Below are 71753 nucleotides of genomic sequence, written 5' to 3'. Positions count from 1 at the left end.
ACAATAAAGCAGTGTTTCTTTTCAATTAATATTTTATTATGAGAATTATAGTTATAAAGAAAAAAAGAGAAAATGCAAATAAAAAAGTAAAAAATAATAAGTAAAAAGATATAACATAGTACACTAAGTATAGTCAGGTACACTTCCAAACATTATTATATAGATATTTAAGTAGTAGTATTGTCCCAATATATATATGATTATAAATAACCTACCATATTCTGTATAAACTCATTCCAAATGTCAACATATTTATCCAAACAAAGTCTGTGGCTATAAGCAATCCGTTCATATGTTGCGGCTGTTGTCATGTCGTCAATCCATTTATTAAAGGGTTTATTATTGCTTAATTAACTCAGTCTTTTTATATTTAAAGTTTAAAAAACCCAGAGTTTATAAAATGCAGGAATTCAGTAATAAGAGAGTCCATTTTTATGGGTCAGGCAAGCCTGGGCAAAAAGATATATCTTTATTAGTTTTACAGTGGTACCTCAGGTTAAGTACTTAATTCATTCCGGAGGTCCGTTCTTAACCTGAAACTGTTCTTAACCTGAAGCACTACTTTAGCTAATGGGGCCTCCCGCTGCCGCTGCGCAGCCGGAGCACGATTTCTGTTCTCAACCTGAAGCAATGTTCTTAACCTGAAGCACTATTTCTGGGTTAGCGGAGTCTGTAACCAGAAGTGTCTGTAACCCGAGGTACCACTTTATTTATTTATTTATTTATAAATTTGTATACCACCCTTCATCTGAAACTGGGCAGTTCATGTTAAAAACGAATTAGACACATTAATGTAAAGTAGGTGATTAGTGATGTATGGAAGTGAAAGCTGGACCATAAAGAAGGCTGATCGCCGAAGAACTGATGCTTTTGAATTATGGTGCTGGAGGAGACTCTTGAGAGTCCCATGGACTGCAAGAAGATCAAACCTCTCCATTCTGAAGGAAATCAGCCTTGAGTGCTCACTGGAAGGACAGATCCTGAAGCTGAGGCTCCAATACTTTGGCCACCTCATGAGAAGAGAAGACTCCCTGGAAAAGACCCTGATGTTGGGAAAGATGGAGGGCACAAGGAGAAGGGGACGACAGAGGACGAGATGGTAGGACAATGTTCTCGAAGCTACCAGCATGAGTTTGACCAAACTGCGGGAGGCAGTGGAAGACAGGAGTGCCTGGCGTGCTCTGGTCCAGGGGTCACGAAGAGTCGGACACAACTAAGCGACTAAACAACAACAACAAGGTTGCCAGATTATTTTCTATTTGCAATGACTGGTAACATTAAGGGGCAGTGTCTGTTTGATTGCCAGATGCCCGAGGCAAAGAACGGGGTGTCGTTAACTGCATCGTGCAGCTTCCCAGATGCATCTGGCTGCCTCCCTGTTAGAGACGCTGCTACACGAGAATAAATCTTTGATCTGTTCCGGCAAACTATTTGGAAGACAGCGAGATGTCCCGCCAGGTAAGGCCAGCACATCACGAAGCAGAATATTATGTGGGCATTGCTGGTGAATATTATTCCAGTGGCAAATGCAAATATCATTGCCACAGCTCAATGGCAGAGCATCTCCTTTGCATGCAGAAGGTATTAGGTTCAATTCCTGGCATCTCCAGGTGGGACTGGGAGAGATTTCCCATCTGAAACCCTGGAGGGTTGCTGCCAGTCAGTGCTGCCAGTACTAAGCTAGATGGACCAATGGTCTGACTCAGCGTAAGGTAGTTCCTGTGATCCTAAATGTTTAAGATAGGGACACAAATTCTCCCTTTTATTTGCATTTTAAAAAATTTCCTATAGAAAAGAGGGAGTCATTTTTTTTAACCAATTAAGATGTGTTGTAAACAAAAAAGGCCCTTTTCCCTTATGGGGTATCCAAGAGCCCATATAGAGCTATTACATGGGTTCCCTATTAGTAGGAGAGAATAACAGAGGCCAACCAGAGAATATTGAGAAGCAAAGCAGCTAGTAAGCTTGATCTTTATTGATCTGTTGCAACAGGGTGCTCCCTTCACACGCAGGAGAGAGGAGGGACCCAGAAAAATGCTGTGCAAGGCCTTATATAGAATTTTGAAATTGCCACCCTGTAGATCAAGACCACCCCCAGAAACATCATACATACATCACAGAAGGGGTGTAACCTAAGACCACCCCTCAGATACATCATACCTACATCACAGAAAAGGCGGTCTAAAACAGAAATTTGAATATTGTTTTTCTCCTGTTGTTGTTTATCTCCTGTCTGGCAGGTTACTTGATTGGATTGCCTGGGGAGCCTGGCCATTCTTTTGTAGTGATAAATACTTAGTTCCTGGGCCAGGTCACAGGCTCACACCCTATTCATATCTTAAATGTGTCCTTAAGACAGGATTTGTGAGGAAAAAGACAATGGGGAGGTTTCCCATTTTGACCTTGTAGAGAACATTGGATCAGTTTAGGAATCAAAATGGTTCCAGGTTGGTCTTCCTGTGCTGATCTATGTACGTGCTTGGTTGGTACACTTATGAACATTACCATATATCTAAGACCATAAAATTCCTATCACAGATGCACCCCTGACTCCACTTACCTGGTGGTTAACCCCATTTAATTCAATAGGATTCACTTCTGGGAAGGCTCTTAGCCTGTAATCCTATACCCACTTACCTAGGCGTAAGTCCTGTTGAACTTGGTGGGACTTCTATACATAGGTAAAGGTAAAGCGACCCCTGACCATTAGATCCAGTCGTGGCCGACTCTGGGGTTGCGGCGCTCATCTTGCTTTATTGGCCGAGGGAGCTGGCGTACAGCTGGTCACGTGGCCAGCATGACTAAGCCGCTTCTGGCGAACCAGAGCAGCGCACAGAAACGCCGTTTACCTTCCCACCAGAGCGGTACCTATTTATCTACTTGCACTTTGACGTGCTTTCGAACTGCTAGGTTGGCAGGAGCTGGGACCGAGCAATGGGAGCTCACCCTGTCGCGGGGATTCAAACCGCCGACCTTCTGATCAGCAAGTCCTAGGCTCTGTGGTTTAACCCACAGCACCACCCGCGTCCCTTTCTATACATAGGGTGGGGCAGAAAATGTTCAAAAGTGAACTTTATCGCCATAAGTTCATTATTTAAATGCTTTTGTAGGAGTGGTTGCTAAACAGAGGCTTGGGGAGAAACAGCTTTCAAGCTGGTTGCCAAGGCGACCAGGAAAGTGACAGAAGAAACTGCTGGAGATCTGTGATGAAGGTTTCTGTGATATAGGTTTTCCTTGTGCTGAAGAGGCAACCCACTTTATAGAAATACTGCTTGCCTCTTCAGTCACATATCGTTTGTTTTTATCTGGTATTTTTATGCTGTGAACCTGTCCTAAGATCAACAGATAAAGGCTGGTACGTAAATTTAATAAATACAATAAATAAATAAACGAACAAACCTCACAGTATATTGTAATGTCCCTTCCCCCATTGCATATGTATAGCATTGCTGGTCACGGCCACAAAGGGCAAATTAATGTCTGAGTTTGAATGTTTAGTCTTTATGCTCTCCTGCAGTTGCCAAAAGATAATAAAACACAAGGAATTTCTGCAAAGAATAAACACAACAGAATAGCAGTTCTCAGTGCAAGAAAGTGTTATGAGAATTATAAGGTCTAAGATATAAAATAAATGTTCATAAATGTACAAGGCAAACACATACTGTACGTAAGTATATACACGACGTGTCTGAAATAGTACAGGAGAACAATCCTGAAGCCATTTTGGCTCTCCCAAATTGACCTCAAATCTTTCTCTACAAGGAGGAAGGAAATGGGGAAAGCTTTCGAATTGTCTTTGGACTGCAGGAGCTTACACCTCCCTGTAAATACAGTCTGGCAAGTATCTGTTAAGCTGAGCACACTATCAATATGCACAAGAGATTCAGGAACTAAGTATTTACCATCTCCAAGGAATGGCCAGGCTACCCAGAAAAGGCAAGCAGATATGGCATTATCAGGTATCCTGGCAGACAGGAGAGAAGCAACACACTCAAATTTTTCTGCCGGGGACCACCTCTTTCTGTGATGTATGTATGATGTTTTGGAGAGTGGTCTTGCGCTACAGGGGAGGCAATTTCAAAAGTCTATTAATAAAGATCAGGCTTGCTAGCTGCTTTGCTTCTCAATATTCTCTGGTTGGCCTCTGTTATTTTCTCCTACCCATAGAGAACCTACATAAGGTCTCTAGTATATGGGCTCTTGGGTACCCCATGAGGGAAAATGAGCAGTTTTTTCTTATAACAAAAGTTTAAGAGTTACTGCAGAGGGAGTTTCTGAGATCTTTGGGGCTTGCAAGAGAAACAAAGATGTCATGGGCTGGAATCCATTGAAATTGTCCTGCATTGGCCCTGTGGGGTTCTTAACCAGGGATTCCTTTTCAGGATCGATGGAATAAGATACAGTGATCACCTCTGGGTTAGATAGGCTAACAAGGAGGTCGGATAAATTCATAGAGGAGGGGAGGCCTATCAGAGCAGCATGACCTTTGGGGCTTGCGAAAGATGTTGCAGTGTGTCCTCCCCGCCAGCAGGGGCGCTCTTTTGGGATTCCAACTTGCCAGCCATGCCTCCCTCCAAGGCACTATACATACATGCCCATTGCAAAGTACGGTATCTTTGCAATGTATCCCTATGGGACTGCCTCTCCTGGTATGCCCCGCGGAGGACCTGAAGGTCCACAAATGACAACACCTTGGAGGTCCCAGGTCGCAAGGTGGTTGCATTGGTCTCAACTAGGGCCAGGGCCTTTTCAGTACTGGCCCCGACTTGGTGGAACGCTCTGTCCCAAGAGACTAGGACCCTGCGGGACTTGACATCTTTCCGCAGGGCCTGCAAGACAGAGCTGTTCTGCCTGGCCTTTGGTTTGGACTCAGTCTGACCCTTATGTTCCTCTCCCCTTATGGTCTTGATCTATGGGCTACTTTTAAAACGAGGCTGCATTTAAATTGCATTTTAATCTGTATTTTAAATTGGTCCCCCCATTATGTTTTTACTGTGATTTTATTGGTGTTAGCTGCCCTGAGCCCAGCTCTAGCCGGGGAGGGCGAGGTATAAATAAAAATTATTATTATTATTAATGTAATATACTGATATAAAACAGCTACTTAGTCTAAAAAAAGAACAAAGGCAGAAAGGAGAAAAGAGTTTGAAAAAGGGAAACCTAAAGAGAGAGAGGAGAGAAAGAGAGAAAAGATTAGAGAGAGATAAATTAGGATATCGGGACTTCCGGCTCTCTGTCCTGCAGCTACATATGATATTAAGATCCAATCATTCCATCTTCTATAAACCAGTATTTTTTCAATCTTCAGCTATGACAAGTTCATTTTCTATTTCACGCAAAAACTCCACAAGAAATTTCCAATCCTTAATAAGTGTCAGGAATGATTTTTCTCTAATTAAACACGTTAACTTGGCCATCTCACCCAATAGTTTTATCAGCCAATTCTCCTATAGCTGGGAAGGCTGTATCTTTCCCTCAAAAGACACGTGCCTCCCTCTCTCTGCGAACTAGCTCTGCGAGGGGAACAGGCGCCTCCTAAAAGCGCTCAGCACCCTTTTAACAAACTACAGCTCCCAGAATCCTTGGAGGGGCCAGGGATGCAGATAAGTTTTTTCTCCCTTTCTCATCACACTCTGATTGAGGAGGGACAATGCAAGGAAGCTGAGCACTGGAAGATTCAGGACAGAGAAAAGAAAGGCAGCGTATAGTTGAAACTATGGAACTCCCTGCCACTTGAGGCAGGGATGGCCACAGACTTGGATAACTTTAAAAGACATATCCCGCAGCTTCGCTTACGCTCTGGCTCTCAGTCAGGCCCTGAGCTGTGCCTGAGTTTCCACTTCGCCAGGGAGGGCCATAGATGGATGGTGTTTTGAACTTAGAAGCTCCCAGCTTTAATCCTCAGCGTTTCTGGGCAAGACTGGGTGTCATGTACTGAGTTGAATAGGATCCAAAATGCAGCAGTCTGATTGGTCCTAGAACAATAGGGTCCAAAATGCAGCAGTCTGATTGGTCCTAGAACAATAGGATTCAGAATGCAGCAGTCTGATTGGTCCTAGAACAATAGGATTCAGAATGCAGCAGTCTGATTGGTCCTAGAACAATAGGATTCAGAATGCAGCAGTCTGATTGGTCCTAGAACAATAGGATTCAGAATGCAGCAGTCTGATTGGTCCTAGAACAATGCAGCAGTATGATTGGTCCGCAGGAGCCACCCAATCCAGCTCCAGGTGGAAGTGAATCTGCAACCTGATTGGCCTCCAGAAGAACCCCTGAATTAGCCTATCACGTGGGGCCCATTGTGTAAATAATGTATATAAAGCAGACATCCTGGGGGAACTTCCATTCCTCCTCACCACTATGAGCTGAATAAGGAGCATGAAATCCACTCTCGACTCCGAGTATATTTCACTGGGAGAGATTGCATGCCTGAAACCCTGAAGAGCCTCTGCCAGTCAGTGTAGGCAGCACTGAGCTATATGGACCAGCCAATCTGACTCAGTAGAAGGCAGTTTCCATCATCTACTCCCTCCCCAAGCACTTCTGCAAGCAAAGCATTTGGACTTCTGTAGCTGTTCTGAAATTCCCATTTGGCTCTCTGCCTTCTTAGCTTCTGTTGCTCTGGAAGAGATGGTGTGTTTGTGTTTGTGTTTGTGTGTAGGGTTGTGTCTCTGAGAGCTGGCCAGCAAGCCATGCGACTGGTGTGGGAACCTTCAGTCCTGGGGCAAGCAAGCCCTGAGTTCAAGAGCACGCTCTTCCTCTGTGGTTTGCAACAACCGGTACTCAGAACCATACTGTCTCCAACAGAGGAGGTAGGGCATAGCTGTCAAACTCCAGAGTCATTGAAATCAAAGCCATCATAATCATTAAAATATAAGGTAAAGGTAAAGGGACCCCTGACCATTAGGTCCAGTCATGGCCGACTCTGGGGTTGCGGTGCTCATCTCGCTTTATTGGCCAAGGGAGCCGGCATACAGCTTCTGGGTTATGTGGCCAGCATGACTAAGCCACTTCTGGCAAACCAGAGCAGCGCACGGAAATGCCATTTACCTTCCCGCTGGAGTGGTGCCTATTTATCTACTTGCACTTGACGTGCTTTCGAACTGCTAGGTTGGCAGGAGCAGGGACTGAGCAACGGGAGCTCACCCCGTTGCGGGGATTCGAACCGCCGACCTTCTGATCGGCAAGTCCTAGGCTCTGTGGTTTAACCCACAGCGCCACCCGCATCCCCTTATAGGCACCCATAATTAGCACCCAAAATATAAGCACCCATAGTTAAAGCACGCAATAAAATAACCCCCGTAAAGCAGCACAGCAGTTAAAGCAGGGAATGCGAGCTGACCGTATTATTATTATTTATTAATTTCTCCCCGTTCCTTGTCGTTTCCTTCTGAGCTGCGTTCTTCTGTGCATCCAGTAGGTGCCACCCAACTCCAGCAATCGGGAACTCAATTTCCTGGGCCCACATCAGAGGACAGACCCTTCTCTCTCTCAAGCAAGCAAGAAGGGGCCATCTCACCCTCCCACAATGCCGTTTATTTCCTGCTAGCCATACGCTCACTCCTGTAGCCAAAGATTGAGATCAAAACCGACGTCTGAAAGATGACACGAATATGTCAAACCTTTCTCCTCTGCCTCTGTGACCTTGCCGCATGCTTGCTCCTGGATCTCCCCAGTCTGATAAACACCCAAAGCTCCCTAGTCGTGTTTCCTAGGGATAGACTCACAGGACACACATAAAACAAATTCACGCACAGGGGACATTCACAGGGAAACCAAAATACTTGTTTCCAAAGCTATTGTACTACCAACCTGACTGTATGCTTGTGAAACATGGACCACTTATCAATGCCATCTCCAACTCCTCGAAAGATTCCATCAACGGTGTCTCCAAAAATTTTTACACATCATTCGGAAGCCAGGCGAACTAATGCCAGTGTACTGGAAGAAGCCAAGATCACCAGTGTCAAAGCAATGATTCTTCAACATCAGCTTCGTTGGACTGGTCATGTTGTGCAGATGCCTGATTGTCATCTTCCAAAGCAACTACTCTATTCTGAACTTAAAAATGGAAAGAGTAATGTTGGTGGTTAACAAAAGAGGTTTAAAGACTGTTTCAAGGCAAATTTTTTTTAAAAAGTAGTACAGTGGTACCTCGGGTTAAGAACTTAATTCGTTCTGGAGATCCATTCTTAACCTGAAAGTGTTCTTAACCTGAGGTACCACTTTAGCTAATGAGGCCTCCTGCTGCCGCTGCGTGAATTCTGTTCTCAACCTGAAGCAAAGTTCTTCACCCGAGGTACTATTTCTGGGTTAGCGGAGTCTGTAACCTGAAGTGTCTGTAACCCAAGGTACCACTGTACAGTGGTACTTCGTGTTGCGTAACCTCCAGGTTATGGATTCTTCAGGTTATGGCTGCGGCAAACCCGGAAGTGTATACTTCCAGGTTTTGCTGCTTGCGCATGTGCAGAAGCGCTCTATCACGTTGCACGGGTGCACAGAAGCAGCGCCTCTAGTTACAGATTTTTTGGGGTGCGCACTGCACCCTGAAACGAATTAAATCCGTAACCAGAGGTACCACTGTATAAACACCAACAACTGGGTAACACTGGCCTGCGAGTGCTCCAATTGGAGAACAGCCTTTACCAAAGGTGTCATGGGCTTTGAAGACACTCGAACTCAGGACACAAGGGAGAAATGTGCTAAGAGGAAGGCACGCTTGGCAAATCCTCACCGTGATCAACTCCCACCTGGAAACCAATGTCCCCACTGTGGAAGAACATGTGGATCCAGAATTGGCCTCCACAGTCACTTACAGACTCATTGTTAAAACCGTGTTTATGGAATCTTACTCGGCTACGAGGGATCACCAAAGAAGAAGAGAGAATGATAGAATTGTAGAGTTGAAAGTGAGACTCTGTCGAACAGGATGATGGCTAGAGCTACTCCCAGGATTAGAGGTAGACTGCGGTCTCCTCTGGAGGCTCAGTATCTGTTGCCTCATGCGCCAGAGTCTCATTCTGTAGCTGTTTGGTTTCAGGCCCACAGCACCTGCCCTGTGGAATATGCTCCCCATAGAAACTAGACAGGAACCAACAACTGTGGTCTTTCATCATGTATTAAAGACTTTAAAAATAATAATCTGCTTGTTTTTCCAGAGAGATGAGCCGATTCACTGGCATTATTTGTTGACAGTATTTTATGATGTGCTTTTTTATGTGCTTTATTACATTCTGCTAAACTTGTGCATCACTATGGTAAGGGTTAAGTGTTCTATAAATGCTTTCAAGTAAATAAATAAGACCCAGTGCACGAGTTTGCTTCCCTCCTCCTCCACCCCCACTCCCATTCCTTTTGTGCTATGTCTGTTAAATTTGTGCTATGTCTGTTAAATTGAAAGCCTGAAAGGAGGAACTGTCTAATTACAGATCTTTGTAAGGCCCCCCGGGAGCCCTTTCTGGCTGAACAGCGGGGTAAAAATCCTTCAAATAAATACATCGATCCAGTCTGCTTTGTCCTACAGATCTCTATAGGAGGTGCTGAGATTGCTCTTATCTGCTCAGCCGCCCCAATATATTGCCTTAATAGCTCATTCAGGATCTGCGCAGGTGAAGTTTCAGCACCACAAGTTTCTCAGCATGGGTTATATACAATTCCCTGGCAGGACTCCTAACACAAGCCTGCGGCAGGTGTTTTTTTCTCGGCAAAGGAAAACAAGGGAAGCCGCAGGGTTAAGTCAATAATCCTGAATGCAAAACATCCCCTGACATTGCAGTAATTAGGTAAAGGGACCCCTGACCATTAGGTCCAGTCGTGGCCGACTCTGGGGTTGCGGCATTCATCTCGCTTTACTGGCCGAGGGAGCCAGCGTACAGCTTCCGGGTCATGTGGCCAGCATGACTAAGCCACTTCTGGTGAACCAAAGCAGCGCATGGAAACGCCGTTTACCTTCCCGCCGGAGTGGTACCTATTTATCTACTTCCACTTTGATGTGCTTTCACACTGCTAGGTTGGCAGAAGCTGGGACCAAACAACAGGAGCTCACTCCGTCACGGGGATTCAAAACGTCAACCTTCTGATGGGCAAGCCCTAGGCTCTGTGATTTAACCCACAGTGCCACCCACGTCCCATTGCAGTAATTAGGCCAGCCTAAAAAAACTTCTTCAACATCAACATTCCCATATAATAAAAGTTAACCTGGTACCTACTTTGTTATCATTTAGATATGCCCCCTAAATCCTTTTCCTTTTTAGTTCCATCAAGCTCGTAATTAATTAATTAATTAATTAATTAATCAAATGTATACCCTGTTCGAATGTAAGAAAAACTAAGCTGTTTACAAATGTCTTCTGCTTTCTTTCTCTTTTAATGCCAATTGCCCAGCTACAACTATGGTTCTGGTTATATTTAGCAGCTGATAAGCACGTACATGTCTATTCACTACATTCTGTCCTTTTGATTGCTTGTACGAAAAGATTTTTTTAAAAAAATATAAAATAAGAATAATTAAAACTCAAATTGATTCGAATTGAGAATTTGTCGTCCTGGGGTTATTGGACAAAGAGCGGCACACATATTCCTTACATGAAATAAACCAATGGGGCTGGGGAAAGCTGTCTTTGGGTGAAGTTTGCTTCTCTTTCCTGCTTGTTGGGGAACTCTGGGTAATCTTCTAAGGCAGGCTTCCTCAACCTCGACCCTCCAGATGTTTTGAGACTACAATTCCCATCATCCCTGGCCACTGATCCTGCTAGCTAGGGATCATGGGAGTTGTAGGCCAAAAACATCTGGAGGGCTGAGGTTGAGGAAGCCTGTTCTAAGGGACCTCAGGGGTTCTTGCAACGCCCTTTGAAAACCACAACATTAAAGGAACTGATATCACACGTGTGGCTTGTATACTGCAGCAATCCCCCTGAAGTTTTTATTTTTCCAATTATACTGGAGGACCACCACTTGCAAATGCAATGTTTTGCTTAAATCTGATTTCAGGGGGGCGAGTTCTGCTTAATTATGACGCTGCCTTGGAGATGTTGCTCTTAGGAGCCTTTTTTCTGCTCCTGACATCCTTCTGACCTTTATCCTTTTCACTTTCCTGATCTCCACTCCTTTTGAGTCTCAAGTATTCTTCTCTGTGCTGCCACCTTTTCTTTTGGGAACAATTATTCAAGGATCCATTCTGAGTGTTGCAGCCTTTGAGATCCTACTTGGCTGCCATTATTTCCGTTACGTATGCCTTTGAAAGGAAATAAAACCCCACTAGATAGTCCTTCACTGCAAGAATGGCTCTCCTGTATTTTTCAATTTACTTGCCAACTCTCCTCCCATTCCCCCTCCCCCTTGATGAGGCACTGCAAATCCTCCAATGGGAGGCTGTGCTCTGGCTTTATGCAAATCCAGCATTGTGATGTGGCGCAACAAATCCTCCAACTGGGGCCGCGTGATTGTTGTAAATAAAAATATGCCCTTTTCCCTTATGGGGTACCCAAGAGCCCATATAGAGTTCTTACATAGGTTCCCTATTGGTAGGAGAAAATAACAGAGGCCAACCAGAGAATATTGAGAAGCAAAGCAGCTAGTAAGCCTGATCTTTATTGATCTGTTGCAACAGGGTGCTCCCCTCACTCGCAGGAAAGGAGGAGGACCCACAAAAATGCTGTGCAAGGGCTTATAAAGACTTTTGAAATACCCCTCCTGTAGATCAAGACCACCCCCAGAAACATTATACATACATCACAGAAGGGGTGTAACCTAAGACCACCCCTCAGATACATCACAGAAAAGGTGGTCTTAAAACAGAAATTTCAATATTGTTTTTCTCTTATCCTTGTTTGTTTCCTGTCTGGCAGGTTACTTGATTGGATTGCCTGAGGAGCCTGGCCATTCTTTTGTAGTGATAAATAGTGATAAATACTTAGTTCCTGGGCCATGTCACAGGCTCACACCCTATTCAAACATATCAACATACCCTTAAGACAGGATTTGTGAAGGAAAAGACAATGGGGAGGTTTTTCCACTTTGACCATGCAGAGAAACATTTGCTCAGTTTAGGAATCAAAAATGGCTTCAGGTCAGTCTTCCTGTGCTGATCTATGTATGTGCAGTTATGAACATTACCATATATCTAGACCTCAAAATTCCTATCACATGATGACAGCATTACATTTTTATGTACATAGGCAGAAAGCTCTGGAGCACCAATCCAGTGCTGCCACATGCCATACGATGTTGCACCATGTTGTTCAGGGCCAGAAGAAAGCTTGCGCTTATGACAGTGTGCAAGCCATATATTTAAAGCGCATGTCTTCCCCAATAATCATGGGAATTGTAGTTTGTAATGGGTGCTGGGAATTGTAGCTCAGTGAAGGATTCTTTTTTGGGGGGTGGGGAGCAATGTGTTTTGCACATGCTTTAAATGTGCTTTAAATACATGGTGTGCACAGAGACTCTGTCTGCATGGGATAAAGGAGTTTCACAAGATTCTCTGGACTTTTATCTGAATAAGGAGACTGAGAGATGATAGCCATCTTCAAATATCTGGAGGGCTGCCACAAGGAAGATGGAGCGAGCCTGTTTTCTCCTGGTCTGGAGGGCAGGACTCGAACCAATAACCTCGTTACAAGAAAGGAGATTCAGGCTAAACATTAGGAAGAACTTTCTTCCAGGAAGAGCTGTTAGGACAGTGGAATGGTCTCCCTCGGGAGATGCTGGACTCTCCTTCCTTGAAGGTTTTTGAAATATACTTGGAGTCGAGAGTGGATTTCATGCTCTTTATTCAGCTCATAGTGGTGAGGAGGAATGGAAGTTCCCCCACAATATCTGCTTTATATACATTATATACACAATGGGCTGCACGTGATTGGCTAATTCCGGGATTCTCCTGTAGGCCAATCAGGTTGTGGATTCACTTCCACCTGGAGCTGGATTGGATTGTAGGGAGTTGGACTAGAGGATCCTTGGAGATCCCAGCTGTTACAGAATTTACCGGGGAGGGGGGGCACATCTGTGGGGTTGTTGAATGTTACAAATATGCCTGAATGTATCCTTTCGACTTGACTGCTCAGGGAAGATACCTAGCTTTATAAATCATATAAAATCAACCCCTTGCCAATTTAAACACATTCCAACGCCATTTTGCCCTTGGAAAAAGGACTCTTCTCTGCCACCTCCCGTGAGGACACGTACACACACCCCACCCAGGGAAGTGCCCAGGAGTGAGAATTGCTGAGGTATCTGAAGAAGTGTGCATGCACACGAAAGCTCATACCAATAACGAACTTAGTTGGTCTCTAAGGTGCTACTGGAAGGATTTTTTTTTTAAAATTTTGTTTCAATTGCTGAGCACTTAGCTTCCAAAACCCCATCACTGGACTTGCCCCAGTCTATGGATGTGCAAAGGGAGCTCTATTGTCCTTTGATTGTGGGTACTTGGGAGTTGCCTGGACATGTTTTGCCTGTGCTAATCTTGGTGCTGTGGGTTAAACCACAGAGCTTAGGACTTGCCGATCAGAAGGTCGGAGGTTCGAATCCCCGCGACGGGGTGAGCTCCCGTTGTTTGGTCCCAGCTCCTGCCAACCATGCTCCTTCAACCATCCTCTAACCATGCTGGTTAGGTGAGTGCCCATATTGTATGGTTCAATCCTGGCTTCCAGTGCAAAGTATCAGTGTAAAAACTTTGCACATGGAAACCCAGCTTGGAACCGAGGCAATGCGTCCCTTTCTACTCTGCTCAGAGAGGTTGAAGGTGGTTGCGTAGTCCGAGTCAGAGGGAAGTCAAGGCTCTGGACAGTAAAGAAGAGTCAGAGACGCCACAGGTAATTGAACTCAGCTTCCAGTTTATTTGTAGAGCATCTTTGCATATGAAGCGCTTAAGACAATTTACATCGAAACAATAATAATACAAGAGATGAACAACCAACAACCAAAAAGAAATCCGAAATATCTAGGACAATGCAACAAGCCACTTACAACAGTGAGGCAATCATACATAAATTGTATTTTACAGTTGGTTGTTTAAAATCCGGATATTTATTAAGCAGCAAGGTATTAAACAGCAATTATGTTAAAAAAAGGAGTCATCAAAATATAACAAAAACAAATCCAGTCAGGTTAGCCACACAACAAAATCAGTTCCTAACAGTGCTTTCCTATTCATAATAATGGTGCAATCTTAGAGGCATGTCTACTCAGAAGTAAGGCCTGCTGTGTTTAGTGGGACTCACAACCAGGTAAGCATGTATGGGATCACGCCCTAAAGCACGTAGTACCCCTCCCCGCACCCCCGCCACAAAAATACCAATTTAGAAGACGTAATTTTCAAAGCAACAATGCAGAATTTAATTGCCCAGAAATTCAGGAGCCTGGGACGCATGTTAATAATAAAAGTAATAAATTGTAAAGGCCGAGGTATTAAAAAGGTGGAATATGCTTGCCTACAATTTCATAAGCCCTGGAGTTTATTTGGCCAGCGGCATTTAAATTCCCAATCACAGTACTTAAGAGGACTTTGTCCTGGCTGAGGAAGAAGGAGCAAAGGATGGAGGAGCCATTTAATAATAAAATAATAATAATAATAATAATAATAATAATAATAATAATAATAATAGTTTATTATTTGTACCCGCCCATCTGGCTGGGTACAAATAAATAAAAACATGCCTGTGTGTAATTTTATGCTCCCTCCTGCTTCTCTCTTGGAATATAGCAAAATATAACCCAGTGTTAGAAAAACAGAGTCAGAAGTGGGATGAGAGCCCAAGGGAGGTTGCTCCACTTGTCTTTTAGGAACCTGGCTGAGCAGTGAGTATTTTTTTCTCCTGAACAGCATGGGCAATATGTGGTTATCCAGAGACTCCAACTCCCATCAGCCACAGCAAGTGTGGACGGGGATGATGGGAGTTGTAGTCCATCCAGATCCAAAGAGCCCCAGGTTCTCCACCCTGACTCTTGCGCCTCAGCATTATGTCGAATGTTATTGACACAAACACACATGATGCTGCCAAAGCTTATCATATACAATTGGGCTGGAGGGGGGAGAATAAAACGATGAATTGATTCCCCCCCCCTTTATTCAATGTGTGTTGGCTGCTGCTAAGGTAAGAGCGAAGGGTTGTGGAAGCCGCCCAGATGATGATGATGATGATGATACATCATCATCATCAACAACAACAAACTGTTACTCAGAGGAGGACCATTGAAATCAGTGGGTGCAAGTTAGCCATGGCCATTAATTTCAGTGTGTCTACTCGAAGGAACAGTTAGCTGACCGCAACCCTTAGAAATAAGATCTTCCATTGTCTAGATTGCGCAGAAAACCCCACGGTGGCTCAAAGCATCAGATCGGTCCCTAAAACTATTCCACACTGCCAGTACATTTTAAGCATTGCAACGCAGGACGCTGCCTTATGCTGCATCAGACCATTGGTCTATCTAGCTCAGCATTGTCTACACCAGGGGTCAGCAAACTTTTTCAGCAGGGGGCTGGTCCACTGCCCTCAGACCTTGTGGGGGGCCGGACTATATTTTGAAAAAAAATATGAACGAATTCCTATGTCCCACAAATAACCCCGAGATGCATTTTAAATAAAAGGACACATTCTACTCATGTAAAAACATGCTGATTCCTGGACCGTCCGCGGGCCGGATTTAGAAGGTGATTGGACTGCATCCGGCCCCCAGGCCTTAGTTTGCCTACCCATGGTCTACACTGATTGGCAGCAGCTCTCCAGGGTCTCTGGCAAGGACCCTCCCTAGCCTACCCGGAGATTTTGGGGAATGAACCTGGGACTTTTTGCCACGGAGCTATGGGCCAGGTAGCACAAGCTAGCCTGACGTCTCCTCCTGAGGTTGGAGCTGGAGAGGGGATTGTCCTGGCAAGGACACTGTTTGGCACAATTTGCGGGGAAAAGGGGGGAGAGGCACTGAATGCAGCAAAACAACAACAAACAACAACTGAGAGAGGAAAAAGTTCTGAACGTGTCTAAAATCTTTTGTTATTGCCCATGCTTGGCAAAGGGGGAAGCTGCAGTAAAATATATACTATATTGGCCCAAATATAAGCCACACTTCTTTTTTTGCCAAATTCTGACTGTGAAAATAATAATAATAATAATAATAATAATAATAATAATAATAATAATAATATCTTATTTATACCCCGCCCATCTGGTTGGGCTTCCCCAGCCACTCTGGGCGGCTTCCAACAAAATATTAAAATACAGTAATGCATCAAACATTAAAAGCTTCCCTAAACAGGGCTGCCTTCAGATGTCTTCTAAAAGTCTGGTAGTTGTTGTTGCGGCTTGTGTTTGGAGCTGAGTGCCGGCACCGGCTTGGGGAGCGGGGCACCAAGTGTCGCCCACACCCCGTTCAGGGTGCTAGTGCCGGGAGGCAGGCTGCTCTCGCAAATAAGCCTTGAATTTTAAAGGTGCGGCTTATTTGTGGGTGCGGCTTACTGTCGGGCCAATATGGTGTGTGTGTGTGTGTGTGTGTGTGTGTGTAATTGCAGGGGATTGTCTCGGAGGAAGGGAGTTGTTTATTTTTTGGATCCACCTCATTTTTGTGATTGTAGGTTGTTTTAAACTGTTTCTAATAATGCGTTTTAATGTTGAAACCCGCCCAGGGACCTTAGGGTGAAGGGCAGGAGAAGAAGAAGAAGAGGAAGAAGAAGAAGAGGAAGAGGAAGAAGAAGAAGAAGAAGAGGAAGAGGAAGAGGAAGAGGAAGAGGAGGAAGAAGAGGAAGAGGAAGAAGAAGAGGAAGAGGAGGAAGAAGAAGAAGAAGAAGAGGAAGAAGAAGAGGAAAAGGAGGAAGAAGAAGAAGAGGAAGAGGAAGAAGAAGAAGGGGAAGAGGAAGAAGAAGAGGAAGAGGAGGAAGAAGAAGAAGAAGGGGAAGAGGAAGAAGAAGAAGAGGAAGAAGAAGAGGAGGAGGAGGAAGAAGAAGAAGAAGAGGAAGAGGAGGAGGAAGAAGAAGAAGAAGAAGAGGAAGAGGAAGAGGAAGAAGAAGAAGAAGAGGAAGAAGAAGAAGAAGAGGAAGAAGAAGAAGAAGAGGAAGAAGAAGAGGAGGAGGAGGAGGAGGAAGAAGAAGACGAAAAGGAAGAAGGAGAAGGAGAAGGAGGAGAAGGAGGGAGGAGGAGGAGGAGGAGGAGGAGGAGGAGGAGGAGGAGGGGAAGAAGAAGAAGAAGAAGAAGAAGAAGAAGAAGAAGAAGTTATTGCTTCCAAAATGCATTGGGCAACAATAATCAATTGCACTTGGGGAACTTTCTCTCCTGGGTGTCTTCTGGGACACAGAGGGTTCATGGGGCCATGACACGGTCCTTTGTGGGCACAATACCTCAACACTGGCCAGGTGACCATTCAAAGAGGGGGTTGGGGGCCCCTGGTCCTCCCCAAACTATGCTCCTAGGTACATCAGAGTCATGGCGGTCAGGACAAACCGGGATGGTGAATTGTGGAAAGTTGTGGTGGCTCAGCCCTGGCGAACCCCACCGAAAGACTAGTGAGCAAAGGAGAAACAAGATAGAAGCTGCAATTCCAGGCTGGGTCGGTTGCCTTTATTGGAACATGGGTATATACATGCTGACTATCTGTACATATGCAAAAAAGCGACCTATTCAAGCTTAGAGGCTCTACAGACGTCTGAGCAGCTACGCTCCCCTTGGTTCAGCACAAGGCCAAGCGCTCATCGCCAAGAGCCCTGATTGTGGCAAAGGAAACGGGGACCTATTTCCAGAGGGCGGTTGCCCTAGAATCTCGCTGAAGCGGCAAAAGAGAGCAGACAGAGCGTTTAGCACTTGAGAACCCGTTTCAAAAGACAGGTCATACCAGGGGAATATTGGTCATTGGCTGTTAACAATGCAGATTTGATTTATCAGGGGCGGGGAACCTTTTTCAAGGGCTACATTCCTTTCTGGGCAAGCTTTGGGGGCTGGCGTGGACACATGCCAGCAGTGAGGCAGGACCAGAGGCCAAAATGGGTAGAGCAATGAATGTAAATTTCAGCTTTGTATGGTAGACTCGTTCGTACACTCACCCCTCTTGGTTCTCCACCCAGGCCTGCAAAGAGGCATTCTTAAGAGTTAAAGGAGGCCACATTAAGTTTCTGGGGGCTGAGGTTCCCCACCCCTGGGTCCTGCATAGCTTTCCTGTAAGATTCCCAAGAACTGGAGTTTTCGCAAAGCGGGGAAGTTTCCATCTCTCCCTCGCAACAGTTCCCAGTGTTATTGGGCCATTACAATGGCCGGCCCAGTCAGTTTCAGATGCAACATGCACACACGTGTGGAGGTCAGGGAGCTTATATTTATTTATCTATCTTATTTATATTTATTTATTTAATTTATATACCGCCCCATACCCAGAGGCCTCAGGGCTGCTCACAATTTGCATAAACCTCCTTCGGATTTTGCACTTCTCCAAATTGTGCAGCGATGTCCTCGGCTCAAGAAAGAACCGAGAAGCACTGATTTAAAAAATGTGCGTGTCAGAGGAATATATGCGTTGGGCACATTGAGACACCCTCACATATGTGGCGAAAATATACGTAGCCAAATATCTGTTTAAATGCCAATTTTCATGTGGATTTTTAAAAAAATAATCATAATGCAGAAAGGAAGGTGGAAGAGACCTAGGCAATGAACACATTTGAAACTGATATGGACTTGGAAGTAGCCTTTTCTATCCATTCCTGTACAAAAGATATATGAACTTGACTCCTTGGCATATATATACCGTATTTTTCGCTCCATAAGACGCACCTGACCATAAGACACACCTAGTTTTTAGAGGAGGAAAACAAGAAAAAAATATTCTGAATGAAACAGTGGATGTATGATTTTTGTGGTTCCTGCTGTGGCCACAGACATGTGATTTGACAGTGAGTTTGGGGTAGCCCAATGCAAAAATCCTGAGGATCCATGTGGATCTGTGCTTTGTAACCACATTTTTGTGCCATTGCAGACCCACACAACAGTGGGTGCGTGATTTTTTTGGTGCAGGCTGTAGCCATGGACATGCTATGTGACCTGATGGTGAATTTGGGGTGACCCAATGTAAAAATCCTGAGGATCCATGGGCTTTTACCTCCCCCCTCCCAGGCAGCCTCCTTTATCTCTAGCGTCCCTTATCTCCCTCCTGATCGCTTGCCGATTAGCTGCTTCCTTTCAACATCCCCTTCCCTTTTGTTTGCCTTAGTGTCTTTTCCTTAGCTGGAGCAGTTTTTTGCTCCTTCTTTTCTTCTAATTTCTCTCCTCATTGCTTTAACATTCCTGTCTCCTTTTCTTGCAAGTTCTCTGTCTTTACCTCCCCCCTCCCAGGTAGCCTACTTTATTGCTAGTGTCCCTTATCTCCCTCCTGATCGCTTGCCGACCAGCGGCTTTGTTTCAACACCCACTTCCCTCTTTCAAAACAAAAAAAGGATGATCTTTTTGCCCCGGGCAATTTGGCTCCAGGGACCACACATTTGCTCCATAAGATGCACAGACATTTCCCCTTACTTTTTAGGAAGAAAAAAGTGTGTCTTATGGAGTGAAAAATACGGTATATATATTATGCCATTCACATGGTTTGGCAAAAGCCCCTCTCCCCTGGGAACACTGAGAACTGTAGCTTTGTAGGGGAAGAAGAAAAACAATCCTTGGCACCTCTAGAAACTTCAGTCCCCAGAATTCTTCCCTGGAAGCCATGGCAAGTTAAACAGGTGCATAAAACCAACACAAAACAAATTACAAACAAATGCAAATGACAAGAAATGAGATTCTGGATAAACATCAGGAAGGACGGTAAGAGCTGTGGAATGGACGACCACAAAATGTGCTGGGCTCCCCTTCACTAGAGGTTTTAAAACTGAGACTGGAGGGCCATCTCTCAGGAATTCTTTAGTTGAGATTTCTGCATTGCATGGGGTTGGTCTAGATGGTAAAGGTAAAGGTAAAGGTAAAGGACCCCTGGACGGTTAGGTCCAGTCAAAGGTGACTATGGGGTTGTGGCGCACATCTTGCTTTCAGGCCAAGGGAGCCGACATTTGTCCACAGACAGCTTTCTGGGTCATGTGGCCAGCAGGACTAAACCGCTTCTGGTGCACGGAGGACTGTGACAAGTGCCAGAGTGCATGGAAATGCTATTTACCTTACCGCCGGAGCGGTACCTATTTATCTACTTGCACTGGCATGCTTTGGAACTGCTAGGTTGGCAGGAGCCGGGGACAGAGCAACGGGAGTTCACTTGGTTGCGGGGATTCGAACCGCCAACCTTCTAATCAGCAAGCCCAATAAGCTCAGTGGTTTAGACCACAGCCAACTCTACAATTCTATGATCCTATGAAGCGGTGTGGTTTAGACATCACCTTGCCGACAAAGGTCCCTATAGTTAAAGCTATGGTTTTCCCAGTAGTGATGTATGGAAGTGAGAGGTGGACCATAAAGAAGGCTGGTCGCCGATGAATTGATGCTTTTGAATTCTGGTGCTGGAGGAGACTCTTGAGAATCCCATGGACTGCAAGAAGATCAAACTGCTCCATTCTTAAGGAAATCAGCTCTGAGTGCTCACTGGAAGGACAGATCATGAAGCTGAGGCTCCAATACTTTGGCCACCTCATGAGAAGAGAAGACTTCCTGGAAAAGACCCTAATGTTGGGAAAGATGGAGGGCACAAGGAGAAGGGGACGACAGAGGACGAGATGGTTGGACAGTGTTCTCGAAGCTACCAGCGTGAGTTTGACCAAACTGCGGGAGGCAGTGGAATACAGGAGTGCCTGGTGTGCTCTGGTCCAGGGGGTCACGAAGAGTCGGACACGACTAAACGACTAAACAACAAGAATGTGACAGGGTGAGCTCCTGTTGCTCGGTCCCTGCTCCTGCCAACCTAGCAGTTCGAAAGCACGTCAAAGTGCAAGTAGATAAATAGGTACCTCTCCAGCGGGAAGGTAAACGGCGTTTCCATGCGCTGCTCTGGTTCACCAGAAGCGGCTTAGTCATGCTGGCCACATGACCCGGAAGCTGTACGCCGGCTCCCTCAGCCAGTAAAGTGAGATGAGCACTGCAACAACCCCAGAGTCAGCCACGACTGGACCTAATGGTCAGGGGTCCCTTTACCTTTACCTATGCTTTTTAATGAGCCTGGTAGACTCTACTTTCCTATTGTTAAACCTTAGAATCAGGCATATATAGGAACATGTTCTAAGCATTTGAATCCCGTGAAGTCATCTCATTCATGCAATGACTCCCGCAGGCCTCAATCTCTGCAGATGGGGGGGGGGGAACAGTATCTCATGGACCAGGGACCACCTGGCTGAATGTTGACCCCCTGCTTTATTTTGGGTTGGAGAGAGAGCCTAGTAGTTGTTACAAGCTATATGGTTGCTGGGTGGGGAGGCTGAAAATACAAAATTGACAGAGGAGGAAGCAAGGAGGTGGGGATGGATGGGGATTGGGGCCAGTGTCTGCTTATACGAGATTTTACATGCATCATCAATGGAATGAGGATGTTGTGAGTCCCACATTCATGGCTAAGCATGCACAGGATTGCATGTTTTGCTCAGGGTTTAAATGGAAGGAATTCAGTCTCTACAGAGCACTGCAAACTCTGCAAGTCTGATGCTCAGTTATTTTGCTAACTAGGCACAGGACTGCACCGAAGGATAGGTCTTCAGTACCAAAAGGTTTTTGAACTGAAAAGCATGTCTCTAACAAGAGATGACTAATCTCAGGTCCAGCGTTCCTCAACAGGCATCTCCCATCCCAGGCATAATGCTCTAGCAAGTGTTTGCCACTCCGGTGCCCTCCAGATGTTTTGAATGACAGTTCCCATCAGCCTCAGGAAGCAGAGCCATGCACCAGATTGGCAAAGGATGCTTTAGGCCCTGCACCACGCACATTGTTTTGAAAGGCAGAGCTGCAAATTGGAGAGAGAATCCCATCTTTGCTGATCAGGACCTCTCTGACCATGGTGCAGATCTGTCAGTTAAGTTACTGGCCAGCTGTTTGTACTTCCTGAATGTTTAGCCACGATCGTTTCTTTTAAAAAGGACCCAAAACTTTTAACAATTCACCGTTTTCAAAAATTGCATTTTGACCGCGCAGCCTTACACACAACTGTTGAGAGGTCCTATTGCAGCCTAAAATGCACATTTAAATGCAATATATATTTGGAGATTAATGGGAAAAGATTGAATGGAACAGACTTTTGGGTGAACACATGCAAAAATAACATGGAGCTGAAACAGATTTGTCCACCCCTAACTATGAGTTTTTTTGTTTTTTGTCTTAAGTCATGGATAATAATCCATGAAGTTTATTGAACAGCAATAGTTTTTCTAAGTTGGAGCTGTCCAGAGATTTGGTCTCTGTCTGGCTTCCATCCATATTCTCCTCCCCTTATACTGCCTTGTCCTATGTGGGGTTTCAAGGCTTTCTGATATAGACCTCACCCGTTTCATCTTCCAGAATCTCTTCAATCCGGCTTCTCTGTAAAGCAAAGCAAAAGAAACAGTGTGCAGATGGTCTCGGTTCGCATTGTTTATTAACAACAGTAACAGAAGCAATCCCATGTCCATTTCAGTTGAAGCAGTCACTGGTTAAGAAATTATCTCAAGTCCACCCCGCGGATTGTGAGCTGAATTTGTAATGGAAAAGATTCTCCAAGTTTGTTTTGATGCCTTGTGAATGGCAGCACGCAAGACTTCGCATCTGTAGATGTATTTGTCTTGGAAGACAAATAAATTTGGTAACTGTTTATAAGATACAGTGGTACCTTAGTTCTCAAAAGCCTTGGTTCTCAAACGCCGAAAACCCAGAAGTAGTGTTCTGGTTTTCGAATGTTTTTCGGAAGCCAAATGTCCGATGCGATGTCGGGTATTGTTTTCAGGGCACCTGCACCAATCAGAAGCTGCACCTTGGTTTTCGAACATTTCGGAAGTCATACAGACTTCCGGAACAGATTAAGTTTGGTGCTTTTGTTTTTGCTATTTATTTTGCGTTTTGGTTTTTGAGGACTTTTAGGTTAATTTGTTTTTATGACTGTGTGGGTAATAATAATAATAATAATAATAATAATAATAATAATAATAATAATAATAATTATTATTTATACCCCGCCCATCTGGCTGGGCCTCCCCAGCCACTCTGGGCGGCTTCCATAGAAACCAAAAATACAGTAAAATATCACACGTTAAAAACTTCCCTGAACAGGGCTGCCTTAAGATGTCTTCTGAATGTCATCTACAATACTGTCTCATTTATTTTATAGCACAGTACATTGATTATTGCTTTCATTTTATGGATCAATGCTCTTGTTCGATAGTAAAATTCATGTTAAATTGCTGTTTTAGGGGTTGTTTTTAAAAGTCTGGAACGGATTAATCCGTTTTGCATTACATTCTATGGGAAAGCACGTCTTGGTTTTAGAACGGACTTCCAGAACGGATTAAGTTTCAGAACAAAAGTACCACTGTACTCAGTAAAGTTTGCGAAGAAGAAGAAGAAGAGGAGGAGGAGGAGGAGGAGGAAGATCGGGCAAATTCATGAAGGAGAAGGCTATTTATTAGCTGTGGTCTGACCCAGCTGGCTCCCTTTATGTTCTTAACTATCAATGGATCCAGCCACAGTGAGTTAGCTGAATGCTTTTAAAGAACCACTGAAGATGATGGCCATCACTTCATCTTCCCAGGAAATGGTGCACCATATGAATCAGGGGCGCCATCTAGGGGCGGCCACGAGCGTTCTAGACCCCCCCCCCCAAATTAACGGAGGGGGCCAGGCCTCGTCGATATTCTGCGGTGACATGTGTCTGTGGAGGGAGCTGCGCAAGAAAGACCTTCTTTCTTGATGGGTCCCCTTTTCAGAACTGGGAAATGGAGAGATATGTCAGTGGGAAGGAACTATTTGCCAGACAGTTTGGGCGTTCAACATACCTGGACTGTGTTCATGCAGTCTGCTAGTTTTCTAAGGTTCTTCCTGGGTGGGAGGAAGACCTCGAGCCTCACAGCACCTTTAGCGTTCCTCTGGAAGGAGATCAGGAAGTTGATCTCTTGTGCCTGGAGTCGAAAGAGAATGAAATGAATGAAGGACTGAAGCTGCTTTGGACTGAACCAGACCTTTGGTCCAGTGCTGGCTACTCTAATGGCAGCACTCTCTCCCAGTCCTGAGACCTGAGTGCCAAACAAGGTGGAACTCTTAATTCAAAGTATATACACAAAGTATCAAATGTGGTGACAGTAATAATAATACAACAAAACAACAACACCACAAACTGGCTTATAAGTACAGTATAAAACCAAATTTACTAGAATAATAGCTAGAATAGAGATTGTAACCATTCAAACAACAAACATACTAAGGTGCCATGTGCAAGATAAAGCCTGGAGATACTGTAAACATGGAGTGGATAAATGTACAACTCTATCTTAACAAGTTAAAGATAAAGGTAAAGGGACCCCTGACCATTAGGTCCAGTTGTGGCAGACTCTGGGGTTGCAGCACTCATCTCGCTTTACTGGCCAAGGGAGCTGGTGTACAGCTTCCGGATCATGTGGCCAGCATGACTAAGCCGCTTCTGGCGAACCAGAGCAGCGCACGGAAATGCCGTTTACCTTCCCGCTGGAGCGGTACCTATTTATCTACTTGCACTTTGACGTGCTTTCGAACTGCTAGGTTGGCAGGAGCAGGGACCAAGCAACAGGAGCTCACCCCATCGTGGGGATTCGAACCGCCGACCTTCTGATCGGCAAGTCCTAGGCTCTGTGGTTCAACCCACAGCGCCACCCGCGTCCCGTCTTAACAAGTTACATGCGCAGTAAACATTATACAGGCTGGATAAATGAACCGTTCAACAAATAGCGTAAGCCCAATCACAGAACGGCAACCCCGTGCCGCCACAATGGCAAGGGTAGCACACTGGAGAATATGGAAAAGTTTTTCAAAGCTGTTTTTCAAAGATTGAACTGGATGAGATGTTCTTCAATGGGTCTTGAGTTGGAAACACAAAGCCGTATGCATGGATCAATCACAGGAAGGAAAATCAAAGCCAACCCCCTGGTGAGAATAACGCAAGTGGGCAAAAGGAGATCTGTTATCCGGATATATTGCAGGTTTCGCTACACGTTTCATCAGTCCGAAAAGCCAATCATACAAAACGGTTTGCTCAGGATAAAGAAAGTATTTGCACTTAATAATAATAATAATAATAATAATAATAATAATAATAATAATTTATTATTTATACCCCGCCCATCTGGCTGGGCCTCCCCAGCCACTCTGGGCGGCTTCCATAGAAACCAAAAATACACTAAACTATCACACGTTAAAAACTTCCCTGAACAGGGCTGCCTTAAGATGTCTTCTGAATGTCAGGTAGTTGTTTATCGCTTTGACATCTGATGGGAGGGCGTTCCACAGGGGAGGTGCCACTACCGAGAAGGCCCTCTGCCTGGTTCCCTGTAGCTTTGCTTCTCGCAATGAGGGAACCGCCAGAAGGCCCTCGGCGCTGGACCTCAGTGTCCGGGTAGAACGATGGGGGTGGAGACGCTCCTTCAGGTATACTGGACCGAGGCCGTTTAGGGCTTTAAAGGTCAGCACCAACACTTTGAATTGTGCTCGGAAACGTACTGGGAGCCAATGTAGGTCTTTCAAGACCGGTGTTATATGGTCTCAGCGGCCGCTCCCAGTCACCAGTCTAGCTGCCGCATTCTGGATTAGTTGTAGTTTCCGGGTCACCTTCAAAGGTAGCCCCACGTAGAGCGCATTGCAGTAGTCCAAGCGGGAGATAACCAGAGCATGCACCACTCTGGCGAGACAGTCCGCAGGCAGATAGGATAAAGAAAGTATTTGCACTTTATTTATTTATTATTAATGTTGCAATACATATATGAAATCTTTACATATTGATACATATACGTTATATTCATAAATTCACATTTTCACATTTCATTATGTACCAACATTTATCCATTTCTCATTTCTTGCCCTGTGTCTTCCCTCCACCCGTGCGTGACTTCCTTGTTATTATTTTGTAACTTTATTATTGAGATTGTAATTTTGTATCTTAATAATTAAACATTCAATCTTATATATCTGCTTAACTTAACTTTGTGAAATCAGTCTATACATAACAATAAATTCTTGTTGGAGCATCTTTTGTTCATGTATTCTTCTACACATTTCCATTCCTGTTTGAGATTTTGATTGGATTGCATTCTAATTGTTGCCGTCATTTTTGCTAAATCAATCATTTCAAAAAAAAATATTTTGCCAATCTTTCAATGTTGGTACTTCTTCTGATTTCCAATTTTTTGCAGTCAATAACCTTGCGGCAGCTGTTGCATATAAAAAGATTCTCTTCATGTCTTTTGGGATGTCATTTTTAATAATTCCTAAAAGGAATGTTTCCGGCATCTTACCTATTGTTGTTTCAAACATATTTTCAGTTCCTCATGTATATTTTCCCAAAATTTCTTAATTTTATCACATCCCCACCATACATGATATAAGGATCCCTCTGACACCTTACATCTCCAACACAGATTTGATGTTAGTTTATAAATTTTAGTCAGTTTTACAGGGGTTAAGTAATAGAATACATATTGCAATGCGATTTACATGAATATATGCCCTTTGCTGAACACTTTACCCCACGGTGTGCAGTTTTTGACACACTCTTTCTTTTTTTTTTTTAATAGATTTTTATTAATTTTCCAACACATATTAGAAAACAATACAAGACAATACATAAACAAACAAACAAATAAACACGTATAATTTCTTAACCTCTTTTTCTTAAACCTTGTTTCAACGACTTCCCCATACCTCCCTTTTCTGCATCCCTGTTTTAAATTTTTCCCAGCAACCCCTAATTTCAGTACTTATAATACCATTTCTGATCTTTTTCCTCCTATCCAATTACTTGTCACTGCAATTCTGTTTTCCATTACCCATGACATTTTAGCACTCATTAATTTTACAACAGTTCTTAAGGTAAACTTTAAATTTCTTCCAATCTTCTTCCACCGTCTCTCTCCCTTGGTCACGGATTCTGCCGGTCATCTCGGCCAGTCCCATATAGTCAATCACCTTCGTCTGCCACTCTTCCAACGTGGGTAGTTCTTGTGTCTTCCAATACTTTGCTAAAAGAACTCTTGCTGCTGTTGTAGCATACATAAAGAACGTCCTATCTTTCCTTGACACCAATTGGCCCACCATGCCCAAGAGGAAGGCCTCTGGTTTCTTGTGAAAAGTACACTTAAGTACCTTCTTAATTTCATTATAGATCATTTCCCAAAAGGCCTTGATCTTTGGGCACGTCCAACAAAGGTGGTAGAAAGTACCTTCAGTTTCCTTACATTTCCAACATTTATTATTGGGCGTATGATAAGTTTTTGACACACTCTTTCGATGGAGAAAAGCATTGCAAAATTTGGAGAAGTGCACATTCTGAAGGATGGCTGTGTTTTTTTGTGCTCCCGTTGCTACAGAAAGTGCAAATGAGGTTTGCCTTTAAATGCAAATTTCTCCCCCACCCCTCTTCACAGCTAACTTGAACCCAAACTGATTTCATTGGGCTCCAGTGTCCCAAACACTCGTCTGTCGAGGCCTCAGCCCTGTCACATCCATTTGCCTAAATCTAACCATCACCCCAGGCACAAACCCTGAAAAGCCACTGGATTTGTTTGGGAGATGCATCTCTGAGTACATATTGCGCTGCTTGTTGCCAAGTTTTTGGGAGCCTGCAAAGGGCGGGTCGTTGTTTATTGCCAGTTAAAGACCCCCAAGAGAGACGCTTTGTTTCACTGGCCAGAATAGCCCCAGCCTTGGAAGGACAGAAAAGGCTTTGTTTTGACAGTAGCAGCAGCAGCGGCTGCAAAGTCCTGTTCCAAGATGCTAACTATAGCATATTTTATGGCAAGAGCTGTAAATAACAAGCCCAGAGTTACAGCAGGGGCCAAGTTATGACATCATGTTGTTTGGGATTATAGAGCGAACGAGCAAGAGAGAGAAAATACCTTCCATGGAGGCGGTCTGGTCTAAAATAAGCAACTTTTCCAGAACTAGCTTTCTCACGGGGATTACACAGGGAAAGTTGGAGGGGCATTGATACTGCGTTGGCAGGATATTCCAATAGGTCTTGATGGAGCTTTCCCAGGGTTTGCATTTAGGAATGGCATGCAATAGCACTTCCCAACCCCTAAATAACTAAATCTGTGCATGGACCAGGAATTCTGGGCTGTTTCTGCCACACCCCCTTGCTGTCTCTGGCTATGTCCCCATGAATGGTGCTTCCATTTCCCAACCTCTTTGCTGCTCTCAGGATGAAGTAGATGCCCCTATAGTGAGATGAAAACGAGTGTTGGAGGCTAGAGGCCACAGGGCAAGCAGGATCAGCCAAATATATTTTCTTGCTGGAAGTAGAGTGGTAAACATCCTCACCCTACTGAAGTCAGGGTGCACAGTACTCTTTGATAACGTGCCGATTTAGCATAGTGGCTAGGGTGTTGGACTAGGACCTGGGATACTGCAGTTCAAATCCCCGCTCAGCCATGAAGCTCATTGGGTGACCTTGGGCCAGTCGCTCACACTCAATCTGTCAGGTGTGCGTGCAGGAGCCAGGCCTTGTGACCAATAGGACTTTGCAGGACTGGGGCCTTCCTAAGTTTGTTCTGAAGAAGCAAGGCGCGGCCGCACAGGTGAGGCCAATTGGTAACTCACAGCACCTGGTGGCAAGAGCTGGGAAGGGATATAAGGTCAGCATTTCCCTTCGGTTCTTTGCCACAGCAACACGCTTCCTGCCTTGCTGCGTTTGTCTTCTTGCTTCCTGATCCTTGAACCTAGGCTTCTTGACTCCTTGCTTCTTGATCTCGGACCCCTGACTTGGTGACTCCTTGCTTCTTGATCCTCGGACGCCTGACTTCGTGACTCCTTGCTTCTTGATCCTCGGACGCCTGACTTCTTGACTCCTTGCTTCTTGATCCTTGGACCTTTGACTTCGTGACTCCTTGCTTCCTGACCCTTGGACCCCTGACTTCGTGACTCCTTCCTTCTTGATCCTCGGACCCCTGACTTCATGACTCCTTCCTTCTTGATCCTCGGACCCCTGACTTCATGACTCCTTCCTTCTTGATCCTCGGACCCCTGACTTCGTGACTCCTTGCTTCTTGATCCTCGGACCCCTGACTTCGTGACTCCTTGCTTCTTGATCCTCGGACCCCTGACTTCGTGACTCCTTCCTTCTTGATCCTCGGACCCCTGACTTCGTGACTCCTTCCTTCTTGATCCTCGGACCCCTGACTTCGTGACTCCTTGCTTCTTGATCCTCGGACCCCTGACTTCATGACTCCTTGCTTCTTGATCCTCGGACCCCTGACTTCGTGACTCCTTCCTTCTTGATCCTTGGACCTTTGACTTCGTGACTCCTTGCTTCCTGACCCTTGGACCCCTGACTTCTTGACTCCTGGCTCTCTGACCCTCGGACTCTTGGCTTCCTGACTCCTGGCTTCTGAACCCCCGTTCCTGCTCCCACCCCACCATCTTGCCCCCGGTCCTGATGTCCCCTGCTGGGACTTCGATTGCCCATGAACCGGACTGTGACACAATCTAAGCTAGCCCATAGGGCTGAGAGAATGGAGAAATATGGTTTCCTCTTGGTTAGTCGGACTCCAGCTCTCCTCCTCATCTAGCCCATCCCTGCCATCGCTCCCCCCTCCCCAAACCCCATACAAACTCACTCTCAGATTCTGGTACTGGAGCCTCGTGTTCCGGAGCCGGTTCCGAGCCTCGGTGGCCTTTAGGACCCCGATGAGGTTCTTCTGTTCCGCCACCTTTTCCTCTTCCGGCACCAAATTCCTGTCCTTCATGAGGACGGCAGCCAGCATCTCTTTCACCTTGGGCTGACTGGGGTCAGCAAAGGCCAAGTAGCGCGCCATCTGCGCCGGAGTCATCTTGTTCGTTTCGCTGGCGCTCGAACGCTTCTGGTGTCGCACGGTGAACTTATTTCTCTGGAGCGCTCCGCCTTTGGACATCTTTGCTTATCTCGCCAACTTAGAATTGGATTGATTCTTGGCAGGAGGGCTATGGAAGAGAGGAAAACCAAACAGCTTGACCATGGGAATAATAATACATTTTTTTTAATACCCTCTCTGGCCAGAGCTGGGCTCAGGGCGGCTAACACCAGTAAAATTACAGTAAAATCATAATAGGAGAAAAAAACCAATTTAAAATACAGGTTAAAATGCAATTTAAAATGCAGCCTTGTTTTAAAAGTAGCCCATAGATCAAAACCATAAGGGGAGGGAAAACATAAGGGCCAGACTGAGTCCAAACCAATGGCCAGGCAGAACAGCTCTGTCTTACAGGCCCTGCGGAAAGATGTCAAGTCCCGCAGGGCCCTAGTCTCTTGTGACAGCGTTCCACCAAGTCGGGGCAAGTACTGAAAAGGCCCTGGCCTTAGTTGCGACCAATCTAACCACCTTGTGACCTGGGACCTCCAAAATGTTGTCATTTGTGGATCTTAAGGTCCTCCGCGGGGCACACCAGGAGAGGCGGTCCTGTAGGTACGTGGGTTCTAGGCCTCATAGGGCTTTAAAGGTTAAAACCAGCACCTTAAACCTGACCCTGTACTCCACCGGGAGCCAGTGCAGTTGGTAAAGCACTGGATGAATGTGATCCCATGGCAACGACCCTGTAAGGAGCCTCGCTGCGGCATTCTGCACCCGCTGGAGTTTCTGGGTCAGCTTCAAGGGCAGCCCCGCGTAGAGCGAGTTACAATAACACAAGGCTATTTAAAACTCTGAAATAGCACTTGAAATGCATTGTGCTTTCCAACTCTGTACATCAGGGGTGTCTAATGCCCAGTTCAGGGGCCTGACCAAGCCCCCCTCACTATTCCCCCCTGCCCACTTTTGCTTCCCAATTCTGAGTTCCCCACCGCTCAGATAACAGCAGAAAGATGGATGCCTAGGGCTGCCTGCTTTTCATTGGGCCCTGCAGCCACCAGCAGTTGATGCTTTTCATGGTGTGGAAGCAAACAGTACCCCCTGCTAACAGTTTCAGATCAAGCCGAACAGCAAAAAAAGAGGCTTGAGGGTCTGGCTGAAAAGCTGGCCATCCTAAAACCACGCCGTGCGTGCTTGTTTTCCACAACAGATATATGAAGGGAAGAGAAGAGAAAAAGAAAATAGAATGACGTGTCAAAAGAGGAAAACGCTCACCATCACCAGGGTCTCCTGAGCCTTCTAGCAAGAAATTGCACAGGATGTTTCAGATAAGAAAGAGGAAGCGGTTTCATGGGTGATACCAGAGCCTTTTAACTAGAATTTCAGCCACAAGCTAGAAGCGGACAACTCCTCAGTGCCAAGTCAGCGCCTTTGGCATTTTCTGCCTGGCTTCTGACGAACCACGTCTCGTCCAGCAAGCATCTTTTGGGCTGGAAGGCGTGATGGCTCACAGCCGGAACTCGCAGATGGACACAGGCTTAGATTTGCTGCAGGGGGTGTTGCTCTTACAAAACCCTGTCCAAGAACGGAAACATTTTTAAAAAAAGTATTGCTGGAACGTTTGGTTGGGAGAAGCCAGCCACAGAGAGCCTCTTGTGCAGATCACAGAATTAGAAGGTCCAGAATGTGATTCTGTCTGCTCCATGCAGGTTCTTGCATGGGCCAGGTAACCACCAGGCTCTGAGACCTGCGTTGCCCATCAGCTACATGACACCTGGTTGAGTCGTTTGGGTTCCCCACGCTGATGCTCCCCAAATGCCCCATGGCACATTCCTGTCGGCCGCTTGGAGGGGCACCATTGGCGAAAGCAACCTTAGCTTCCAGCGCTTACTCCCCAAAGGAAATAAATCCTGTTATCTTGTTCTGTTAAATGCATCATCCTACCTGCCACTTATGGGACACGGGTGGCACTGTGGGTTAAACCATAGAGCCTAGGACTTGCCGATCAGAAGGTCGGCGGTTCGAATCCCCACGGAGGGGATGAGCTCCCGTTGCTCGGTCCCAGCTCCTGCCAACCTAGCAGTTCGAAAGCACGTCAAAGTGCAAGTAGATAAATAGGTACTGCTCCAGCGGGAAGGTAAACGGCATTTCTGTGCGCTGCTCTGGTTCGCCAGAAGCGGCTTAGTCATGCTGGCCACATGACCCGGAAGCTGTACGCCGGCTCCCTCGGCCAATAAAGCGAGATGAGCGCCACAACTCCAGAGTCGTCCGTGACTGGACCTAATGGTCAGGGGTCCCTTTATCTTTACCTGACACTTGTCCAGCGCTTCCCTTAAGCACCACCTTGCTCATTAATCCACACTACAGCTCTGGAAGGCAGGACTTTACTACATTTAAACCTGGGCAAATATTGCTATTAAACACTCACACACACCTTTGTAATGACACTTACCTTTGGGGAAAGTCAATGGTGAGTGTGTGTGTGTTGTTGTTGTTTTTAAAAAGCCACTTCCTTGAGAACAAAACTTCAGTCTCAGTTAGCCGGTCTTTAGATACAATGCAAGACAATAGATTCCCTGTTGGTCAAAAAGAGAAAAGCCCCAGGTCATGCCTTGCTTTCCAGAGTGCACCATGGGAAAAGAGGACAGGACAGGACAGGTTACCTGAGACCTGGATGGTGAATTTCCTAGTTGGGGTTGGTGCCAGCTATTGGCGAGGTCCAGCACTAGCCCCCAGGAGCTCCAACCAGCCTGACCCAATGTCAGGAGCTGGAATCAAGTGCAGAACAGCAATAAAAATACCAGTGTCTCAAAGAAACTAAAGCAGCGCAGGTCTAGTGATCCTTGCTCAGCGCCTGAGAGCCCCAGTCCTGCCACTCACCACCTGGCCTAGGCCAGGGCCTGATGGACTCTATAAAGGACTGCTGCCGCTGCTGTCGCTGGGCAGAGAGGGCTCCATTTTGTTTCGTTTTTGTTTTTTGTTTAAATTGCTGCTATTTTTTACCTATGTCATTTTAAACTGTGATATTAATGCTGTATTCTTAGTTTTAGATTTTGATTTATGTGGAAATTGTTTTCCATTCGGTTGTGTATTTTTTTTTGATGTGCTTTATTTATTGTTTATGACTTTTGTGATTATGCAAATCTTGTCATGCTGTAAGCTGCCTAGAGCATTGTTTTTTTAACTGTGGAAAGGCGGCATACAAATAAAAAATGATGATGTTCCTAGCAACTCTTCCCAGTAGGTCTTGGTCTAGCAAGGCAATTGTGAGTGTTAGGATATAGTTCTATTCCACCTTAAAAGGAACAGGCATGACTGTTGTGTGTCACATGCCTGTTCACTTCCAGCACAGGCTTGCTGGGAACTTCCGTTTGTGCATTGCTTTTGCAATTGCTGTTTTGCTTGGAAACGAAGGGAAGCAGACATGTTTTTCCATTGTCCTGATGCTGAATAAATGCTGCAAATATGCTTACACATGTCTCTGTCTGCTACTTCTGCTGCAAAGAGTTTTTTCTCTGCTGGCTTGCGTGCTTAAGCCTCTGAAGGATTTTGAGGCTTGAGTCACAGTTTTGATGCTGTTCTGAGAACCAGAGTTTTGCCCGGCTGCTGGCCAGTGGCTGGAGCTAGCTGGGGGCCTGCCAGACGCCCCCGTCTCCTGACAGCATCCCAACAGTGAGGACTGAAGGTCCCTGCGTTCCACCACTCTTTAAGGCTCTTTCTCTCCTGGGCTTTCCCCAAGCAATCTCAGACTGCACCTGCACACAGCTAATCTCTGCTCTGCTCTTTTCATTTCTCTGCGTGTCCTAGGAGACCAGTGGGGAGGGGAACTGGTTGTAACAGGGAACAATGACGATCCCCTGACTTCTTCAGCAGCCTGCCTCTCTGTCTCCTGGCCCCATCCCTCTCCAGCCTTTGCTTCAGCCTTGAAGTCTGAGCTGCCATCTGCCACAACCTCTTCCTGCTCACGAAACCCTGTGGCCTCCGATGCCTCCGCCCCAAAGTCTTCTCCCACTTGCCATCCTTCCACCTTCTGAACCTTCTTCCCTTGGGGATTTCCCAGCTGGTGCCTTCCATCAATCCTCTATCTCCAGCCAGTCTATGACACCCAGCTGCGACACCTCTCCGCACCTCTCTGTTAGCTCCTCGGACATTCATTTTAGGAGCGGGTGAGTGGCAGTGCTATTTTTCAATAGGAGCAAAGCTCAGCTCCCATACTTGGTGGCTGCCAGCCTTCTTAATTTACCCAAAATGCAATTCTCCAGCCTATATAGTCCTATGAAATCTATAAAACTCAGCCTCATAGACCTTATGGATTTAAAGGTCGTGGCATTGCATTTTGCTTAAATTAAGATGGCGGGCAGCCGCCATGGATGGGAGCTGACTTTGTCTCCCATTCAAATGAAGCAATGCCATTTGCCCACTATTAAAATCCCATCGGGATGCCTTGGAGGATGAGTGGCAGGTGTGGTGTTGTGATTATAGGGTGGGACTAGAACCTGGGAGATCAGGGTTTGAATCCATGAAACTGGCCCTGTTCCTGAATGTCACTGCCAAGCAGTGCTTGAGCCAAAATAATAAGCCAGTGAAGAGGCCCAAACCACCCACACAACATACTCTCAGTTAAACTCCATAATTGCCCTATTATTGCTCCATTGGCGCTGGAGGAGACTCTTGAGAGTCCCATGGACTGCAAGAAGGTCAAACCTATCCATTCTTGAGGAAATCAGCCCTGAGTGCTCACTGGAAGGACAGGTCCTGAAGCTGAGGCTCCAATATTTTGGCCACCTCATGAGAAGAGAAGACTCCGTGGAAAAAACCCTGATTCTGGGAAAGATAGAGGGCACAAGGAGAAGGGAACGACAGAGGACGAGATGGTTGGACAGTGTTCTCGAAGCTACTAATGTGAGTTTGACCAAACTGTGGGAGGCAGTGGAAGACGGGAGTGGCTGGCGTGCTCTGGTCCATGGGGTCACAAAGAGTCGGACACAACTAAACGACTAAACAATAAGAAATTGCCCCAACATCCCCATATTCCTTGCATCCCAACATTCTCTCATATATATATATATATATATATATATATATATATATATATATATATATAATTAATTAAATTTTCTGTTTTGCAATTTAAAATACTCAGTTAAACATTCTTAAGATATCAATGACTTCCCTTCTTCTCTTTCCATGGTTCATTTTGCATACCATAAATCACTGCATATTTTACATAAACTAAACCATTTTGTATTCCATTATTGCATCCATCAAAACTTATTTACACTGTTGAATTTATCTTAATGCTGCCAACGTTTCCAAGTGTACACAATTTCCCCCATATATTCAATAAACGTTTTCCAATCTAAACGTATGTTCTTCTTGTTCTCTTATTCTATATGTTAATTGTGCAATCTGCAATCTGTGCATATTCTTTCAGCTTAAGTTGCCATTCTTCTTTGGTTGGGACCACACTCGTTTTCCATTTTTGGGCTAACGAAACACGGGCCGCAGTAGTGGCATACAGAAATAACCTGTTTTGACACCTGGGTATTTCCATCTGAATTATCCCCAACCGAAAGGATGGGCAAATCTGTCCCATTTTGCTTTCTCTCAGTTTCTCATTTTTCCACTCTTAAGATCTGTTCTCCCCATGTGTGATTTTTTTAAAAAAAGTCCCTTGAAAATTCATTCGAGTTTTCTCCTGCTACACATGTTACACAATTCTACCCAATACACACATTTCTGCAAAGCAATCTTCCCTAATATGTTATATTTTCCCACTAATATATGCATTTTTAGGCACACTTTACCCTGGACAGTATATATGCACACATCATTTGGCTAGGGAACCGCCTTGCAAAATTCAGAGGAATACGGACTTTGAAGGAAAGCTGTGTCTTAGTTTGCATAGTTTTGGCAAGTGAGAATGTAGGCTGATTTGCCTTTGAAATGAAAACTGTGTCAAACATCCACGAGGGAAAGGACAGGAGTGGGGTGGTGATATAAGGGTGAAACAGAAGGTCCCAGGCTCCCCCTTACCCTAAAACCCCCTCTTTTTGGTTTCTCCCACTCCGTGACCCTTCTCTCACCTGCCAAGTCAACATCCTCTCCTGCGGCTCTCAGGGCCTCGTACTGGTCTGAGCTTTTGGTCCAGGCCTCCAGTGTACAAACGTCTCCATGGTAACCTAGTTGCCAGGCAACTCAGACAATGGCAAGGAGGCTCCCAGTCTGCCCAGCCTTCACACACATGCACTGACCATCAAGCCGTGGCCTGCTGATCTGAAAGTTAGAGAGGGAAATGGTGAGTTAAAGAAAATGTTTAAAAACACTTTTGTTATAAAAACCCCAGAAGCTTTTTTATAGGGTATAGTGGGTAAAGAGATACCAAGACAAGATAAAAAAAATTGCTCTTATATGCAACAACTGCGGCAAGAATTTTGTTAGCCCAAAGTCAGAAACAACAGGAGCGAAGAGAGGACAAAGGGACTATCTCTTTATGGGATAGTTTCCAGGCATATGTTACTTTTCTAAGCTAAGTCTGCCTTCTGGGATCTGATTGTGAACAGAATGTGAGTAAACTCTTTTTTATACTTTTATAGAAGACTGTCGTGTCTTATCTTTTATGAGGGAATAAGGGGAAAATACCAGAACAGTTATTATAGAGGCTTTCACGAGCCTGAGCAAACGCATCTGCTGTGAGTTTAAAAAGGGGAATGTTACTCTGCTAAATTGTGAACTTGTTTACACAAGTTGGAAAGGCTATAATTAAACAATATATTCTCTCCTGCTCAGATTGATTATATTCTCTGCAGCCAAAGATGGAGAAGCTCTATACAGTCAGCCAAAACAAGACCTGGAGCTGACTGTGGCTCAGACCATCAGCTTCTTATAGCAAAATTCAAGCTTAAACTGAAGAAAGTAGGAAAAACCACTGGGCCGGTAAGATACAATCTAAGTCAAATCCCTTATGAATACACAGTGGAAGTGAGGAACAGGTTTAAGGATTTAGATTTGGTGGACAGAGTGCCTGAAGAACTATGGATGGAGGCTCGTAACATTGTACAGGAGGCAGCAACGAAAACCATCCCAATGAAAAGGAAATGCAAGAAAGCAAAGTGGCTGTCCAACGAGGCCTTACAAATAGCGGAGGAGAGAAGGCAAGCAAAATGCGAGGGAGATAGTGAAAGATGCAGGAAATTGAATGCAGATTTCCAAAGAATAGCAAGGAGAGACAAATAGCAAATAATTACCGCCCAGTCAGTCTGACATCAATACCAGGGAAGATTCTGGAGCAGATCATTAAGCAAACAGTCTGTGAGCACCTAGAAAGGAATGCTGTGATCACCAATAGTCAGCATGGATTTCTGAAAAATAAGTCATGTCAGACTAACCTGATCTTGTTTTTTGACAGAATTACAAGCCTGGTAGATGAAGGGAACGCAGTGGATGTAGCCTACCTTGATTTCAGCAAGGCATTTGACAAGGTGCGCCATGATATTCTTGTAAAGAAGCTGGTAAAATGCGGTCTTGACTATGCTACCACTCAGTGGATTTGTAACTGGCTGACTGACCGAACCCAAAGGGTGCTCATCAATGGTTCCTCTTCATCCTGAAGAAGAGTGACTAGTGGGGTGCCACAGGGTTCTGTCTTGGGCCCGGTCTTATTCAGCATCTTTATCAACGACTTGGATGATGGACTCAAGGGCATCCTGATCAAATTTGCAGATGACACCAAACTGGGAGGGGTGGCTAACACCCCAGAGGACAGGATCACACTTCAAAACGACCTTGACAGATTAGAGAACTGGGCCAAAACAAACAAGATGAATTTTAACAGGGAGAAATGTAAAGTATTGCACTTGGGCAAAAAAAATGAGAGGCACAAATACAAGATGGGTGACACCTGGCTTGAGAGCACTACATGTGAAAAGGATCTAGGAGTCTTGGTTGACCACAAACTTGACATGAGCCAACAGTGTGACGCGGCAGCTAAAAAAGCCAATGCAATTCTGGGCTGCATCAATAGGAGTATAGCATCTAGATCAAGGGAAGTAATAATGCCACTGTATTCTGCTCTGGTCAGACCTCACCTGGAGTACTGTGTCCAGTTCTGGGCACCACAGTTCAAGAAGGACACTGACAAACTGCAACGTGTCCAGAGGAGGGCAACCAAAATGGTCAAAGGCCTGGAAATGATGCCTTATGAGGAACGGCTAAGGGAGCTGGGCATGTTTAGCCTGGAGAAGAGGAGGTTAAGGGGTGATATGATAGCCATGTTCAAATATATAAAAGGATGTCACATAGAGGAGGGAGAAAGGTTGTTTTCTGCTGCTCCAGAGAAGCGGACACGGAGCAATGGATCCAAACTACAAGAAAGAAGATTCCACCTAAACATTAGGAAGAACTTCCTGACAGTAAGAGCTGTTTGACAGTGGAATTTGCTGCCAAGGAGTGTGGTGGAGTCTCCTTCTTTGGAGGTCTTTAAGCAGAGGCTTGACAACCGTATGTCAGGAGTGCTCTGATGGTGTTTCCTGCTTGGCAGGGGGTTGGACTCGATGGCCCTTGTGGTCTCTTCCAACTCTATGATTCTATGAGACAAGAAGGCCTTTTTAAACGAGCAATGCAAACAAATAGAGGAAAACAACAGAATGGGACGAACCAGAGATCTGTTTAAGAAAATTGGATATATGAAAGGAACATTTCGTACAAAGATTACCATAATAAAAGACAAAAGTGGAAAGGATGTAACAGAAGCAGAAGACATCAAGAAGAGGTGGCAAGAATACACAGAGGAACTATACCAGAAAGAAATGGATGCCTCGTACACCCCAGGTAGTGTAGTTGCTGACCTTGAGCCAGACATCCTGGAAAGTGAAGTCAAATGGGCCTTAGAAAGCACTGCAAATAACAAGGCCAGTGGAAGTGATGGTATTCCAGCTGAACTATTTAAAATTTTAAAAGATGATGCTGTTAAGATGCTACACTCAATATGCCAGCAAATTTGGAAAACTCAGCAGTGGCCAGAAGATTGGAGAAGATCAGTCTACATCCCAATCCCAAAGAAGGGCAGTGCCAAAGAATGCTCCAACTACCGCACAATTGCACTCATTTCACACGCTAGCAAGGTTATGCTTAAAATTCTACAAGGAAGGCTTAAGCAGTATGTGGATCGAGAACTCCCAGAAGTGCAAGCTGGATTTAGAAGAGGCAGAGGAACCAGAGACCAAATTGCAAACATGCGCTGGATTATGGAGAAAGCTAGAGAGTTCCAGAAAGACATCTACCGTATTTTTCGCTCGATAACACGCACCTGACCATAACACGCACATAGTTTTTAGAGGAGGAAAACAAGAAAAAAAAATTCTGAATGAAACAGTGGATGTATCATTTTTGTGCTTCATGCTGCGGCCACAGACATGTGATTTGACGGTGAGTTTGGGGTAGCCCAATGCAAAGATCCTGAGGATCCATGTGGATCCATGCTTTGTAACCACGTTTTTGTACCATTGCAGCCCCAGGCAACAGTGGGTGTGTGATTTTTTTGGTGCAGGCTGTAGCCATGGACATGCTATGTGATCTGATGGTGAATTTGGGGTGACCCAATGCAAAGATCCTGAGGATCCATGTGGATCCATGCTTTGTAACCACGTTTTTGCACCATTGCAGCCCTGTTTTTGCATCAGATCATTGCTATGTGATCTGATGGTGAATTTGGGGTGACCCAATGCAAAGATCCTGAGGATCCATGTGGATCCGTGCTTTGTAACCATGTTTTTGCACCATTGCAGCCCTGTTTTTGCATCAGATCATTGCTATGTGATCTGATGGTGAATTTGGGGTGACTCAATGCAAAGATCCTGAGGATCCATGTGGATCCGTGATTGGAACCACGTTTTAAGTAGGGAGGGCAGGAAAAACATAGAAAGGATAAGGAGCGCCGAAAGGGGTGTGCAGAGATGCAGCTGGCTAAGAATGCAGGAGAGGGGTTTTACTGGAGGGAGGAAAGGAAGGCAAAAGTCCCCCCCCCCACAAGCCAGCCAGCTCTCTCTCTCTCTCTCCCCCCCCCCCCAACCTGCATGTTGCTTGCGAGTCCCAGACGCACGGAGAGGAATTAGAAGGCAGGGCGCTCTGCTTGCCTGGAGGGGAGGGGTTTTCTCTGCTCTTTGTTCCGTTTGAGCAAACACAGTAAGGAAACAGAAGCAGGTGGGCAGTAAGACCCTGAGGCAGAGCTTCCTCCTTTCAAGGCTTCCCTTCTTCGGACGATTTGATATTTGCCTGATTTTTGCCTTCACTCGCGCTTGTCAGCTCCAGGGACCACACATTCGCTCAATAACACGCACAGACATTTCCCCTTACTTTTTAGGAGAAAAAATCTGCGTGTAATAGAGGGTCATTGTTAAAGTGTGCTGAGACCTGCAACTCACGACTTCAAACCATTAGTATGTTTGTAAAAACCCCCAAACTGTTCTATACTGGTTCTTTGTGTTGTGACGTGGGGTTTGTGATTTCAGCTCTCTTGACATAATATGCTGGAGACAGTTCTGTAGTAACACTTCTTTATTAAAGCAAACAAGACTGAGAACTGAGGAGGGGAGAGCTACATTTATAGGGACAGGGAACTATCTAGAAAGGATACATTTTGGAGGGAACAATATCAGGCAATCACAGTCCTGCCTTTTGGAGGAAACCAATAAGACAGAGGATCCAAATACAGCAGCTTAAATGAACCAATAGTAGCTGTACCCTCTGGAACCAAAAGGCAGTTACTTTACCCTAATGCAAATACAGACAATAATAATACAGATATAAAATCCTTTGACTCAATACACAACACTTTGTTCCTTTTACATTCTTCCCCCCACGCCCTTTAAATGCTCTCCTAAGAGGTGAATAATATTGGAGATCAGCTAAGAGCATTTTCATAATAGAAATGATGAAGCTTTGAAAAAAAAAGGGGGGGGAAATGAAAAACTTTTCAGAGGATATGAGAGATGCCTGTAAAGACCGAATATACCTACAACCTCCCATTTCTGCTCTTGGCTCCATTCTAGGATTATACGAGGGGAAAAACCATCTTAATAATAATAATAATAATAATAATAATAATAATAATAATTTATACCCCGCCCATCTGGCTGGGTTTCCCCAGCCACTCTGGGCGGCTTCCAACCAAGTATTAAAATACAGTAGTCTGTTAAACATTAAAAGCTTCCCTAAACAGGACTGCCTTCAGGTTTCCTCTAAAAGTCTGGTAGTTGCTCTTCTCTTTGACATCTGGTTGAAGGGCGTTCCACAGGGCGTGTGCCACTACCGAGAAGGCCCTCTGCCTGGTTCCCTGTAGCTTTGCTTCTTGCAGTGAAGAAGAAGAAGAGTTTGGATTTGATATCCCGCCTTTCACTCCCTTTAAGGAGTCTCAAAGCGGCTAACATTCTCCTTTCCCTTCCTCCCCCACAACAAACACTCTGTGAGGTGAGTGGGGCTGAGAGACTTCAAAGAAGTGTGACTGGCCCAAGGTCACCCAGCAGCTGCATGTGGAGGAGCGGGGAATCGAACCCGGTACCCCAGATTACGAGACTACCGCTCTTAACCACTACACCATACTGGTGAGGGAACTGCCAGAAGGCCCTTGGCGCTGGACCTCAGCGTCCGGGCAGAACGATGGGGGTGGAGATGCTCCTTGAGGGATACTGGACCGAGGCCGTTTAGGGCTTTAAAGGTCAGCACCAACACTTTGAATTTTGCTTGGAAACGTACTGTGGGAGCCAATGTAGGTCTTTCAAGACCTGTGTTATGTGGTCTCGGTGGCTGCTCCCAGTCACCAGTCTAGCTGCCGCATTCTGAATTAGTTGTAATTTCTGGGTCACCTTCAAAGGTAGCGCCACATAGAGCGCATTGCAGTAGTCGAAGCAGGAGATAACCAGAGCATGCACCACTCTGGCAAGACAGTCTGCGGGCAGGTAGGGTCTCCGTCTGCGTACCAAATGGAGCTGGTAAACAGCTGCCCTGGACACAGAATTGGACCTGCGCCTCCGCCATCTAGCAGTTTTTTCCAGACCATGCATTGTTTATCTAAAGGGCCAGTGAGAGGAATGACTGAATCCAAAGGGGGCAGCCGTGAGAACCTTATCCATCTCCAACCAGGAAGAATGGTGTTTGACAGTGGAACAATAGTGGAAGGTAGTGGACTCTCTCCTTCCTTGGAAGTTTTAAAGCAGAGTTTGGATGGCCATCTCCCGGGGATTCTTTAGCTGCAATTCCTGCTTTTTAGGGGGTTGGACAAGATGACCTTTGGGTTCCTTTCCAACTCTGCAATTCTGAGATTCTATGATCCCTCGTGGGACTCTTATCAGGTCCACCCTCAAGGCAGCCGAGCTACCTGGCTAACTTTGCAAACCAAAGTGATGCAATGTGCACTTTGAGGGGGAGTGGGGCGTGCATCCACCGGGAACACTTTTGGCTACTGCTGCCATCCCATTAGCAGGATTTCATATAAAACACTTAAGTTCTTTCAGTCATTTGTGTCACAGCAGCAGAGTTCAGTTCCCCCAGGGGAAGCCAAGAGGCGAGAACACAAACACTATGACAGAAAGGCTGCCTTTGTTGTGGGTCAGGTGGAGAGAGATGGCTATCGCTTGTTGAGCTTGCCTGCTAATGAGGATTAGCAGAACAGAAGCAGATTCTTGCAGAATGGCCTTTGATGGACAAATGCTTTCTTCTTCAATGTGCTTTAACCAGAGGGGAGGGAGGGGAATTGGGCCTCTTCTTGTGCTTTTAGCATCCAACTGAGCTGCTGAAATCAGGAGCAGAAGCTTGACAGTTTGGGGTTGATTGTAATACAAGAACACCAGAAGTTCCTTCTGGATCTGACCAGTGACCCATCTAATCCAGCAGCCTGCTCTCACAGTGGCCAACCAGTGCAGGATATAATCCACTGGGAGCAGTCAAATACAACGTTCCTTGTTTTCCTAGAGTGGACATGCAAGGGAATGTTTGGTCCAGCCAGTTGAAACTTCCTGTTCCTCCTGGCAGGAACTGTCAGGAGCTCGTCCTACACTCGAGTAGGACCCTGGCAGAGAACATGCCTGATTGACATGTTCTCTCTCTCCTGGTCGATCGTTCGGGAGCTTCAGAAGCTTTCTTCTGCCCAAACATCACAGCGACCAATGCCAACCGACACCGGCACACTTAGGGATCCGCAGAGTTTGCGCAACTTGCATGTGACAGACCTCAGCAACTCAGCATTTTGGCTAATCTACTTTATTTTAGATTATTTTAATACAGCATTTTGGCTAATCTACTTTATTTACATATAAACACACATGGAGCACTGCAACATGGCTCCCTCTCTAGCATCAGACAGCAAAGAGAAAAAGAACAAAGGACAGTAGTGCCACTTCACGCAACACAGTACCACAAACATCCTGTCTCCGTCACTTCCCACTCTGTGGAGTCAAAACATACACCGTCATGTGATAGACAAAAATCCCATGACTGAAGTCATGGAGCAGGAATTCTATTTTTTTAAAAAAATAATATTTATTAAAGTTTTAAAGGTTACAGAAAGAAAAAGTAAAAAACACCATTTTAAACAAAAACAATACAGCACATCACAATAAGGAAGAAACAAGAATGAGAAAAAGAAAGAAAAAACAGAAAAATAAAATCCATAAAAAAAAACAACAAAAAATACAGCGAATCTTCCCATAACTTATCTTTCATTAGCTTATTTCCTTGACCTCCTCACACCTCCCTTTTTTGTATTCTAGTTCGATTATCTGTTTCAGCAAATCCTTTCCATCTTTTCATATTTTTGTCCTGTAATTTATCTTAATATAATGTAACTTTACTTTCCCTCCTTTCACCAATTAACAGCCAGTTTTTTCTTAATCCTTTATAACATTTCTGCTAAAACCACATAACATCATTCCAACATCCTTCTAACATTCATTAATTTTACAATGTTTCTGTAAATAGTCTTTAAATTTCTTCCAATTTTCCTCCACCGACTCTTCTCCCTGGTCTCGGATTCTGCCAGTCATTTCCGCCAGTTCCATATAGTCCATCACCTTCATCTGCCATTCTTCCCGGGTGGGTAGATCTTGTGTCTTCCAGTACTTTGAAATAAGTATTCTTGCTGCTGTTGTAGCATATATAAAGAAAGTTCTATCCTTCTTTGGCACCAATTGGCCGACCACGCCCAGGAGAAAGGCCTCTGGTTTCTTCAGAAAGGTATATTTAAATACCTTTTTCATTTCATTATAGATCATCTCCCAGAAAGTCTTAATCCTTGGGCACGTCCACCAAAGGTGAAAGAATGTACCTTCAGTCTCTTTACATTTCCAACATTTATTATCGGGCAAATGGTAGATTTTTGCAAGCTTGACTGGTGTCATGTACCACCTGTAGATCATTTTCATTATATTCTCTCTTAAGGCATTGCATGCCGTAAACGTCATACCTGTGGTCCATAACTGTTCCCAGTCAGCCATCATTATGTTATGTCCAACATCTTGTGCCCATTTAATCATGGCAGATTTCACCATTTCATCATGGAGCAGGAATTCTAACAGGAACACCCTTCCTTGTATGTGACTAGTGGGTGGGCGTGACCTTTCCAGATCTGGTAAAAGGCATGCTGCCACTCTCTCTCTTTTCCCTCTTCCTTTCATCCTGCAAACTGCTGGACTGCTAGTCTGCAGTCACTAGGTAAATCTCCCTTATGGGGTAAACCTGTTTGTATATGTTTGAAACTTTAAGCCTTAAGCCTGCCTTCAGGGATCACACTGTGCTCTGCCTGATCATGAGTAAACTTTCTTTTTATTGCTTATCAATAAGACTGCAGTGTCTTTATTCTTTTAGGAGGGATTCAAGGGGTCTCACCAGGAAAATATTAGGACACATTTCAATCTGGACAAGCCAGATGGAATTGTGTATTGTCTTAAGAAACTCACACGAGTTTGCAACTAATTTTCTGCTGTGTAAAGGGGAATGCACTCTGCTAAGTAAAGGTACTTGCTAGCGCAAGTTAGGAAGGGTATTAATAAACAATATATCCTCTCCTGCCACCCTGAACATTCATGCAACCAGATGCCTGTGGAGGATCAGTAAGCAGGATTTGAGCACAAGAACACTCTCAATTCCAGCAACTTGCATCCAGAAGTATTTATTCCTCTGATCGTGAAAGCAGAGCACAGCCATCATGGCTAGTAGCTGTCAATAGCCCTCTCCTCCACGAATTTGGCTAATCCTCTTTTAACCATCCCATCTGAATGCACCCTCAGTCTCATTCAAATCAGCTCAATTTCCTGGATTTGAAATTTACTGCAATGCGTTAGACAAGATGAGTCAAGCCCCAGCTACAGTTTTCATATTGGATTTCAACACAGAGAGTCTGTTGTTCAACCTTGAAAGTCAGTTTAACAGCTTGAGCTGATTTATCTCAAATATTGACACTGATGAGCGCCGTTAATTCATGGTTTTTAGCAGCAGCGGGATTCAAGTCAAATGAGGCTGGCTGATTAGCAATTCCCCAATGAACTTAGCAGACTTTGGAGGATCTGCAGATGAGACGTAAAGTTAATACCTGAAGCCTCATCATAAGAAGAATCCAAAGATGCTTCTACTCATCCTTTGCCATTCAGTGACACTGTTACTGTTGCTCTCTTGCTCTCAGACAAAAAGCCAGCTCCAAACATTCTGTCACACTCCTGTGTGACCAAGAATATAATAATAATAATAATAATAATAATAATAATAATAATAATAATAATTTATTATTTATACCCCGCCCATCTGGCTGGGCCTCCCCAGCCACTCTGGGCGGCTTCCATAAAAACCAAAAATACAGTAAAATATCACACGTTAAAAACTTCCCTGAACAGGGCTGCCTTAAGATGTCTTCTGAATGTCAGGTAGTTGTTTATCTCTTTGACATCTGCTGGAAGGGCGTTCCACAGGGCGGGCGCCACTACCGAGAAGGCCCTCTGCCTGGTTCCCTGTAGCTTTGCTTCTCGCAATGAGGGAACCGCCAGAAGGCCCTCGGCGCTGGATCTCAGCGTCCGGGCAGAATGATGGGGGTGGAGACGCTCCTTCAGGTATACTGTAGTGGGCAGGATCGCACAATGCAGGTGTACAGGGAGGCTGTGCAGATTGGAGCAAGCTGGATTCTCAATGGCTGTGACCATCTGGAACTAAGGGAAGGTTCATTCCCCAGGACACTGGGATTCTTGAGTACACACTCTCACTTTCTGCCATACAATCGCTCCATCAGGGGTAAGCATCTAGGGGACACTACTGTTGTGAAGGTGATCCATGCCTTCTGTGAGGTATGGGGTGGACAGTCCATATCGAGGGAATCCTGCAAAGGGTTTATATTGTTACAAAAGTTGGGTGCCAACCCCACTCTCTGCCAAGACCCAGGGGGTTCCAGGCACTCACTCAGGAAATCACTTTGAGAATTGAGACACAGCGGAGGCTGCCGTAGCTTTAAGAAATACGGTTTATTCACCTGTTGACACCTTCAGTCTGCATGGAGGGAGTCAATGACCGCTTGGTCATTTCAAAAGGGGCTTGAACCCCACAGCCATGGAGTCCAAGGCATCTCTCCCAGCCAGCCTTCAGCCAACCGGCCCAAGATGGAGCCCAGTCTTTCTTCCTTCTTCTTCCCAGAACACCTTGCTTAAAACTCTCTTTTCCCTTCAAACTTCAAACTTCAAACATACACCCTATCACCTTGGCAACTTCTGTCTACCAAGCCAAAGGAGTCCTCTCAGATAGGGTTGCCATATTTCAAAAAGTGAAAAAAGAGAGGAAAAAAAGATGTTTTTGAAGTATTTTTCAGGGAAATCGGCAAAATGACACTACTGATATAGATTGCCATATGTCTGGATTTTTGCCAATTTGACGACACTGCTTCTGATGGCAGTATTCTGGGTATGTCCGGGAAATTCCGGGTGTATGGCAACCCTACTCTCAGATGGCCCATCAACCCCTTTTGTCATGTTAACAGATTTGCTGGTTTGCATTAGACAGCCCAGGGATTCCTTGTCTGACACAGTTCTGCAGCTTGTACTTTCATCCAGATCCCCATTAATCCAAATCCTTTATTTATTTCTAGGATTTTTTTGGGCGAGAGGTGGATCCCTCTCAAATCTAGAACAATACGTATCTCCATTTACAGAATGCATAAATAATAAAAAACATAGCTGCACTGGGAAAGGATGCTAAATCATTGTTTAGTGCAGCCTTCTCCAAGTAGACCCATCTTCTCCTTGCTACTGTCTCCACAGCCAATCCACCTCTGCTTAAAGCCAATCTGGACCCCTTTGGAGGGGACAGGACAAAGGGAGAATGCATCTTCTTCACCTCTCTCTCGTCACTGCTTCCATACTCAGATTTTGCAGTCATGAGAGCTCTGGGAGTTGGGGCAAGGGAGCTTGGCAGATGCCCCAAAATGCTAAACTCTGATGCCAGCCTTGCCCTTTGCCAAGGAGACAGATCTTGCTGTTAAAGACCCAAGAAGGTTTGGCCGGCTGCCTTTTGAAATGGAATGCTGGAGCTTTGGCCTGATCCACCAAAGCGAGGTTTACATTCTCAGAAGAGGAGAGCAAAAATAAACAAGCAACTCCACATCAGGTCCAAACATTTCCCAGCCAAGAGCCAACTTCTTGCACGCTTTGCCAGTGGGAAACCAAAGTTATTTCTAATTATAGCTGACCGACCAGCTTCACATTTCGCAAACTATCTGTTTGGGAACTGAGAGGCTCCAGGGGATCATCTCAAACGTAGAATTCACCAGGCAGCAGCCCCCAGGTCCTGCACATTTGCAGGAGCATCCGACTAGCTATAATTCTGTCCAGAATTTGCAGTAGTTGCAAATTTAGGATGGGGTGGGGAAATCTTTCGGCTCCAGATCCTTTTCTGTCCCCATCTGTGGGCTGACATTGGTAGGTAGGTGGGAGAACACACCTGCTAAATCACATGGTGACATTGAGGCATGATGGACAGGTAGGTTCCACCCACCGATTAAAATCCCTTACACAGAGGTTCCTAAGTGCTCAACAGCAAGCCCTTTGCAGGCAACCCAGTGTTGTTTCCCTCTCATATCAGCAGGGGCGTAGCAAGAGGGGTGCGGTAGGGGCAGACCACCCTGGGTGTCTCCACTGAGGGGGGTGACAAAATGGCGGGCGGCACTCACCGCTGGGCTTGCAGCGCGTCTAAGCCACGCGTCTTGGGCGCCCACAGGCTCCACGCTGTCCGCCCGCTGCCTCCCCCTAGCTGTATAAGGTGGCTAAGGCACCGCATCCCTATGGGTGCTGTGCGCCCTGCCTCTCCCCTCCCTAAGGGCACTTTGCGTCCCGTCCCTATGGGTGCCACACACCCTGTCCCCTCCCTCCCCAAGGGCAATGTGTGTCATGTCTAAAACTCCTGGTAGAGGACAAGGATCTAGAGATCACACTGGGTAAGGCAAAGGTAAAGGGACCCCTGACCATTAGGTCCAGTTGTGGCCGACTCTGGGGTTGTGGCGCTCATCTTGCTTTATTGGCCGAGGGAGCCGGCATACAGCTTCCAGGTGCCCAAGAGGCTTTCTCCATCGCTGCATATCAGCTGATGGGCATGGCAGCCAAAGCCTGCTGTTTGCAGGCATCAGCTGTGAAAGGGGTTCCGAAATCAGCAGGCTTTGGATTTAACAAAGCTTTCTTCCCCTTGCCAATGCAGAATTGTGAGCACACTTTGAAGTTCCCTGATTGTGCCCTATCAGCTGAGTCGCTACCAGTACCCACAGCCAATTTCACAAAAAAGAGAGGCTTGGTTTGACAGGGAGGCAATAGATTAAAAATGTGCTTTTTTGCCTCTCTGGTCCTTTAGGAGAAAGAGTTCTTTATAACTGCACTCAGCCTGCCTCCTAGTGGTGATGTTTTCGATCCAGGGCTACCCAAACATTTCAATGGTTTTGTGTCATTGGAGTGACGGTCCTTCAGTGATTCAGGCCCCTGCAGGCTGTTCCCTTCTCACTATCTGTATAAAAAACGCCTTGTATCATAATCTGCTTATCCTTCCCAGGCCAGTCCAAACCCCTTCTGAGGCGGAAGACAAATTGGGGGCTCCACCCTGCTCATTCCATGTTCAAAAGCTGTCCCAAGTTGGCTTACAGATAAATATAGTAAAGGTAAAGGGACCCCTGACCATTAGGTCCAGTCGTGGCCGACTCTGGGGTTGCGGCGCTCATCTCGCTTTATTGGCCAAGGGAGCCGGCGTACAGCTTCTGGGTCATGTGGCCAGCATGACTAAGCCGCTTCTGGCGAACCAGAGCAGTGCACGGAAACACCGTTTACCTTCCTGTTGGAGCAGTACCTATTTATCTACTTGCACTTTCACATGCTTTCGAACTGCTAGGTTGGCAGGAGCAGGGACCGAGCAACGGGAGCTCACCCTGTCGCGGGGATTCGAACCGCCGACCTTCTGATCGGCAAGTCCTAGGCTCTGTGGTTTAACCCACAGCACCACCCGCGTCCCTATATATAAAAATAAGAACATATTAATATAAGAACAGCTAAAAACACAGAATTTTTTAAAAAGCAATTAAAGATCGATAGAATAAATAAATATATATAACCTACTAAAATCTATTATTAATTTATCTATTTGCTCCAACACTCAGCCACTCTTTCAGAAACAAAGCACGGAGAACCAGTGCTGTTTCTGATATCCAGTGTCTTCTTTCTGTTTTAAATTACAAGTTTGCAGTTATGAAAATTATAGAGGAAGAAGAGACGGTTTATTTACTCATTTGCAGCTTTCTCAAAGACCCGCTCATTCTCATTCTACTCATTCCTTTTGGTTTTGGTTGGGTTTCTGTTTGCTAAAAAACAAGATCTTTCTAGTCAGAACATTTATGTTTTCATTTGAGAATTACATGCCTTTCCTCAACTAGGAGAGTAGAGGACCCAGGACCCAGGATTCATATGTAGAAAAGCAATGCCGAAACATCGTGTCACATTTCAATGTGACCGAAAGCAGGGGTGGATCTGCAGATGAAGGGGTGGAGCTAAACAAGGAGCAGCAAACTTGATTCCCAGTGGCTCGAGGTCCAGGCAGAGAGCTCTGAAGGGCCACACTCATTCTCGTGGTGCAGGCAAGTACTGATGTAGAGTCCAATGATCTCATATAAGGGAGCTTCTTGTGTTGTGGTGCAGAAGAGAGAAACCTACTTCTGCAAGAAATTCTAGGTGTCGACATGCCCCAGTTACTCATGGAGAAGTAAATGTCAACAGAGAACCAAAGCTGTGAGCAGGGGCGGAGGAAGGGGGGCAGTGGGGGTGGTTTGCCCCGGGTGTCATCACCAAGGGGGGTGACATTCGGCAATCTGCCTGCCCTGTCAGGAGTTCAGCCTACACTTGAGTAGGACCCTGGCAGAGACACGTGCCCGACTGGCATGTTCTCTCCCTCCTGGTCGATCGTTCAGGAGCTTCATAAGCTTTCTTCAGCCTGAACATCACAGTGACCGATGCCAACAGACATCGGCACCTAAGGGATCCTCAGAGTTTGCGCATCTCACGTGACAGAACTTAGCATTTTGGCTAATCTACTTTATTTACATACACACGGAGCACTGCAACATGGCAATAGTCCCACTTCACGGAACACAGTAAAACAAACATCCTGTCTCTGTCACTTCCCACTTTGTGGAGTCAAAACATATACCATCATGTGATAGACAACAATCCCATGACTGCAACCATGGAGCAGGAATTCTAACAGGCCCGTGACTCCCAAGCCTACCCTGAGCCATCGGGGGAAGGGACGGAGCTGTGCTGCCTTCCCGGTGGCTTTCCCCCCTTCCTCCTTTGTTTTGACAGCTTGGGGAGGCTTGGGAGTCGTGGGCTGGCTATGCGCCATTGCCCCCCCGCTACTGGGCTGCTTCCTGGGGGGGGGGAAGCCTCCCCTGAGCTGTCAAAGGAAGAGGGAAGGATGGAAGGCTGCTGGCAAAACAGCTTGGCTCCCTCCCCACCCAGGAAGCAGCCCGCCATGGGCATCTCACCTACTGGGAAGCTCGCCATGGCACCTCCCTGGGATCCTCGCCCCCCCCAGGATGCTCGCACCGCCCCCATGGCCCCACTCCCGGGTGCACAGCATGTGCATCGCTTCGGGTGCCCCGAGCAGCTAGCTCCGCCTCTGGCTGTGAGTTCCAGTTCCCTTACAGATGGAAAGTCAGAACTCACTGGAAGAGAGCATGCCAGAAGGTGGGCATTGAGAAGGAACTGGGAGAACCAGGAGGAAATGTACTCATTATCCTGAACTTTACTCAGGCTAATTAGCTGTCATTAAACAGTGAATTAGCATCAGGAACAGCTGCTTCTGTTTAGCAAGGAGATCAGCCAGAACCAAGTCAGGAGCGTCGGCAGCAAAGGGGACTCCAAATTGTTAGCGTTTTCTCCAGGGTTGCAGCCGTTTAGTGCGATCCCATGTCACTTCCTGCTGGGGATGCTGAAAATAGCACGCCGAGGCTCCGGATGGGCTTGTGGGTCTGGATATCTTAGGGGTTGTCTCTGTGTGCTGAGCTCTGCACCTCTGTCATTCCTGATCAACCCATACATCGGTTTTAGGGAGGACAGGGTCAGAAATCCTTGGCTCCTTCCAGTGCGCAGGGTCTGCCATTGCCATTCATGATGCCTCTGATTGCACAACGAGGCAGCCAGCCAGCCAGCCAGCAGGCTGCTAAATTAATGCTCCGAGTCATGCTTCATCTCATTTCCTTCTGACACCCCTCCTGTGTCAAATCACTGCCTGGAGCCCGTCCCTAATGGAGCAGGCCGCAGTAGCTGGGGGCGAAATGGAAAAACGCCACAGGACGACTGCATCCCTCATGCAGAAGCCAAAGCCTTGTAATTGTCTGTCATTAGCATCGCCATGCAAAGATCTAAGCAGGTTATATATATGTATGAAATTTGATGCCCCAAGAATGGAGGATGCAAGAGAGAAGAGAAGGAAGGAATTGTTGGACTGGTACCGGCTCAGAATATCTTTTTTAAAGATCAAAGTATGAGATGTAGCAGAAATGAAATACTGTATTTTTTTCTCTACAAGACTCACTTTTTCTTTCCTAAAAAGTAAGGGGAAATGTGTGCGCGTCTTATAGAGCGAATGCAGGCTGCGCAGCTATCACAGAATCCAGAACAGCAAGAGGGATTGCTGCTTTCACTGCGCAGCGATCCCTCTTGCTGTTCTGGCTTCTGAGATTCAGAATATTTTTTTTCTTGTTTTCCTCCTCCAAAAACTAGGTGCGTCTTGTGGTCTGGTGCGTCTTATAGAGCGAAAAATACGGTAAATATGAAGAATGGGTAGGGAATTCCCAGGTGGTCAGGCTTTGTTCAGTAATACAGTGGGACCTTGGTTCCTGAACTTAATCCGTACCAGGAGTCTGTTCGATTTCCGAAACAGTTCGGGAACCAAGGCGCGGCATCTGATTGGCTGCTTCCTGCAGAAGCAGCCACAGAAGCAGCGCCAGGTGTTCGGCTTCCAAAGAATGTTCGAAAAATGGAACAATGGCTTCCAGTTTTTGTTTGTTCAGGAGCTGGAATGTTTGGCTCCCAAGGCGTTTGGGAGCCAAGGTTCCACTGTACTGGGCAGAGGATAAAATTTGGGGTCTCTTAAAAAGCAGAGACATCACCTTGCCAACAAAGGTCCATATAATTAAAGCTATGGTTTTCCCAGTAGTGATGTATGGAAGTGAGAGCTGGACCATAAAGAAGGCTGATCATCAAATAATTGATGCTTTTGAATTCTGGTGCTGGAGGAGACTCTTGAGAGTCCCATGGACTGCAAGAAGATCAAACCTCTCCATTCTGAAAGAAATCAGCCCTGAGTGCTCACTGAAAGGACAGATCCTGAAGCTGAGACTCCAAGACTTTGGCCACCTCATGGGAAGAGAAGACTCCCTGGAAAAGACCCTGATGTTGGGAAAGATGGAGGGCACAAGAAGAAGGGGATGACAGAGGACGAGATGGCTGGACAGTGTTCTCGAAGCTACCAGCATGAGTTTGACCAAACTGCAGGAGGCAGTGGAAGACAGGAGTGCCTGGCGTGCTCTGGTCCATGGGGTCACGAAGATTCGGACACGACTAAACGACTAAACAACAACAACAACATTGAGACCTATATGTTTGTGAGAGACAATGTGTGGGAAGGTTTACTTTAGCAGATTTAAACAATCCCCTTTATAAGTTTATGCAGCGATCAGCTTGTTGCTGACTCGTCTGAGTTCTACTAATAAAGATGTCTTCCTGGTTAAAAATCCCTTCGAACCCCTCTTAAAGAATACACACACGAATCTGATTCATGTTAATATAAAACTATTTCACTCTCGGATTCATTCAGGCTTACAGAACTGTACCTGAAGGCAGCCTTAGGTTACATAACAAGCAAATAAACTATACCAGAGGGACGTTGGTCCTCAGGTGACTGCAACTGAGCAGTTAACTTTCTAAATTACCAGCAACCGACAAACTGGTTGTCACAGCAACTGGTTAGAACATGGAGGCTGTTAGTCTTCTGTGGGAATGTTGCACTTGACTGCACCTTTACATCCCACACAGTGAACTAAGACCCTGTATTTCAAATTACAGTTTTGAGGATCCCTTGGAAGAACCCAGTGCTGGCAGAGCTTCTAGGGCAGATTTGCCTACAAGGCATCTTTCGCCAAACTAGCTTCAGAGCCACCTAATGCAAAGTATGACTCATTTCCCGGTTCCATCTTCTCCCTCCTCAGAAACCCTCTCCAAAGTCTCCCCATCGCTCATCCTTCTCAAATGCTTGCCTTGGGGCCATGTTATAGCCAGATTAGTTTGTTTTCATTGATGGTCATTTTATGACAATGGCCTTTTATGAGTCATTCAAGAAATCATTACCGGAGTAATTAGCTGCCTTTAAAAGGACTGCTGATTGTTAATGATGTTAGGCTGGTTTTCTAAGCGACGGCCCCTTTTCCTTCCAGTCTGCTTAAGGCTCCTTGCCTGTACAGTGGTACTTTGGTTTAAGAACAGCTTAGTTTATGAAGAACTTGGATTAAGAACGCTGCAATCCTGGAAGTAGGTGTATTCATTTGTGAACTTTGCCTTGGAAGCAGAACATGTTCCACTTCCTGTTGAGTGTGTTCCATGTGTAAATTGAGTCCCCGCTGCTATGGGAAAGCACACCTTGGTTTAAGAACACTTTGGTTTAAGAACAGACTTCCGGAACGGATTAAGAATTGTACTTAAGAACTGCAATTAATCCAGAATGCAGCAGCTAGACTGGTGACTGGGTGTGGCCGCCGAGACCATATAACACCGGTCTTGAAAGATTTTCATTGGCTCCCAGTACGTTTCCAAGCACAATTCAAAGTGTTGGTGCTGACCTTTAAAGCCCTAAACGGCCTTGGTCCTGTATACCTGAAGGAGCGTCTCCAACCCCATCATCCAGCCCGGACACTGAGGTCCAGCACTGAGGGCCTTCTGGCGGTTCCCTCGCTGTGAGAAGTGAGGTTACAAGGAACCAGGCAGAGGGCCTTCTCGGTAGTGGCACCCACCCTGTGGAACGCCCTCCCAGCAGATGTCAAGGCAATAAACAACTATTTTACTTTTAAAAGACAACTGAAGGCAGCCCTGTTTAGGGAAGTTTTTAATGTTTGACGCTGTATTGTTTTTAATATTCGGTTGGAAGCTGCCCAGAGTGGCTGGGGAAACCTACCAGATGGGCGGGGTATAAATAATAAATTCTTATTAGTTATTATAGTTATTATAGTTATTATTGTTATTAAGTTCGTAAACCAAGGTACCACTGTATTTGGAAGAAACTTTTTAAAGGAAGCAATTCAGCCCAGAGCAAAGGCTTAGACTAGGAGTGGAGAACCTCTGGTCCATGGGCCAAATTTGTCTCAGCAGGCACCTGCCGTTTGTTCCGCCAGGCCACACCCTCTCATCCCACACCTGGCATCATATTTGATCTCAGGTGTGAGGCAGGGAGAGATGCGACTGTAGACGCAAAACGTAGCATTTCCCAGAAGGGAAAGAAAGCACAACATTTCACCCAGTCCCTTTTCAAAATACAGAAATGCAGGATAAAGGAGAAAGCAGTACAGTGGTACCTTGGGTTAAGTACTTAATTCGTTCCGGAGGTCCATTCTTAACCTGAAACTGTTCTCAACCTGAAGCATCACTTTAGCTAATGGGGCCTCCTGCTGCTGTTGCATTGCCGCTGCACGATTTCTGTTCTCATCCTGAAGCAAAGTACTTAACCCGAGGTACTATTTATGGGTCAGCGGAGTCTGTAACCTGAAGTGTATGTAACCTGAAGCGTATGTAACCCGAGGTACCACTGTAGTAGAAAACAACAATTTTGCCAGGGATGCTTAATCCTACATTGTGTTAATGAGAGTAAAGCCACCCACTTAGCTCTTGGATAATAAAGTACAGTGTGATTCCTAGAAATTGAGTTTCCTGGGTATAGATTAAAATGAAAGACCTTTAGCCAAGGGTGATTTTACTTTTCAAAGTGCAGAAAGGTTCTTAGAAATCAAGATTTCTAGGTGCAGATTATTCTTCTGGGAATAATAGCAACTCCTGCTCTCCACTCCCTGCCAGGCCAGGCAATTCTTTCTTAATAGTATTTAATTTTCTTGCCTTGTGATTGCTGTGTGAGTTAAATGGAAGCATCCAATACATTTTTCAAGAAGCATCAGAGAAGATGGCAAGAGTTATGGAGGGAGAAACCCAGCTACTCCTGTCCTAGAATTCTTCCATCAACCTCCTACAGAGGGTATTTGCTGCAACAGCCCGTAAGTTGTGGAACCCCTCGCCAGGGCCGGATTTCGGTTTGACGAGGCCTTAAGCTACTGAAGGTAAAGGCTGTTCTCCAATTGGAGTGCTCGCAGGCCAGTGTTTCCTAGTTGTTGGTGTCTATAGTAGATTTTTTTAGATTTGCCTTGAGAGAGTCTTTAAACCACCAGCATTACGCTTTCCATTTTTAAGTTTGGAATAGAGTAGTTGCTTTGGAAGATGATAATTAGGCATCCACACAAGATGACCAGTCCAACAAAGTTGATGTTGAAGAATCATTGCTTCGACACTGGTAATCTTTGCTTCTTCCAGTACACTGGCATTAGTTCGCCTGTCTTCCCAAGTGATAAAGGTAAAGGTACCCTTGACCATTAGGTCCAGTCGCGGACGACTCTGGGATGAGGTGCTCATCTCGCTTCATTGGCCGAGGGTACAGCTTCCGGGTCATGTGGCCAGCATGACTAAGCTGCTTCTGGCAAACCAGAGCAGCGCACAGAAATGCCATTTACCTTCCTGCCAGAGCGGTACCTATTTATCTACTTGCACTGGTGTGCTTTCAGACTGCTAGGTGGGCAGGAGCTGGGACCAAGCAATGGGAGCTCACCCCGTCACAGGGATTCGAACGGCTGACCTTCTGATCGGCAAGCCCTAGGCTCTGTGGTTTAGACCACAGTGGCACCCGTGTCCCACGTGATACTGGGTTGTAACTCTCCCTTCACTCCCTATCCCTCTGTGTCAGGCCCTTCCCTTTGTCTACAGCAAGCCCCAAGGGACGCTCTCTGGCTGGCTCTCTGCTCAGCAACATGCAACAGACACCTTGTTCTGGGAGTGGGGCTGGGGCTTTCAGGCTGCCAGCAGAGAAGCTGCCAGGGTGCCTATGTGCAGCTAACTCCTAGTGGCCAAGATCCTTTCTCTCCCCCATAAAAAATTTGAGAGGGACTGTTCCCCCCAAGTTAATGGACACGGCTATTCAAATGGTGTGTGTGTACCGCATTTTGTGATCAATTATGCAGGGGTTACCTGCCCCCTCCCCAATGTTTTATTCAAGTTGACATCTCTGCCTCCTTTCTGCAGTCTTACCCAATCTTCAGGTCTGAAATGCATGCTAAGAACATGCTTTTTCACAAAGCAGGCTGAGACCCTACCTGCCCTCAGATTGTCTCACTAGAGCAGTGCAGACTCTGGTTATCTCCCGCTTGGATTGTTGCTGTTGTTAATCGTTTAGTCGCGTCCGACTCTTCGTGACCCCATGGACCAGAGCACGCCAGGCACTCCTGTCTTCCACAGTGTGGTCAAACTCATGCTGGTAGCTTCAGGAACACTGTCCAGCCATCTCATCCTCTGTCGTCCCCTTCTCCTCATGCCCTCCATCTTTCCCAACATCAGGGTCTTTTCCAGGGAGTCTTCTCTTCTCATGAGGTGGCCAAAGTCTTGGAGCCTCAGCTTCAGGATCTGTCCTTCCAGTGAGCACTCAGGGCTGATTTCCTTCAGAATGGAGAGGTTTGATCTTCTTGCAGTCCATGGGACTCTCCAGAGTCTCCAGAGTCTCGGATTGGATTACTGTGGTGGAGCTGCCAAGTCCTGTTCCTGTCCCTGCCCTGGGTAAGCTCCCACCTCTCGTACTTCCCAGCTCTCCACCTCCTCTGAAGTGTACCTGATTTCTCACCACCAGGAGCCCAGATCCAAATTCTCTTCCTCCATGCTTTAACTGGGGGGGGGGGAGAGCTCTTCCACCTCATCCTGCCAGTCCCTGACAGCCATGGAGATATTGATGGGGTAAGGTGCCAACCCCCTCAAAAAAATCCAGATACCCCCGTCTCCATGTATCAGCAGAAGCATATTGGACACCAATTACCGGGATGAATTCAAAAACCACACACTCTGGCAGAAGGAAATTCTTCAGTAACTGTTTACTGAGGTTGGAAAGCATGCAGTTCTTGCTGAATTTCATCAGGTTCAAAACTTAGCTCCTGAGAGCAAATCCAGTTTCCAGCAATACAGGATAAAACATCCAGCGACACACAGGATAAAGATATTGCAAATGAAAGGAAGAGATGCAAAATGCAGAAGAAGAAGACAGAATAACAGAACTGCTCAGCCGACATCAGATATACTCTGTCCCAGAGCAGCGACCTTGAAGTTCCGATAATACACAGACTGGGAAACACCAGCTACCGTTCAAGAAGCTTAGAGGCAGCTAAAGCACCAGAATGTTCTAGAAAGTTCTGGTAAGATTTCGGTGACAGATTTATGCAAGTGAGGCGGCACAGTGCTGACACCCTTGGGGAGTAAAGGCAGAGCCAAAAATGGGCGAGGCCGCCCCTTTCTCCGTCTGCTGCCTCTCTTCTGTCTTTCTGTCACTGCCTTTCCTCTTTTTCCTTTCTTGTTCTCACCTCCCTTTCTCTCTGTTTTCATGACACCCGCCCTTCATCTCTCCTGCTTCATCCCTGCCCAGTGAGCTGCTGGCAGGTGGACGGCTGCTTCTTGACAGAGGTCTCAGTTGCTTGTTTTTGCTTTTGAAATTAGGCCAAAGGCTGGATGTGGAGCGCTCCTTACTGCAGAACTGGGCTTTTCAGCGCACCCATTGCACCACTCTTTTCATCCACGTGGTGGAGTGGGCTGGGGCATGTCCACAGGGCAATCTCCCACCCTGGAGTGGTACAGTCCCACTCTGCAAGGGACTGTACCACTCAGCCCACGAAAGAGGCCAAGATCCAATCTTTCTGGAAGTTCAAGCAATGCAGCTTTGCCCCTTTGCGTGGCCGTGTTTCTAAATTACAAACAACAAGGAAGACTTTTTTAAAAAAAATAAAAATAATGACATAATTAGGCTACATTTCCCCAGAGACAACACATTTTCTTTCCTTTTGAAGGCAGCTTTCCGCTCCTTTGCTCCTGCATTACCTGTCTCTGAAAGGGCAGATAGCACTTGAGGGAGACCATAGTAACAGAGGGACATGTTTACTGCATTGCTTTTAAGCTGGTATTTTTAGCTGGAATGCTAAATCCTTCCAGCCGCTGGTGCTCAGCGCAGCAGGATGGAGCTGACGGTGGAGGGAAGGGTGAGAGCTACCCTCCATTCTCTCCTCTGCCACCAAAAAGGAAGAAATATCACATTTACTTTTGCAGAAATTGGGGATGTGCTGGTCCTGTGAGTTGCCCAAGAGGCAAGGTCCAAGTCTGGTCCGTGATCAAAGGTGCAACATGGAGGCAGTCTGTAGTAGCTGAATCTGGGTGCAGGGCAGGGAGTCGGATGAAGTCAGGAACAGGCATGCAAGCAGGGAGCCAGGGCGGGTCAGGAGCTCAGGCAGGAAAGCAGGACAGGGTTCAGGCAGGAACTAGCAACCAACAATGTTGCTCCCGCAACTTGGGACTGGGGCTGGCCGGCTTTTATCTGCCCCAAGGCATAGGGCGGCCCCAATCCTCTGGTGATTCGCCTCTCCTGGCCTGGAGGCGAGCACTCCTCTGGCGTGAACTTAGTTCCCTCCGCCTCTCTGCCCTGAGCCTCTGTAGCTCAGGAGAGGCTGGAGGGTTACACGACCCAGAGGCAACCTCAGCTTCCCCTGACGGGGCTGAGAGTGGAGCACCTGCAGGCAATGGGTCCTCCATCCCCTCAGGAGCCAGAGCAGGCTCAGCTGGTGCCTGCACCTGAGGATCCAGCACAGGTGAGGCGCTGGTGGATGTTTATTCAAAACCTGAGTAACAGGTGGATGTTTATTCAAAACCTGCCAAGGAGTCCAAGTCATTTTGTTGTCTTCTAAAGTAATTTGTAAAGAGTTCCCATTCTTCCTCAAAGTCACGATTGTCCTTGTCACGCATTTTATATATCAGCTTGGCCAATTCCGCATAGCTCATCAGTTTTTCTTGCCACTGTTCTTTCGTTGGGATTTCCTTGTTCTTCCATCTTTGTGCTAACAAGGCCTGGCATTCCTAAGCAGACCTTGTTTTGCTGAGTGAATTTTGCTTGTTCCATGTGATTTATCGCTGGCTTTCTTCTGCCACCTGCCATAGCCTCTGACGCTCTTGGGGACTCCGTCCAGTAATACATTACTGAAAAAAGTCTGAGTGTGACCTTTCGCAATGAACCCCCAAAGGGAATTTCTACTCACACTTGCTGGGCTCATCATCTCATTTGCCATCGTAGCCCTGGGGATGATGAGAGATGCAGGTTTGAGATCCAGGAAGGAGCTGGGGCAACCTGCAGGAAGACCCCAGTGGTGCAGCTGGAATGTTGGCATCAGAAACCTCTGAAATTATGGGTTCCTGCGGTTCTGGGCTTCCTTGGAGAGTGTCCTGCTCCCAGTTCTTGGAGATCTCATGGTTTGGACACAGCTGGAACATGATAAATCCAGGGGTTGTACCCACTGCTCCACCACTGATCTATAGCACCTGGTGCAACGCTGATGCAATAACAGCAGCAACATCAACAGTGACAATCAACAATGACAACGCTCTGAATTAAGTGCCACAGAAACTGTTAATTCTAATTGACTACAGGATTGGAAATTTCATCACAGCCTATAATTATTCTGTCACGACTCCTGGGAAGGATAGGACTAGGCTGTGGTATTGAATTGATTCATTATTCATTAATGACAGCGAGAATGTTGGTAGCTTAGCATTGGAAAAATAAAAAGCAGATGTGCTTATGATAATTGCATGAGAAATCAAGAGCTAGCCCTTAATTAGCTATGTCAGATTGACTTTTTGGGTGAAGAAAATGACAACAATTTTAATTACTCCAATAAAATCTGCCGGAAGGAATTGAACCAAGTTGGTGAATTTTTTTTTAAGTTTATGAATTATTGAATACATTGTAAAATTGGTTATAAGATACTATGACCGGCTTGGAATGGATTTATCTTCTTGTGTTTTAATCGTCTTCCAAGTCTCCTTGAAAATTGAGATTGAGAGGTAAAGTATATAGACTTCAGCTTGCCAGTACTTCAGAACTACATATTTTCAATTAATATCCATTTCCAAGTTCATTATTACAGAGCAATTTAAATAACAAATAATGGAATTGTGTAACCTAAATTAGAGCAAGAGGATGCAAAGTGTGAGCCCATTTAAATCAAAATCAATTTGAATTATGCATCATCATGTGCAGCAAATATCTTTTTGATAACATTTTGACGGTGTTTCTTGGTACTTGCATTTTTTTTAGAGAGAGAGAGCCAAGAACGGGAATTAAAACAGAAAGATAAATAAGAGGGACCTCCTTGGCATCTTACATCAGCTTTGAGCAGATGGATTCCTGTTTGTTTACCATGTGGTGTCTCTGCAGGCCCAAAGGCATCTGCAGAAAGTCGGAACAGCAGGAAGGATGGTTTGCACACCAAGCACCTCTCTCCTCTATCAAATCACTATCCCCCACCTCCTGGTGGAGAAAGATGTTTCTCTTTGATGCTCTGTTGCAACCAAGGAGGCAGCTGTCCAGGTGCTGAACAGGAACATTGGCAGGAGGAATTCTCTAGCCACCGCAGGTGAGAGGATGACACAGAGACAGCTGCTCAGGGGCCTGAGAGAAAAGTAATGGGCAAGGGGAACAGAGACGTTGTTTCAGCGGGAAACAGGGGCACTCCGATTCAGCATCTACCTGTACACATCATGTATTCAGTAGATTAGGAACTTGCTGTCTATGAAAGCTGTGATATATTGATCACGGTGCCAACAGGGCTTATTGTTGCATTTTTTTGCAAGGGGGTAATGCATCATGCGAAAGGCTGGGCTGGATGAATCCCTAGCCGGAATTAAGACTGCTGGAAGAAATATCAACAACCTCAGATATGCAGATGACACAACCTTGATGGCAGAAAGTGAGGAGGAATTAAAGAACCTTTTATTGAGGGTGAAAGAGGAGAGCGCAAAATATGGTCTGAAGCTCAACATCAAAAAAACGAAGATCATGGCCACTGGTCCCATCACCTCCTGGCAAATAGAAGGGGAAGAAATTGAGGCAGTGAGAGATTTTACTTTCTTGGGCTCCATGATCACTGCAGATGGTGACAGCAGCCACAAAATTAAGAGACGCCTGCTTCTTGGGAGGAAAGCAATGACAAACCTAGACAGCATCTTAAAAAGTAGAGACATCACCTTGCCAACAAAGGTCCGTATAGTAAAAGCTATGGTTTTCCCAGTAGTGATGTATGGAAGTGAGAGCTGGACCATAAAGAAGGCTGATCGCCGAAGAATTGATGCTTTTGAATTATGGTGCTGGAGGAGACTCTTGAGAGTCCCGTGGACTGCAAGAAGATCAAACCTCTCCATTCTTAAGGAAATCAGCCCTGAGTGCTCGCTGGAGGGACAGATCCTGAAGCTGAGGCTCCAATACTTTGGCCACCTCATGAGAAGAGAAGACTCCCTGGAAAAGACCCTGATGTTGGGAAAGATGGAGGGCACAAGGAGAAGGGGATGACAGAGGACGAGATGGTTGGATAGTGTTCTCAAAGCTACCAGCATGAGTTTAACCAAACTCCGGGAGGCAGTGGAAGACAGAAGTGCCTGGCGTGCTCTGGTCCAGGGGTCACGAAGAGTCAGACACGACTAAACAACAAAAACACTTTGCCTCATATCTCTGATTCTACAAAGGCTCTCTTTTAAAAATGAAAACTGTGAATCGGTGGGTTATGTTTCATCGGGGTGGGGGACTGACCCCCTTGCCCTTACCTGTGGACATCCGCTAGTGAGTCCCAACTGGGTGTTGCAAAATTTCTCCTCCTCCTGGAGGTGTTTTTCAGTGAAGTGGGACCGCTCTCTCCTTACGCATGCACACACTCTTCACAGAGTACAGAATGTCGAGAGAGACCCTTTGCGCACTGATTTAAACACAAAGACGAAATGGCAGGATAACCACAACGAAAGGAGAGGAAAATGGCTAAAGATATTTCATTGCCTTGCACCTGCCTGGCTGTTTGCTGGGAAGCCAGCCAAATCTCTCGCTTTGTTTGGAAGTGGTATTATGAAACCAGTCCAGCAACATGCCTTCAAAGAACTAGGCACTGCATGAATACCCTTCAGAAAAGATGCTCCATTGGCCTCTGAAAATCAGATGAGGCAAAATGCAGAAAGGTGTTGACTAGCGCAGCTGGAATGACTTTGCTTGTTCCACCTGATTTATTTGATTTATACAGAGTTTTGCTTGTTTTGTTTTTGTTTTGTTGTTTGTTTAGGGAAGCTTTTAATGTTTCATGCATTACTGTGTTTTGATATTTTGTTGGAAGCTGCCCAGAGTGGCTGGGGAAGCCCAGCCAGATGGGCGGGGTGTAAATAATAAATTATTATTATTATTATTTTACTCTTTGACTTTATTGTTGCAACCCTCCCTTAGCTGGCAGGCAGGTAATGTATGCTGGATGTATATTGGCAGGATGGAAGGGCCAGTCAGAAGAGATAAGGATGGAAGACCCATAAAGGATGGCACTGAATCAGTGCGCCCAAGCACTCCTTTGCGCATAGGAGCATAGGAAAGAGCAGTCAGCGATGGTTTCTCGGAAGGAATGCATCTGAGTAATGGCACGTTCTTTCATTCCTTCGGCTGTCTGCTACTCAAGACTGACATAGCACCTCTTACCTTTGATGCATTCCTCCTGCCTTTTGAAATGAATTATGAATCGGCAGAAGGGGAGGCTGGTGAAAAGAATTCCCGAAAGGTTTTTAGTCTCAGGATCGGCTGTGAATAATTGCCTGCTTTAGGAACAGCACCAAGGCCAAGATATATGAAGCAGAAGTAGATATGGAAAATTGAAACACAACAAAAAAACCCCTGTGAATTGCACAAGCTCAGTAATGGGAGAGATGAGGGCCAATAAACTGAAGCGACTAGCCATGATAAGGGACGCAGGTGGCGCTGTGGATTAAACCACAGAGCCTAGGACTTGCCAATTGGAAGGTCAGAGGTTCGAATCCCCGCGACGGGGTGAGCTCCTGTTGCTCGGTCCCTGCTCCTGCCAACCTAGCAGTTCGAAAGCACGTCAAAGTGCAAGTAGATAAATAGGTACTGCTCCGGGGGGAAGGTAAACGGCGTTTCCATGCACTGCTCTGGTTTGCCAGAAGCGGCTTAGTCATGCTGGCCACGTGACCCGGAAGCTGTACGCCGGCTCCCTTGGCCAGTAAAGCGAGATGAGTGCCGCAACCCCAGAGTCGGCCACGACTGGACCTAATGGTCAGGGGTCCCTTTACCTTTATTACTAGCCATGATGACTTGGCTCTGCCTCCAGGACTTGGAGACAGAGATGCTCCTTTATCCCAGTTGTTGGAAACCTTGGGAAGGGAGAGGGTTCTTGTACTTGTGTCCCACTTTTGGATTTCCCACAGGTGCCTGGCTGGCCACTGCGAGAACAGGATGCTGTCCTAGACAGGAAATTTGGCCTGATCCAGCAAAGCTCTTCTTATGTCCGCTGCTCTGCAAATCCCCACCAGCGGTGGGTGGGAGTTCGGATTGTGGCTCTGCATATTTACAATATTTTGCCCGCCTGCCAACTAAAGGTCCCGGGGCGGGATGCAACAATATATCTAACAATACGCTAGGCATCAAGTTGCTGGACTGCAGCTCCCATCATCCTTGACAATTCGCTAAGACGGCTGGGCATGATGGGAGTTGTTGTCCATGAACATCTGGAGATCCATAGTTGAAGTGCACACTTGTAGTGAATGAGACCATTGGCCCATTTAGTTCAGCACTGTCTGTCATCGGTTCTCCAGGGTTTTAAGGCAGGTCTCTAGCCCTACCTGGGAACACCAGCGATTGAACCCAAGGCCTTAAGAATGAAATGTAGATGCTCCACCACTGAGCTCTGGTCCTTCCCCAATTATTTTGTTGACTTGCCAATTATAGTTGTGTAATCAGGGTGAATTATCATTACCGGATCATATTGGTTTCCTGCTGCTCCCTTTTAAAAGCCTCTCCTTCCCATTTCTTATTACTCTTTTTCCAGGACTTCTTTCTTCCTACAGTGAAGTTGGATGTGTGTGTGTGTGTGTGTGTGTGTGTGTCTGTATCTGTAGCCTCCCTCCCTCCCTCTGTGCATTCAAAAGGACGATTACAAAAATTACTGCCGCATAAGTGTTTACATCTCAGTTCTCAGCACTTCAGAGAACTTAAGTTTCTCCTAAAGTGTTCTTGGAAAATGATATGCTACGTCCCACTTCCTGAACTCGTGGCCCTCTCCTCCCCCGCAGGATACCAATCAACTCCTGGCTTAAAAGACAGCACCAACTTCTGCTTTGCTAGACCGAAACAACTTGTTCCTGGCTCCAGAAGATGTGGGTGGGTGCTTGATACTTGCTTACGTGGATTCTCACCTGAAAGGCAGTCCAAAGCATACAGAATTCAGCATGTGAAACTCAGCTCTCAAACACCGCTGTGATAAAGTCATCATTTATAAAGCAGCGTCCAGTATATCTGAAGGAGCGTCTCCACCCCCATCGTTCAGCCCGGACACTGAGGTCCAGCGCCGAGGGCCTTCTGGCGGTTCCCTCACTGCGAGAAGCCAAGTTACAGGGAACCAGGTAGAGGGCCTTCTCAGTAGTGGCACCCGCCCTGTGGAATGCCCTCCCACCAGATGTCAAAGAGAAAAACAACTACCAGACTTTTAGAAGACATCTGAAGACCTCTGGTGGGAGGGCATTCCACAGGGCGGTTGCCACTACCGAGAAGACCCTCTGCTTGGTTCACTGTAACCTCACTTCCTGCAGTGAGGAAACCGCCAGAAGGCCCTTGGCACTGGACCTCAGTGTCTGGGCAGAACGATGGGGTGGAGACGCCCCTTCAGGTATACTGGACCGAGATGGAACAAGCTTGTTCCGTCCTGTTCTCAAGGGTAGGATTCAAACCAATGGCCTCAAATTACAAGAGAAGAGATTCTGACTAAACAGGAAGAACTTTCTGATGGTAAGAGCTATTTGACAATGGAATGGTCTCCCTTGGAAGGTGGTTGACTCTCCTTTGGAGGTTTTTAAGCAGAGGTCGGATGACCATTTGTCATAGATGCTTTAGCTGAGATTCCTGCATTGCAGGGGGCTGGACTAGACGACTCTCAGGGTCCCTTTCAAATCTACAGTTCTATGGCACTAAGCCTGCTGGATTATGCCAATGGCTCATCTAGTTCAGCATCTTGTTCCTCACAGCAGCCCACCAGATGCCTGTGGAAAAACCACAAGCAGGATTGGAACTCAAGAGCTCTCTCCTTTCCTGTGGTTTGCAGCTACTGGCATTCAGAAGCATTACTTTGAGCCAGGCATCCCCAAACTCGGCCTTCCAGCTGTTTTGGGACTAGAATTCCCATCATCCCTGACCACTGGGCCTGTTAGCTAGGGATGATGGGAGTTGTAGTCCCAAAACAGCTGGAGGGCTGAGTTTGGGGATGCCTGCTTTGAGCATTACTGCTTTGAGACTCCTTAGGGTTGTGATAAAGAAGGATATCAAATTCAGCAAGTTCAGCATGCCCTGTTTCCACATCCAACTCCTGATTTTATTTATTTATGAAAAGACCTCAGAATAATTCGGCAGTGTTTTAATGCACGCATCTCCGAACACATGCGCTTTGGGGAAAGCCATTGGATGACACTGTCCCTCTCTATAGACAGTTTTGTATTGTACTGGTTTCTTCTTCTTCTTCTTCTTCTTCTTCTTCTTCTTCTTCTTCTTCTTCTTCTTCTTCTTCTTCTTCTTCTTCCTCCTCCTCCTCCTCCTCCTCCTCCTCCTCCTCTGCCTCTGTGTAGGCAGCCATCATAGCTAGTAGCTTCATTTTACAGGATCACACTGTAAAAAGGCTTAAGCCCAAGTATTCCTCCTTAACTAATTTCTCAATTCAGTTTTCATCCTCTGAGATGGAGCCCTACGTTTTACTGCAACCGATGCATCCATTTTTGCTAACATAAAGGAGGAACGAACATTCTGCTTTTTCAGAATTTAAAGGGTCCCTTCTATCTCAAGATGGTTGGAAATTCAGATATCTGAGCCCAGTCCTGGATCCTTGAGTTGCAGAATGCCACCTCTGAAATATTGAAATGGGCGGCCGTTGGATAATTAAAAGGCAGCAGGTTGCTGAAAAGCCGATTAACCTTCTGGCTGTCGAACGTCTCTGCTCAAACCTCTGGCCTGCTATGGAAACAGCAATACCGTAGCATCTCACCCTTTCATAATTCAATAATGGCTAAAAGCTCTCTATTCCCTGTCCAGGCAGATGAAAAATTGATACAGACCAGATAGCAAAGTAGTTTACCAGGAACACAACCCATAAATCGGTTGATGGATGGTTTTGGGAGTAAACCAGTTTCGGGACTGTTTCCATAGCCTTTTCTGAGTTGATGGCCTGACTCAATTTACACCTCAGGTGGGCACCTGGCAAAATGTTCCTCCAACTGCTCCCCACTTAGTTTCCAGATGACTTGGCAACCAAGATTGTGATGAATTAAGTGGGGCAGAAACTTTGGAGCAGAGAAGCACCTAGCGGTCAGCGAGAGATATCCCGACTAGCTATGTTAGATCAAAATCATGACTATTTTAAATACTTGTGGCTGGTTAATAGGGGATTGGCTCTCCTCCCCAACATATTTTGTGAGGTTTTAAAGGTAAAGGTAAAGGTACCCCTGCCCGTACGGGCCAGTCGTGTCCGACTCTAGGGTTGTGCGCCCATCTCACTTAAGAGGCCGGGGGCCAGCACTGTCTGGAGACACTTCCGGGTCACGTGGCCAGCGTGACGAAGCTGCTCTGGCGAGCCAGCATCAGCGCAGCACACGGAAACGCCGTTTACCTTCCTGCTATAAAGCGGTACCTATTTATCTACTTGCACTTAAGGGTGCTTTCGAACTGCTAGGTGGGCAGGAGCTGGGACCGAACGACGGGAGCTCACCCCGCCGCGGGGATTCGAACCGCCGACCATGCGATCGGCAAGTCCTAGGCACTGAGGTTTTACCCACAGCGCCACCCGCGTCCCTAATTTTTGTGAGGTTTTACTCAACCCTAAAGGTAAAGGTAAAGGGGACCCCTGACCATTAGGTCCAGTCGTGGCCAACTCTGGGGTTGCGGCGCTCATCTCGCTTTATTGGCTGAGGGAGCAGGCGTACTGCTTCCGGGTCATGTGGCCAGCATGCCTAAGCCGCTTCTGGCAAAGCAGAGCAGCGCATGGAAACGCCGTTTACCTTCCCATCGGAGCAGTACCTATTTATCTACTTGCACTTTGACGTGCTTTTGAACTGCTAGGTTGGCAGGAGCAGGGACTGAGCAACGGGAGCTCACCCCGTTGTGGGGATTCGAACCGCCAACCTTCTGATTGGCAAGTCCTGTAACCATGGTATCTAGAAACTTAAAATACAGTAACAATAAAAGCAAAGATCATCAGGATTCTGGTGAGCTATACACAACCTTGCCTTGCTGGTGAAACATTTCAAGTAGGGTCTCAAATTCTGTGTGTTGAATCTTTTTTGTAAGCCATGCTAATTTAAGTGACATTATTGAGTTGACTTGCATGAAATGTTTTAATAGAATCATAGAATTGTAGACTTGGAAGAGACCCTGAGGATCATCTAGTTCAACCCCTTGCAAAGACTTACGCAGCTGTCCCATACGGGGATTAAACAAATGTTCTCCTTGTTCTCCTTGTTCTTTTATTCTATATGTTAAGTCTGCAAGCTGTGCATATTCTGTCAACTTAAGATGCCATTCTTCTTTGGTTAGAACCTAGCTCGTTTTCCATTTTGGGGCTAACAAAACAATCAGCACCATGTTCTAACCAACTGAGCTACCCTGTTTTGATTGCTTAATGCTTATTTTTCCCATTTAGAATCCAGAATTCTTTGCTCCCTTTTTTTGTTTTGTTTCTGTCCTGGATTAGGGAGAAGAACCTGGGGCTCACAAAATATTAAGGAGCTTAATGGACACTGAAAATGTGTCATTGAGAGCTATGGGAATTGGCCCTGAAGCTTAACAAGAACAGATCTTAATCCTCCTGCTAGAACCCATGGAGCCTATCCCTAACATGGTCTCGCAGGTAATCTGGAACCATGTTGTTAACGGCTTGGTATATTAATAACAACAACTTGAACTTGGCTTGGTAGCATAATGTCATTTTGTATAATGTACCGTATTTTTCGCTCTATAAGACGCACCAGATCACAAGACGCACCTAGTTTTTGGAGGAGGAAAACAAGAAAAAAAATATTCTGAATCCCAGAAGCCAGAACAGCAAGAGGGATCGCTGCGCAGTGAAAGCAGCAATCCCTCTTGCTGTTCTGGCTTCTGGGATAGCTGCGCAGCCTGCATTCGCTCCATAAGACGCACACATTTCCCCTTACTTTTTAGGAGGGAAAAAGTGAGTCTTACAGAGCAAAAAATACGGTATTTAATTTGGTTTTCATATATTGCATTCAATTTTGCTTGATTGCCTTTACAAGCTTTTTTAAAACAAAAAGCAGCATATCATTAAAACAAATAAATATATGCATAAATAAATAACATACCAGCGTTTTTTAAAAAATGTCTGTTTCAGTTCCACTGTCTTTTGTAGTAAGTCTTTTTGTGGATTACATTCCCTCTGCCGCAGTCACATTCTCACTCCTCTCATGGCAGGAACTGAGCTTCATATTTCCAGTAACTCACTACCAATATAGTTGGTTTTGATACTTAGTATATTCCCTAGCTTTTCATACCAGGAAAAATAAACAGGGCTGCAGCTACTGCTCTGAAAGATCAGATAATAAGGGGGTCAGTTTTTGTCTGACTTCTCTGAGCAGTAATTGCATCCTTGTTTATTTTCCTAGTATGAAAGATCTTGTAATCAGCCTTAGTAAAGACTGAAACTAAGCATTAAAAGCAGCTTTAATGAGGACCCTTTTGTTTGGGGGTCCACATTAAAAGCTGTGCAAATTCAAACAAGCAAATGAATGAGAACAGGATTATCTTAATAACCACAAAATACTTTGCCAGCCATTGCATAACAAAACCCTCCAGCAAATCGTGGGACATTATTACAGTGGAACCAACGATTCATGTTTTGCTAGATAATTTGCTAGAGAGAATTCTGTGAGATCATTTCCTTTGTCTGCCTTGGCAGGAAGCTGTAACGCTGCTAACTTCCTGCCTGGGCTGCCTCTTCTTGCTTTATCATGCTCCAAGCTGATAATCAGGGACATGGGTGGTGCTGTGGGTTAAACCACAGAGCCTAGGGCTTGCTGATCAGAAGGTCAGCGGTTCGAATCCCTGCGACGGGGTGAGATCCTGTTGCTCAGTCCCTGCTCCTGCCAACCTAGCAGTTCGAAAGCATGCAGTGCATGTAGATAAATAGGTACGGCTCTGGCAGGAAGGTAAACAGCGTTTCCATGCACTGCTCTGGTTCGCCAGAAGCGGCTTAGTCATGCTGGCCACATGACCCGGAAGCTGTATGCCAGCTCCCTTGGCCAATAAAGCGAGATTAGCACCGCAACCCCAGAGTCGGCCACGACTGGACCTAATGGTCAGGGGTCCCTTTACCTTTAAGTTGATAATCTGATTTATGCACCTGGGAAAACCTGGACATGTCCTCATTTGGGGGGCCAACATTCCCATCCAGGTGGATTTTTACATTTTAAAGGAAATGTCTGGGGTTTTTTGGGTCCGGTTTTTTTTTTTGAGAGGCTCAGGCTTGGGCTTGGGCTGCTCTGCTCCACGGCTCTTAACCACTATGCCACACTGTCTCTCTGGAGGTCCTGGGCTGCCTAGATGACAAGACTCCCCTCTCGGCCTCACTGATGTGGTCCAAAGGAAAGCATAGCAACACATCGGCCACCTTACTGTACTGTGGACATTGATTTAGGAGCAGAAGATGAGCCTACTGGATCAGGCCAATGGCCCATCTAGTCCAGAATCCTGTTACCACACAGGCCATCCAGGTGTCCATGAGAAACCAGCAAGCGGAACCCAAGCACGAGAGCATTTTCGCTTCCTGTGGTTCCTAGCAACTGGAATTAAGAAGCATTGCGGCCTCCTTCAGTGAAGTCAAAGCAAGCCATTTATGATAGCCTTGCCCTCCTTTTGCAGGAGGAACTGTTTGCAGGCTTCAAGGTCTTTCCACAACAGTTTTCCAGGCTGCGAGCTCTTTTGTGGCTCAGAGCCGGTCACCCAGAGCAGCGGCGACGAGGCAGTTTGCGGCTTCATTCCAAAGACTGCCGCAGACGTCGAGTGCAACTGAAGCTGGAAATAAATGAGTCTCGGCTGCTTGCCTTGAAGACGCAGGAGCGTGACAGAAGGCCCATTATGAAGGCCTCTTCACCGAAACCTGTTACTTCATTGCCAGCCAATTAGCCTGGCTGCCGGTGGATCCTCTTGAAGCCCACACAGTTCAGATGTGTCATAATGAATGTCAAGACGAGAATGGAGGACTTGAACATGACTCTATAGGTACTGTCCAAATAGAATCGAAGAACTGTAGAGCTGGTTTTCGTTGGCTGCGAGAGAATACTTTTTTTTTTGAGGGCATGGTTGGTTGCTTTCAGTTGACGTCAGTGAGTTTTGTTTTCCTTGTGTGAAGGGGAAGGAGGTTGTTGGGTCAAATTAGCCATATCAATTTCAATAATAATAATAATAATAATAATAATAATAATAATAATAATAGTAGTAGTAGTAGTAGTATTTATTTATACCCCGCCCTCCCCGGCCAGAGCCGGGCTCAGGGTGGCTAACACCAATAGAATCACAGTAAAAACCTAATAGGGGAAAAAAAACACAATTTAAAATACAGGTTAAAATGCAATTTAAAATGCAGCCTCATTTTAAAAGTAGCTGATAAATCAAGACCATAAGGGGAAGGAAACATAAGTGTCAGCCCTGCCCAAGGTCCCAGCTCACACAAGACCAACGCTGCTTCTTCCTCAAGTAAAAAAGTCTTTATTGAAGTTCAGTTTCATTTCCAGACGCGCAGCGCGCAACGCTACGTCTATGCCTTAGACCGTCAAAGTTCCATCTGAATCTCCTCCCCCCTGACACCAGTTTAAGATTCTAGCCTTACTCCACCTCTTCCTCTGTTCCTTCCTTCTCTGGGCCCTCCTGCTAGTCGGAGTCT

At 45.9% G+C, this 71753-nt stretch overlaps 1 protein-coding gene across 2 annotated transcripts; it reads right to left on the bottom strand.

Annotated features, from left to right (window-relative positions):
• Positions 1-17524: 17524 nt before the first annotated feature.
• On the bottom strand, positions 17525-36085 carry LKAAEAR1 (LKAAEAR motif containing 1). Of its 2 annotated transcripts, XM_053394524.1 has the most exons (6): positions 35992-36085; positions 32358-32481; positions 29699-30041; positions 23897-24019; positions 22415-22451; positions 17525-17748 (listed from the first exon to the last, which is right to left on the bottom strand). In XM_053394524.1, exons 3-6 carry the CDS (start codon positions 29990-29992, stop codon positions 17738-17740), a joined length of 465 nt encoding a protein of 154 aa, XP_053250499.1. In that variant the 5' UTR covers positions 29993-30041; positions 32358-32481; positions 35992-36085; the 3' UTR covers positions 17525-17737. The 2 variants fall into 2 exon arrangements, with proteins under 2 accessions (XP_053250499.1, XP_053250498.1); XM_053394523.1 differs by lacking the exon at positions 17525-17748 and having other exon boundaries at positions 22263-22451.
• Positions 36086-71753: the final 35668 nt, after the last annotated feature.

The sequence above is a fragment of the Podarcis raffonei genome, chromosome 6, assembly GCF_027172205.1.
Source record: "Podarcis raffonei isolate rPodRaf1 chromosome 6, rPodRaf1.pri, whole genome shotgun sequence".
NCBI lineage: Eukaryota > Metazoa > Chordata > Lepidosauria > Squamata > Lacertidae > Podarcis > Podarcis raffonei.
Note: the sequence above shows the minus strand (reverse complement) of the source record. Positions and strands in the feature narration are given on the sequence as shown.

Bases quoted from the DNA above. Each gene is read 5' to 3' on its own strand.
- LKAAEAR1 (XM_053394523.1), bottom strand. From the start codon at position 29,992: ATGTCCAAAGGCGGAGCGCTCCAGAGAAATAAGTTCACCGTGCGACAC. The intron at 24,020-29,698 runs GTGAGTTTGTAT...TTTCGACTCCAG, and splicing joins TCCAGTACCAGAATCTGAGA to GCACAAGAGATCAACTTCCT. The intron at 22,452-23,896 runs GTATGTTGAACG...TTTGCTTTACAG, and splicing joins ACTGCATGAACACAGTCCAG to AGAAGCCGGATTGAAGAGAT.